The sequence below is a fragment of the Cyprinus carpio genome, chromosome A20, assembly GCF_018340385.1.
Source record: "Cyprinus carpio isolate SPL01 chromosome A20, ASM1834038v1, whole genome shotgun sequence".
NCBI lineage: Eukaryota > Metazoa > Chordata > Actinopteri > Cypriniformes > Cyprinidae > Cyprinus > Cyprinus carpio.
The window spans coordinates 14,796,402-14,868,490 of NC_056591.1; the positions used below are offsets into that span (position 1 = coordinate 14,796,402).

The 72,089-nt window shown below is 36.9% G+C and overlaps 3 protein-coding genes across 13 annotated transcripts in view; 1 reads left to right on the top strand and 2 right to left on the bottom strand.

The window, feature by feature from the left end:
* The first annotated feature begins 12,883 nt into the window (after positions 1-12,883).
* Positions 12,884-42,374, top strand: LOC122148979 (proline-rich membrane anchor 1-like). 3 transcript variants are annotated; one of them, XR_006162759.1, is made up of 5 exons: positions 12,884-13,687; positions 14,608-14,758; positions 32,702-32,834; positions 41,674-41,864; positions 41,973-42,374. XR_006162759.1 is itself a non-coding variant. In XM_042777756.1 (4 exons), exons 1-4 carry the CDS (start codon positions 13,595-13,597, stop codon positions 41,774-41,776), a joined length of 480 nt encoding a protein of 159 aa, XP_042633690.1. In that variant the 5' UTR covers positions 12,884-13,594; the 3' UTR covers positions 41,777-42,374. The 3 variants fall into 3 exon arrangements, 2 of the variants coding, with proteins under 2 accessions (XP_042633690.1, XP_042633691.1); XM_042777756.1 differs by having other exon boundaries at positions 41,674-42,374; XM_042777757.1 differs by having other exon boundaries at positions 12,884-13,506; positions 41,674-42,374.
* Positions 42,375-59,095: 16,721 nt separating this feature from the next.
* LOC109074134 (ankyrin repeat and SOCS box protein 2-like) lies at positions 59,096-68,860 on the bottom strand. Of its 2 annotated transcripts, XM_042777754.1 has the most exons (11): positions 68,695-68,859; positions 66,053-66,329; positions 65,175-65,294; positions 62,785-62,954; positions 62,533-62,688; positions 62,178-62,423; positions 61,904-62,075; positions 61,718-61,768; positions 60,036-60,597; positions 59,782-59,935; positions 59,096-59,692 (listed from the first exon to the last, which is right to left on the bottom strand). In XM_042777754.1, exons 2-11 carry the CDS (start codon positions 66,319-66,321, stop codon positions 59,547-59,549), a joined length of 2,046 nt encoding a protein of 681 aa, XP_042633688.1. In that variant the 5' UTR covers positions 66,322-66,329; positions 68,695-68,859; the 3' UTR covers positions 59,096-59,546. The 2 variants fall into 2 exon arrangements, with proteins under 2 accessions (XP_042633688.1, XP_042633689.1); XM_042777755.1 differs by lacking the exon at positions 61,718-61,768 and having other exon boundaries at positions 68,695-68,860.
* A 1,376-nt stretch (positions 68,861-70,236) lies between these two features.
* LOC109073581 (ankyrin repeat and SOCS box protein 2-like) overlaps positions 70,237-72,089 on the bottom strand; it is a 6,400-nt gene continuing 4,547 nt past the window's right edge. For all 8 annotated transcript variants that reach the window (XM_042777765.1, XM_042777762.1, XM_042777759.1 and 5 more), the window contains 3 exons: positions 71,500-72,079; positions 71,104-71,257; positions 70,237-70,972 (listed from right to left, as the gene is read on the bottom strand). In XM_042777765.1, the coding sequence (XP_042633699.1) occupies positions 70,821-70,972; positions 71,104-71,257; positions 71,500-72,079 (886 nt within the window). In that variant the 3' untranslated portion in view covers positions 70,237-70,820. The remainder of the gene's footprint in view (positions 70,973-71,103; positions 71,258-71,499; positions 72,080-72,089) is intronic.

The following is a 72,089-nucleotide window of genomic DNA, read 5'->3' on the forward strand; positions in this document are numbered from 1 at the left end:
TATTTATTTATTTTTTTGTTTTAACCTTGGTGAGACCCTTTTCACCCTGTTTTTGTTTATATATTGTACTTATTTGTAAAAACAATAATATTTTAAAATGATTAGAAATGTAATAAAGACATAACAAGGAGTTTACAAGAAGAAGATTTAAAACATTAAAATAAAATGAATTAATGCATTAATGCAAAAGCATTATTTAATAATTTTGGCGATGTTCCCTCAAAAACTGGGTTGCATACTTTTGAATCAATGAGAAATACAAGAGCTGAGTTAATTGAGAGAAAAAAAGTTGAGCTGAATTGAATTTTTGGTAATAATATAGCATAAGAAATTTTTAAGCAATTTTTTGTAGGCCAGTTATTTTTGAACAGGAACACTACAAATGTAACAAGGTGGGAAAAAAATAAAAATAAAATAAATAAATAAATATATATAATATATATATATATATATATATATATATATATATATATATATATATATATATATATACATACATATATATAGAACAGACCAAAAGTTTGGAAACATTACTATTTTTAATGTTTTTGAAAGAAGTTTCTTCTGCTCATCAAGCCTGCATTTATTTGATCAAAAATACAGAAAAAATTTTAATATTGTGATATATTTACAATTTAAAATAATTGTTTTTAAATTTATTATACTTTAAATTATCATTTATTTCTGTGATGCAAAGCTGAATTTTTAGGATCATTATCACATGCTATCATTTATTTCTGTGATGCAAAGCTACATCCTACTGGTCAGTAATTTGGGGTCAGTGATATTTTTTTTCTTTCTTTTTTTTAAAAATAAAATCAATACTTTTATTCGGCAAGGATGTGTTAAATTGATAAAAAGTGATAGTAAAGAAAATATATTATTAGAATATATATTATTAGAAAAATTTTTTATTTTGAATAAATGCTGTTCTTTTTAACCTTTTATTCATCAAATATATTAGACAGCAGAACTGTTTCCAACACTCATAATAAATCAGAATATTGGAATGATTTCTAAATGATCATGTGATAGACTGGATGTTACATGTGACACTGAAGGCTGGAGTAATGATGCTGAAAATTCAGCCTTGCATCACAGGAATAAATTATTTTTTTTAAGTATATTCAAATAGAAAACTATTATTTTAAGTTGTAATAATATTTCACAATATTACTGTTTTTTCTGTATTTTTGATCAAATGATGTAAGATGTAAAGTTGTTATACCTTGTGAGAGCAAAGGATCAGCAATGAGATAACCTTAACTAGCATTTTTGGGAAAAAGAAAATCCTCTCCAGGTCAAAATGACTGGAACACAAGATGGTTAAGTATTGTGAAAACATTACATTAAGTGCACTGATTTAGTGCTCTCTTGTGGTGTAACACTGGTAGTGAATGAAACTACGCACACAAAAGTTTTAAAGTAAGATTTTATATTATTTCTGCAGCTACATTTTTAATAGTGAACAATATGAAAATATAAAATATTTAAAAAAGATCATTCAAAGAATGTTTTAAAGAAAAGGTCTCTAGATTAGATTACATTTGTTCATTTACATGTCTTGAAATGCAGCAATGTATTCTTTAAAACACTGTGTCCAGTCAAGTCAGTTTAAAAAAAAAAAAAAAAAAATCATGCGACACACACAACGTGTCCCTAAATGAACCATATCCGCATTTAGGGGCTTCCCCAAACAAGTCACTATCACATCCGAGTGGTAGATTATTAATAGCACAGAGGGCACAGAATAAATAGGATGGAACCCAGTCCAACACCAGACCACAGCGCCATCAGACCGTAGTCTGAGTGTCCCGTCTTAATACAGCCCCTCTAAATTTAGCCAGATGAATAATGCATCAAACCGTTTTTACTGTAGGCCTCCACTTTCAAAATAAAACCTAAAAATAGTCACCTAAAAGTTTCATAAATATAGACTCAAATCTCAGATATGACCAGTACGAAAATAAGTGAGGCCAGGTATTTTTTTTAAACACAATCTTCTCTTTTGTGTTATTCTTATCTTGTCTTCTTCACTGCCTTACATACTTTTATTTCTTATAATTTAGTGTCAGCATGAAGACTTAGATGGAGAAAAAAATCATTGCTGAAACTGCATTGCCATTATCACAGCTTCACAAGAGAGATAAATGCTATTATCAACACTGAACTCATTGCTTGGTTTGCTAAAGGCTGTATGTAACTTTGTGATATGAAAAAGCTGACATATTAAATCTATTCAAAGAGGCTTCAAAATGAAAGATATGTTGCAGAGTCATCTGTTCCTCGTGTTGAAATTGTTAAACAGCCTTGGTGGTCAACATAAATCAGCATAAAGACAGCAAAAGGGGCAAAGTACGTTATTTTAAGTATACACAGATCTTTAGCCTTTGAAAGATCACTTGGTGTTTCGATGCCCCCAGCAGATGGAGCCTTTGCGTAAAAGAAAGCACAGCAGTGCCATTTCTCTAACTTGATCAAGGCTTAACCACAGTGTCACTACAGGACAGTGTGTTATTTTTGGATCAAGAGATTTTGTTTGGCAATTACTTTCTGCTTGATGAGAACATCTGTTAAAGAGCACCTTACATTACATTTTGCCAGAGCTGCATTTATGCAGTGACCCTGTGACTTTCCGACACAAAATCACTGTCCTATTTCTGAGAATTAATTCATTAAAAAGTAAAAAATAAAATGCTTAGGTTGTGGCTTAAAAAAGCAAATGGCAACATGTGTATTTAATATTCACTGATATTCAGACAAACAACATGACTGAGTGTGACACTACTTTTGTACAACAGCTTAATAAACCAAAAGTTAATACTGAGTAATTATTTTTGACACAATATTGTATGATACTCTTGTGAATTTTTGCTACACCAATGAAAACAAAGTACAAATCATGTTAAAAAAACAGCAACAGTATAGTTGTATAGAATATAGTAAAAAGTGGTGTTCCTGAATGAATAATTTTTTTAAATAATCAGTTGAATAAAGTATTCAAGGATTCACTTTATTTATTTATTTATTTTTTAAAGAATCAGTTGAGGGAATGATTCAAGGACCCACTCAAAATGAGTCTTGTTCATAAATGAACTCCTTATTTCAGGAGGCAGCATTTGTAGTGGTTTCCAAAACCATAATATAATTTTTTGAGCGCACTCATTCAGTCATTTGTACATTTGTACATCAGCCATTATGTATTTCAATAATGAGTATACACCGATGTACACACAACAGCAACTAGAAAAGAATACCCATGCACTGTGCTGAATGAATTCCCCCACAGCAGCACTTCCGTTTTCATTTGACTTTTTAGTGAAGTAATGTAGGGAATAGTAAGTGTAGATTATGATTTTGGATACAGCAAGTGTTTTGAACAAATTGGTTGATTGAATGATTCATGGATTCACTCACAAAGACAAGAATGTTTTTTTATATTCCTTATTTGTACATCACTTTGAATAAAATCATTTGCTAATTTATTAAATGTAAATGTAACATTTTGTTCTTAAATGAATGTATTTTGAATCAGTTATTTAATGATTCAAACGGAAAGACTTATTTCACTCCTAAAAAAAAACTGTTTGAGTGAGTTAATGATTGATCGATAAAGACAATGCTACCTGCATAAAGAGTCAGTGAAAAATGCCCATCATTAATGTCTTGAACGCACAAACACAGATAAACCGAGTGGTCCAAACAGTTAAAGTCCCAGTGGTGTTAGACTGTTATAATCAGCACTCATGGAACGCTTTCTTGACCAATCAGATTTGAGGACTGGAACTTACAGTTGTATAATGCTTTGTTGCTGATGGGCATACGTTCTCCCAGCATTCACATCATGTGTGCAATCACGTTTGGTACATCTGATTTCAAGGCTGAGTTCAGTCAATGCGCTGCCTGACTGAGGTGCTATAGACTGAATCAAAATGACAAATGAGGACTGAAAACTCAGCTTAATTAGATCAAAGACAGCTGGGGATTTTATGCATTCGCAATTTTTACTGTGTGGAAATGTCAGATTTCTGCATGCATAAGTAACTATGGAAAGGCTGAATAGGTGAAAGCTGGGTTGTGGCTGCATTCCTGATTTAGAAAAAAATCTGACAGAATCCACTTATTGTGTTGGAAACAGAAGATCATCTGATATTTCAGTCATATACTTTATACTTCTTTATAGCTTTGGATGCCTTTGGATGATAAATTTTAGACATTCTAAATGTGTAGGTGTATATTTCTTTATTTCAACCATTTCAAAACATTTGAAACCCCCATATATATATATATATATATATATATATATATATATATATATATATATATATATATATATATATATATATATATGTGTGTTTGTGTATGTATTTTTGTGTGTGTATTTATATATATATATATATATATGTATGTATGTATGTATGTATGTATGTAGTATATATGTATGTGTATATATTTTAATGTGTCTTATTTCAATCTCATTTATGTGCAGCATCTGCTGGTGGCAGTACTAGAGATGATCAGCGATTTAATAAGATAACTTGATGGTGAGCGAGACCAGGAAAAAAGCATGACTAGGACAAAGTGCCCTTGATGTTAGGAGAGGAACTGACTGCTACCATTATGATTTAGGATTGATTCAGTTAGACTGGATAAAATCTGTGGTCAGATTACACATTACTGGAATATTTAACTAGCCTGTCAGCATTCATTTGTGGTTTACCAGCATGCTCACTTATTTATAAAATTAATTTGCTTCATAATCAAACTATTTTCTAAGGATTCTAGGCTTAGCTTCGTCTCATTATCTCAAGCTTAGATTTGAAACATAAAGTGCTGTGTATTCATTTGTAATTGAGTGGCAGATTTAGTGCAGAAACATTAAGCCTCACTGTCCAAGATTTAATGTGTCCATGCTGTTCAAACATTTTATTTAATTGATTTTCTTTTGCAGGGGATTTATTTAAAATGCAGCCAACAGAATAGCTAACAATGCACATACTTATGGAGTGCATGTTCTCGTATCCAATACTAATGCCTAGATCTAACATTGTATAGGAACAAAGTGTACAATAACTATGACAGTGCTGCTAGAACTACTTAAACAACATATACCATTAATCCAAGATTGAGCAAGTATGTAAATCTCTGGGTTGGCAAGCACCGTTCTAGACCACCATCCCTCATTCTTTCTATCACACAGTAGTTCCATATTGCACAAAGTGTATACAAAGATCTACAGTGGCATCCAGACATCAGCATTGCTCTGGGCCATTGACTCAGAAACACTGTTAATCTGCAGAATATTTTGTAGAGATGCTGTACAATTACTGTATTATTTTGATCAAGGACACATTGAATTGTTCAAACGTGACAGTAAAGACAATAGAAAATGTAAATTAATGTATTCACAATGTTACAAAAAGAATTGTGTTGATGATCATGTGACACTGTAGCAGCCAGGGTGAACTTAAAAGAACTTAAGGGTGAAATTAAGAGACTTCTTCTTTCAAAAACATTTAAATATCTTACAAACCCTGAACTTGGAAAGCTGCAGAGTCGATAGAAGTTTATGTTGAAAGTGGTAACCCACCTCAGGAGGACACTGCATGATTCATGCCTTATCCACAACCAACTGTGCCGGTGTGATGAGGTTAAATCAGTCGCATAATTTACCCTGCCAGATGCACCTGGCAGCAGAAACCCACTCACTGTCCACTGTTCACACCACAATCATGAGTTCTCTCTGTCCTCCCCAGGCTTCCCGACTCCTCTCACAGCTGAGTCTGAGTTCTCAGAAATGATTGCAATATGACTCTCAGAAAAGGTGTTTTTCTGTTCTCATTTACGCACTCTCGACTTGTTCCCAACCCACATGAGTTTAATTCTTCTGTTGAGCACAAAAGTAGATATTTTGAAGAATGTTGGTAAACAAACAGTTGACTGTAGCCATTGATTTCCATACTATAGAAAAAAAAAGTTCTATGGAAGTCAATGGCTACCGTCAATTATCAACAAGTTTTGTTTGGTCTAATCTTTCCAAATACAATTATGTTCAATCATTTTATTGTTTTGCACATTTTATTTTTTTGCACAATCCATGATCCACTTCAGATGCTGCACGTCAGATCCTTATACAAGGGCCTTGGGCTAATAACATCCATCCTGCCAGTCACAAGGGAAATAATAAAGGCTTTAAAAATAGAACCGCTGATCTGTGATACATACTCTATGCTGTCAAATAATTTTATGACTCATTCTATAAATAACCATACACAACACAATATTAATAAATTGCAATCGGTCATCATATAATCACCTTTATGTTGTTCCAAACCCCTATCTTTGTTATGTAGAAAATATTTTGAAGAATGTTCCAACTGTTTTTGCCCGATCAATTAAAACAACATTGGACACCATTGACTTTCACTGTATAAACAAAATACCTTCTTTTGTGATCCTTAATGAAGACTTTCTAGTATATAGGGTGGTAACCAAGCAATTGTGAAATGAGAATAACATTTAAATACTGCTTCTGAACCATTAAAACTTCTTTGTGCTGGAATTTCATTTGAAGCACAATTCTATATCATAATCACTCCGGACTAAATAATACCCAGCTAATATCTGACAGCCAGAAGGTGATACCAGGTGCTCTTGGCTATCGAAGTTCAATCATTCAAACTGAAATAGAAGCTCAGAGGGGCCATCAATCCCACAGCTGTGGATCTGTCTATTACCTTCACATTCAATTTGCTCTCTTTCATCATGCAGGCCAAGCTGGAGCTTGGGCGTTAATAATGGTTGGGCTAACAATGCATCCATCGTTTCAAAGACTCTTACCTGTAGATAATAAATGAAAAGAAGTCATTAATCCATTCAAAAGAACACAACAACACACACTGATATCTAAGGCGCTAATTGATGTATCAGAACATACTGCATGACGACACTAATACAAAAGGTTGCACCATGTTGCTCATGTTAATTTTTGCTATTGATGTTGGCCAGCTAGTTTTCAGGAAAATAAACTCCCCTCTGCAGACTCGCGATACCATACACAGCATATCCATCTCTGGAAGGTCTTTGGACTAAAGCCCTGTTTGATCTTTTGCCATGGTCTGACATTTGATACTGTGACATTTTTCAAAGAAAAAATAGATTTAACCAAGGCTATTGTCACACTTGAGTCCTCTTTGAAAGAACCAAACTGAGACCCCTTTAAAGGGATAGTTCACTCAAAAATGAAAGTTCTGTCATTATTTACACACCCTCATGTCATTTCTTTCTCTTGCAAAACACAAAAGAAGTCATTTTGAAGAATTGTTCATCTGATTTAGTTCATGTTGGACATCATTAACTTTAACTGTGTGGATGAAAAAAGCACAGAGACACTCTTCAAAATCTTCAAGAAATTCATACAGGTTTGAAATGACAGGAGGGTGAGCAAATGATGACAGAATTTTTATTTTTGGGTGAACGATCCCTTTAAATAGACATCACATTATTTTGGGAAAGCCAGATGAAAATAAAGCAAAAAGAAACATAAAGAAATGGAAATGAGGCCACCAGTGTGTGTGTGTCCATTACAGTGAGTTATTTTTGTACATTCTGACATATCAGCTGCATTTATTTGAAATATATTTTTTATAACATTATAAATGCTTTTAGTGTCACTTTGTAATGTAATGTAAATGTAATTACATTTTTACATTACAAAAATGTAATGTAATTAATAAAAGTATTAATCAATTATCAGCCATCTTTGAGACAATCAAAAATGTGATATAGTATAATGTTCCAGAACAAAACAGACTAATGTGCCTGTACAGCGAAACCTACAGATCTTTCACAGCTGCATATTTCGACAAGGAAATCATTTTGTGACCAAGGGGTCAAGGTTTGTTTACTTAGTATGGCTCAGTAAGTATGGACACCTTGTTCCGAGTCAACGACCAGTCAACATGAACTTGCAAGCAACACTTATATAGATACATTTCATGATATTATACTAGATTTTGTACCGGACACAGGGAAAAACCCTACAGAGTTGCACATTTACACCACTGTATAAACATTAAGTTATGGCTTTAGTTTAAGTCATGAGGTGTCAATGATCCAGTCAAGCATTTCATTACTGTGTAAATGTAATGGCTCTGTAATTTACATGTCATTTCAACTCAGAACGCCTACAGTTTATTTCTGCTTGTGCAGTAAGATCTAATTCGTAGGCATCTACAGTGCTTATAGCAATTACAAGACCAGGACTTCACCATGTTTAGAAAATACATAAACTCTGTTGTCAGACATGACACAAAGATCAGCGGAGGTGAAGGTAAAGACATATATGATGCAATACCTCTTTATATACTGTAACTATAGATAATGTTAATGCTAAAAGCTTGTTGCAGATCACTTGTGTCCTGTTATCTGTAAAGTGCCATTAGCTATCTTTCGCTGTAGAGAGTGAAGCATCCTTCAGCAATGGCACTTAAAGCTGTTCTCAGCTTAGATTTAAAAGTTACCTTGACAGTTAGAAGAGAGATGAACTGGCTCATATAAAAGGTAAAAGAGCATTAATCACAGAGCAAATATAAGGTGGCTTTAAGCCTAATGAAAATATAAGCTACTACTCTCTCCAATGCTCTCTCAGAACATCCACAAAGGACAAAAAAAACATAAAAAAAGCACCTTAAAAGGATCAGAAAGTATTTCATACGACAAAAGGCAGTCTGTATAGTGCACAAGTTGTATTGACTCTATATAGCACACAAGTTGCACTGACTAATTTTATGGTGCTTCTTTTGGTGCTTGACACTGCTTCTCTGTACAGATTTTGCATAATTATGCTGCTCACAATGATTAAAACAATAAATAAATACATTAGACATTATAAATCATTTTACATTTACAGTTTATATTATTTAAAAATGTTTATATGTTATTAATATTTTTTTTTTTTATTTGTATTTGTATTTATTTATTTTTATTTTAATAGGGTTGTGGTGGTAATAATGATTGGCTAACTGTCCATTTTAAATGCTTGAGTTAAAAAATGAATCTGGCAAAGTGTTACATGTTGCACAGGAAAGCAAATAATTGTTATCCATTATATCCCAGCACAGACATTTCTGTAAACATGCTCTGTAGCGATTTACTTTAGGGACTGCATGAGCTTGCAGAGGCTTTTGGCAGCCTTACGCCTATCCTGTCAGAAAGTGCAATGTTCTCCCTGGGATCTGAGGGATACCTTGCTGGATTTGCTTCTCTGCTGCTGGCCACTCAGGCTCTTCCACTCAGATCGATTTACTGTTGAAGCACAGGCCTTAAATCACAGTGCCATGGCTGTGCTGACTCCACTGCACTTCACTCCTTGACCTGGGGCGGAAAAAACTCAGCAAGAAACGAACGGCTGTCACAACATCATCTATCACCACTGCTCCCTCCATCTCAGGACACAGTCTACCCATGCACCCCCCCCCCACCCGCAGACCCGTGCAAGGTTGGGCACTGTGCTTCAGCTGCATTATATCTAAGTGCTCTCCACAGGCTTCGATACAGCATTATATCATGGAGAGACCATGCAAGCACAAAGAAATGTTTTGCAACATGTTATTAGAGCAGACACAGAGTAATATGTACTAGGAATTATCGGAATGTCCTCATTTACAGTCACTTTTTTTCAGGTCAACTACTGTCAAGATGGAGCAACAGTTAGGAGAGAATCTTCTAAGTCAATATGGTTTAAGCAACTTAATTGAATAATAACATATTCAGTATATGCATGAAGTGAAAGTTGAGGTTGGCTTGATTTTAGCAGTTCATCATTTTAATATTCTGACTTTTTATAGCGTTCTGCATGTTAGAATTGTGTATATTGAAAGAAGATCATCATGTGGCTTTTCATCAATAATGTTTTCAAGCACACTTTTGAATTGCTTAATTCTTCAGTCATAAGAATATATGTAGTGTTTCTGCATGAGTGACCAATTCTATTTAGAAATGAAGATAATTGCAAATGTACTTATTATGAATGACTGTAGCTTTGCCAGATGGACCTAATTTTAATTACTTTTCAGAAAATGGATGGAACCACATTTTCTTTTAGAACTGAACATGAACATTTTGTCATTGACAACAGCAAATGCTTTAACCATTATCACATTCATTGTGAAAGTCGATTTTGGCTTTCCAAAACTCAGAAAAAACATGATTGATTTACTGATTGAGTGACAATCAAAATCTAGCTAAAATAAATATAGTAAAAGCACCAATTATTAGACTAGCACAAATGTCTTGAGCCATAGATTACATCCTGTTGTTACTGTATATTTGTCAAAACATGCACAGAGATGAATTAACAAGGTAATGACCTCTAAGTGACCAAAAGAAAACTACTTTAAGATTGCTACCTCAGGATCAATGAAATATGAATATATGAAATAAAAATATTAAAATACTGTCTCTTGCGGTGCCTTTTGTCTTCTTGCTGTAAAGACCCCAAAACAGGCTAAAGACTGAGTGCTTAAAGTTTTAGTTTATGATCATTTTAGATTGTGTTATACTACCATCTTGCTTGAGTACACTTATATAATTTCCTAAGTATTAAGTCCCATAAGTCTTTTTGATCTCTTTTATTGCAAGACTATTGACATACTGTCTACTGAGCGCATTCAACTGGTCTGCAAAACTACTTTATTGCCATGAAGCTGGCGCCAACTTGAGACAGAACTATTGGGTTGTTAAGGTGCAAAGTTCCTTCAATCCTTATTGAATCTCTAAACAGAATACCTACTGCAGCCAGTTTGATTCAAATTGGATTCACAAATCAATCTTCAGCGGAAAAAAGCCCATAATAGACTAGGGGTTTCTTTGGGTGAGGAATAATACATAAAGAATTCAAGTCCGGGAGATAAGGAACACAAATCGAAAAGATGAAGAGGAAGGAAAAGAAGCAGCGTGAGCTCATCTTGATTGAACACGGGCCTAATGGCCTGGACTCAATTGGATGAACAATCGGACAGATCTACCTTAATGTACACAGAGCCATCAATCTCCTTTTTAACAAGATTACAGCACCCTTTAGGGTTGGTCAGCAGGCAGGGGAGAGGACTGCTGCAGACCAAGCAGGACTTCCTGGCATCAAGCTGTAGGATCAGCTATTGTCTGAATTCAGCCCTCCCTGATCGGTGATCCCTCTTCCTATTTCTAATCTACTCTGCAGTAGGCCATGTCTCAGCTAATGAAATGGCATTAACTTGGACTACAGCCTATCACTAAAACCAAGCACTCACATCGATTCCTATTGACTACATTTGTTCAGCACTCAGGAGAACGCATGTATGGTGCCTGCATTTCTAATAGCTTTGCATTGGTTTTCTGATCTTTTATGAAAAGTAAACCCAGGGAGGTGGGTTTTGTTATAAAGTATTGATTAAATAATATTTTAAATTACTTTAATTACTTTCAGATTGCTAGATAAAGGTGTGTTTAAACTGCACTAAATAATCCTGGTGGTGTTTACCAAGTGAATAAATCAAAATATCCGCCGGTTCATATTTAAGGGACAATGAATGATCGCTGCAATTAAACAGAAGCAACACATTGGAGACATGGTGTCTGTGTTGCTGGAAGACTCTGACTCAGTCTATAAAACAAGACCTATAAATTAAGATGCAATTTATTCTGGGTAGAATTTATTGCTTTGGTGATTTAGTGGAGCAACCTCATTTAGGATGATCACATCAGAGGGCTTCTAAGTCTAATTAAATCTGAAGAAGGAGGGGTATTAGTACAAAAGTGTAAGCTGTCACCACACACTGCAGTTTGGTAGAGGAAGTGGTGGGAGAAGGAATTAAACTTAAATCATATTTCAGTTTACAAAAAAGATCTCTCTGATAATTTGTCTATACGTAACAAAAATTAACATTTGTGATGCTTTTCCGTTTCTGTTTAAATCCTTATTAGGCACATGGATTTTATGCAGGGTTGATGCCATATTTCATATATATATATATATATATATATATATATATATATATATATATATATCTACCTACCTACCTACCTATCTATCTATCTATCTATCTATCTATCTATCTATCTAACTATATACACACGCATATGAAATGCATTTTTATTATACATTTATTATACAATTTTGGATTTATTATTATTTTTTATGTCATGCCAACTAGGTGACTGACATCTAGGTATACAAACAATAAGCAATAGTCATATTTCTGTAGTTTTAAATGAACAGAAAATAAACATACGTAAATGAAAATAACAAACAGAAGTGATTAAATACTATATTGTGTTGCCTCCATGATCTAATGCTTCAAACACAAAACTTTGAATAGCCTATGTAATATCATAAAGCACACAGCTTTAAACTGGACTAAACTTAGTTTTAGCACTAGTGCATTATTTTTTGTCATACAATAATTACATAATACCTACGTTTGTTCCATCAACCAACAATCAACATTCAGACACAAGCCTAACAGAACTAGAAGTGTTTATAGACTGGCACCTGCACTTCCTGTTCTAGACTTTATTGCACTTTGCTCCAGTATTTTAGGGCTTTTGCCGCCAGTTACAATTTCTTTATTTTGGCTTCCAAGTCCTATTTCAGAATTAGACGCATTTAGATCATTTATTGAAGTCTCTTAATTCATTTTTTCCCCCTGCTGTTAATCAAATCTCATTTGGATGGTAATACATCCACAGAAAACGTCATTTAATTTACCACGCAAGCTAAAATTTAAATTCTGCCACCTAAACAAAAATCTGTGGATGGCAAACTGCCTCCCCCCTCCCCCCCGGCTCTCTCCCTCACTGCCTCATGTGCTCCGTGTCTGTCTACTCTGCAGAGTACATCCAACTCGCCCCGAATACATGCTCACTGTCTGACGCCGTGACCTAACCAAACGTAACCCTAAGAGTCCTCGTTGAATACATCGCTATATCTCAGTACGGAGGCGATAGAAAACGTGTGACTACGTCGCTAATGTAAATGGCTAGCGCATTAATAATAGTGCGTTATCTTGGTGCGCGTCTCCCACTGGACGCCTTCACGTCAAGTGGTGCTGTACAAATAATGAAGAGGTGAATCCCCAGCCTACAGTTTTTGGACCTACTTGAGCACCGGCGTCCGAGCGATTAACAGAGTCAGCGTGGGTTGTCCGTGGCGTTTTGAGTGTCAGTTACTTCTGTGTCGTAAACTGACATCTCATCTCATCATGCCTGGCAAGAAATGAATCCTGATTCAGCGCTCGACTCGCATAGAAACGCGCGCGGAGAGAACTTTGCTTTGCAACTCTTGTGTGGTGGATACGGCACGCGCCACGGCAGCGCGCGGAGGATTAACAACTTTCCTCAGAAACAGCGCTATAGCGTCCTTCCCATGTCGCTTCAAACCCTTCCATGTCACCAATTATTGTTGCTTTAATTGGACGAGAATGTTTCAGAAACCATATCTGCTCAAACACGGGGAAAACATCGTTGGTAAGCCTTGAGAAGCGGATAATAAATGACTTTTATGCGCCTCAGACTCGCGTCCTCGCCAGGTGGACTGTGAAGAGACAGAAGAGGAATGTTTATCCGAAATTTAATGCCGCTCATTTTGGGTTTTTTGCCCTTTTTGTTAAGTCACTGTTTTCTCTCACTGTTTCTTCCGTTATTTCAGGTAAGTTGGACCGAGCAGTTCAGTCGTTTATAATAATTCGTACGTTAGTCCGGTTCAATAACTGAGCGTCGCGGATGCGCACGTGCATAACGGACACTATGGAATTTTCTACTGCGCTGAGATTGATTGAATATATCTAGTTATTTAGATGTCTACTTGTGTGTTTTTATACCTATACATTATTAGATACAATTGACAACCATTAAACCATAAATGGTATTCATATAATTTTTCATTATATAAGTCATAACCTACGAGAGTTTAATCAGTATGTTTAGATTCAGAGAACAGTTTAGGAAGATTTCACTTTAATACACTTAATGGTTGAAAGCAAAATATCCTTGGACTTTTGTGTGTAATATTTTGACCTCATACATCCAATATTACTACAATAGTAGTATTTACTACTAGTGCAGTAGTATGCACTACATTTTATCCAAAGAGCATCCCCTCCTTTCAGCACCAGTTAAAGTCATAGATATTGAACTGTGTTCAGTTCTGGAGACATGGCTTTTGGTCCTTTAGTATTGTCCCCTGTGGCAGCAGTGTTCATAAGACTAGCAGAAGTGTTTCCTGGATGGCCTGTTAGGGGGAGGCAGTGTCAAGGTTCACCCCCTGTTACTCCCACTCTTCTGGGGGTCCGAGGCTCTGCGGTGTGGGTGGGTGCTCTCTTTGAGAGACCTCAGCCTCCACACACCCTTCATTCTCCACTTTAGTGGGAGGGAGCTCCCATTTGCCAGCATGCGGAGAGAAAAAACGATAGAGTGCTTGTGCTGTTATGATGTTCTCTTCATTGTAAATTCTAAGGGCTATTGCGAAAAATCTCATTTTACTATTGCAGTTTTTGCTGTGCTACACGTCACATGATAATGGAAGTGACAAAAACACTAATCTAAGTTGTGCTCTGTTTTTCACCCCAGTTAGCGAGAGGGGAGCTCCAGAAATCATGCTCTCGGACCACAGTGGCACCGCTGGAAGGGAGCTGCCAGTTGCCATGTCAGTGTAGGCCCTACCCACCGTTACCCCCTCCACCCCCTCCTCCACCACCCCCGAGGCTCCTGGCTCCAACTGGTGAGTAGTGCTACCCTCTAATGTCTCTGCAGTACCTAATTCATAGTGTTCAGTCATGTGACTAGTACACAGACCCGGAGGGTGGAACATCCATAGAACTGCAGCCTGTCAATTTTCCATCTGTTTCAAACCACGAATATTTAGACCACCTCTCAAAAGAAGAAAAACAAAGATATGTGAAGAAACTGCAAGATTTTCGCATGCTATCCATATACATTACCTGCCACAGTATTTAAATTACTAAAGACACCGGGACATTTTAAAACACTTAAAGGGTTAGTTCATCCAAAAATCAAAATTAAGCTGCGTTTTACTCACCCCCGAGGCATCCTAGGTGTATATGACTTTCTTTTTTCAGACGAATCCAGTCAGAGTAATATTAAAAATTGTCTTTGATCTTTAAAGCTCTATCGTTGCAGTCAGCGGGTGTTGCATTGCTTCAGTCCAAAAGACGTGAAATAAAAAGCTTCCTGTCATAATAAAAGTGTCTCACATGGCTCCGGGGGATAAACAAAGGCCACCTGTAGCAAATCAATGCATTTTTATAAGAAAAATATCCATATTCAAAACATAATAATCACTTGAATCTAGCTTGCACCGAACAGTTGTACACAGAAGCAGTTCTGGGAACATGATGTATGGGGTCAGCATTGCGCATGCGCCGGTGAGTCTCGTGAAAACCAACGTTTGTTTACAGGATCAAAAGGAGTAAAGTTTCTTTACTTTAGCAAAGGGAAACCAGTCTCCTCTTGGCTTATATCGAATTCCTCCGACATTCTTCTTTACAAATCCTCGTTTTGTACTTCTAATTAGTGACCGTTGTTTTGTTTTGATCTCTTCGCTGTGTTTCCTCGTGTATCACTTCTGAGCGGTGCATACGCAACCTTTCAACAGTGAGTGCAAGCTATATTCAAGTGATTATTACGTTTTGAATATGAATTTTTTTCAAACAAAAACGCATCGATTTGATACAGGAGGCCTTTGTTCACCCCCCGGAGCCGTGTGAGACACTTTTTTTATGGAAGGGCACTTTTTATTTCACGTCTTTTGGACTGAAGCAATGCAACACCCGCTGACTGCAACGATAGAGCTTGAAAGATCAAAGACAATTTTTAATATTACTCTGACTGGATTCGTCTGAAGGAAGAAAGTCATATACACCTAGGATGCCTGGGGGGTGAGTAAAATGCAGCCCAATTTTCATTTTTGGGTGAACTAACACTTTAACATAGCTTAAAAGGGATAGTTCACCCCAAAATCAAAAGTCTGTTCTCATTTATTCACAGATTTTTTGTTTAATATTGAAAGTAGAAAAATGAGATACGGCTCCTTTTTTTTTTGTGAAAAACAAGAATTCGGCTTAATTTTTAGTTTTTCGTTCAGGGGTAGAAAAATGAATAAACAGCTTGAATATTCGATTTCTACACGTGGGCGGAAATTAAATGCCCCTTTCTGCTAATTGTTCGGAAAAAAAAATCAAACAGTCATCAGTCCTTCTGCAGTTCCGCTAGGAAGAATACTAGTCCTCTGCTGCTACTGGGGGGATTTGCTATAGCCTACCATATTTTCCAAACTGTAAAGTCACTTTTTATCATGATACATACTGTGATTTATTCTTAAGTGACTTAAATAATGCATTTAACGTCAAATAACCTTAATGTAGACTTTTAAAAATATGCGAGTCAAGCAGCCTACTCGCTGTGTATTGGTTCATGTTTGTGGCATACGCTGTTCAAGGAGACTGAGACGCGCTAAAGCAGGGCATTCTGTTGTTTTCAATATTTTTCAAAGGGACGACATTTTGTAGTCATTTTGAATGTACATAAATAAAAATATGCATTTTACCATATGACTATAAATGACAACATATTAAATTATTTCCCCTCTTGAGGAACAAATCCAAGTGAACCTCAACTAATTCTTATTATTAATTAAATAAACTATTTAGACTGCTGCATATTTCCTGTGCACTTCAATACTGGTCTGTGCGTGACAGTAGTCGTGTTTTTCTGCGTTATTTAACTAGGGTAACTAGTCAGATGTTGTCCTAAAGGCTTATTAGGTCTACCTTCTTTTTTTCGAAGCACACATGTCCTGCTCGCACTTACCCATTTAATGTCAGAGAATGTTGACTTTCACTTTTCCTTCTTTAAGCGGATGCAAATCTGTCATAAAACAATCATATGCATCTCATTGTGTAGTCTATTCCAAACGTTCTGAAGTATACAGTAAGGTTTGGTGAGAAACAAACCGAAATGGCAAGTAATTACATTTAAGTAAATCTTGTGTTGCATTCCTGTGCGCGAGTGCACAGGAGCTCGCACCAAGCACAAGTTTCAGACTAAATCAGACTACAGTTACTTTTTAACAGATTATATGATTACATATTATTCACAAAATAGAAATAAATAATTCATCATTTATTGATTCTCTCTAATTCCTCTTTTTTATCTTTTAAATGTTCCTTTCTTAAATAGTCTGCCGTTTATATACACTCAGAAAGTCTTCCAGTTTGAGGACATTCGCACAGTTATTAGTCATTAGTCCCGTGGCTACACAGCATTTGACCAATGGGTTTACAAAAATAATTTCAGGTTTAAGAAGTGTTTCAACATTAAATCAACTACTGATGAACGCATTCATTTTTATTTAAATTATCACTCAGTAGGTTAACCATGTATTATCATGTATTATTGAAAGGCTTTTGTCTTTCAAGCTCATTAAAATGCACAAATTCTCATTATTTCTTATTTGCAGACATTCTCAAACTCTTTGTCCATATAAACATATTTACTTTAAAGGGGTGGTCAATCAGCAATTCTGTAAAAGACAATATCTCCCTTGCGTTAAACTTTGAGCATCGTAACTTTGCAGATGTTTTTTTATGCTCAAACAGCAACATTACACACTAAAGTTAAAAAAGTGAAATCATAATCAGTGATCCTTTAAGTACCCCTGAGATTTTAAAATAAATATTTTAATAATTATCACATTTGCATGTTCATGGTTCTCTGACATCGGTCAATGGTCATATGGCACAACAAATGAAGGTAAACATAAAATATTTAATATTTTTTTAGTTAGTGTATGACTTATTTTTATTTTAATTTAAAATTATGGTACAAGATTATCCTGTTTAAATCAATGGGATAAATGAGTTAAGTCAAAAGTAATCAAAAAGTAATCTGACTATATTACCTAAAATATGAAATGTAATGGTTTACATTACTGACTACATTTTTTGTCATGTAATTTGGAATCAGTAATGGATTACAATTTGTAAGTAATCTACTCTTATATACTCTGTATATACCCAAGTCAAAGCATTATTCATCCCTTTTTGTATTAGTGTTTAAAATATTTATTTTGAAATAAATAATAATATTTATAATATAATAATAATAATAATAATAATAATAATCATCATCATCATCATCATAAATTAATTAATTAATTAAACAAACAAACTTACTGGGGGATCAGGGTAGGTTATACCCTGGCATGCCCAGCTAATGCAAAGCATAGAATTTATATCTACACAGAAGAAAGCTCTGTCTAGGCTCTGCCACAGAACGGGTTGTGTCAAGTCATTCATTTGTCTGGTTGTTTGATGAGAAAAAGATTAAATGTAGTTGCAATAAAACAGTTTAAGAATCTGTACAACTGCAGCAGCAGAGGACTAGTATTCTGCCGCGCAGAACTGCGGAAGAACTTATGACAGCACGGTTTGATCTTTTTTTTTGTCTGACCATTTAGCAGAAAGGGGCATTTAATTCCCGCCCACACGTAAAAATGGAATATATTTAAGCTGTTTATTCATTTTTCTACCCCTGAACGAAAAACTGCAAATTAAGCCAAATTCTTTTTCGTTTTTTGCAAAAAATTAAAAAACGAAAAAGGAGCCGTTTCTCATTTTTCTACTTTCAATATTAAACAAAAAAATCAAATGACCAAAATATACACAGACCGACCTGTATAACTGACTTTCTTCTGTTAAACACAAAAGGTTTTTTAAAGAATGTTGGTAATGAAACAGTTCTGACTGATTTGGCCATTGTACAGTATGAACAGAAAGCTGCTTGGTCTGAAAGTGACTTTTGTGTGAGAAGTGCTTTGTAAATCGGTACACTATTGACAGTGGACCTTTTTTTGCTCACATTATTTTACCTAGATTTGCTAATGTGACAGAACCTTAAGACAGTGATATTAAAATAGCAAATTCAGTATAAAACAATACTGCAAGCAGATGAGCCCAGAATATGAATGCAACATGCTAAATTGCATGTTAAGCATTTTCTTTCTATTATGGTTTTCTATGGGAAAACGCTGAACATGAAACTTTGTGTGTTGGTTTATATTCTGGGTTCATCTGCCTGTCTGTACATAGTATGTTTTATTAATAAGGTGTATATTAAATTTGTTCCTCCAATATCACTGTCTTAAAGCCACATTAAGAATTTTCTTTAATTTTTTTTTTAAGGAAAAATTATTCATGGTGAATTTGGCATGTTACATTTATATTCTGGGTGCATCTGCTTGCCTGTATATAGTAGGCATCATCAATAACATGTATACTATTTAATATCACTGTCTTAGTACATTAGCACTTAGTACAAACTGGCTGGCAGCAGAAGAAAGCCTTGTTTTGCCCTCCAGGTGGGCATTCCCATAAGGCTGTGACGTCATGTGAAAACTATGAATAGCAATTGATTCATAACATTGGCAAATTTTGACCTCTGTAAATGTTTAAAATTGAACACAGTTTGTAACCTCAAAAGCATTCCTCTGCATTACCTCAGATTGGAGTTCATGTACCTTTCTGTGTGTCAAACATAAATCTTGCAGTCTAGGATTTCCTCTAACAAGTGTGATTTTATCTCAGTGTCATCAGAGTTCAATCCCCCAAAAAAGAATGAATTGGCTGTGGCTGCACACTTTTCCAGAAAGACATGCGAGTTCATTTAATCAGATTTTGTCACTGTCATTTTGAAGGTAGCTTATAAGCAGTTTAATAGATTGCCCTTCTTGCTGAAACAATTTTCATTTCCTGACACCTCCTGTTTTGAGAAATGGACATGGCCGGAAACTATGTTGCTGTTCACATTTGAAACAAAGTTCAATCCCCTTCATTACAGGAGGTGGAAATTTTAGATTTGTCATCAGGGGTCCTTGTCAGGTGCTGAGGAAAGCCAGATCAATGAGGCCTCAGCATTGAAAGGGTTGTGAAATCAATCTGCCTCTGGTTTTAGCCTTCTGCTTTAAGCCTGAATAATGTACTTTCACAACAACGGCAAGCTCTTGGGGAAAAAAATTTGTAAGAATTTATGACCAATACATTAGTATGTGCCTTGCATCAGTACCTGCCTCATGCATACATGCTTGCTACATCTTCAGATATGAAGCAAACAAAATCAATACTTTGCATGAACAGCCTGGGAGGCTTTAATATTATGTTTTCATACTGTGACATGAAATGTTTTGAGGGCGAAATGCAGCATAGCTATTAACAACCACGCGAGTGCTGAGGATTTAACTGTGAAAGGCAGTTTTGATAATTAACTGATTGAAGGCTGGTGACAGGCTTTGCCTTTAGGGGTGAAATGGCTTTAACATTAGCTTATTAAAATTATTCATGAGGAAGTTGTGTTTAATGAAGACTCCCACACCTGTCGTTATTGAAGCAGCGATAAAAGGTTTAAACTGAGGAATGTATTAGTTGTGGAAAAGGAAAGGCAGGTTTGCCTGATTGCAATAAGAAGCGCTAAGGCCCTAAACCTAATAGTAGGATTAAAACGTGAGTTTAACTTTGGCTGAATATCGTAAGGATCCTGGTGAATAAACAGATTCTTTAAGTAGTTATTGACATTCCAACGAACCAAGAAGAGCAGATTGATACCGATAAAGCAACATGATGTTTTTTAAGCAGCCCATTTATCACAAATCCTCTTATCCAGAATATTACCAAAGTGTACACATTTTATCTTGAGATTAGTCTGAATCTATTTTTAGCAGAACTGCTGAGGATGTAGATGAGGGGAAGTAGATTAGATGGAACTGCTCCTGGGCTCTTGGAAAAGAACATACTCTTTTAAGCCCAAAAAAGGGCATGCATGAAACACATGCCTAACTCTGCTAATCTCGCGGAGGTGTTCAGAGACACTTAGACTGCCATTGTGACAAATTATAGTAACCTAAAAGCCCTGAGAGCACATCTTTTAAGGGTGCAAAGGATTTGATATTATTTTTATGGTGCTAACCTATGTGTCAGTCAAAATGTTGCTTGCAGTAGCAGTAGTGGTTACAAAGAGGAAAGTGGGATTTCCTCTATTTGTATGTTACTGTACCTTGCCATCATATAATACACGATTAAAGCTAATCTTTAAAACATTAATATAAATTAAAAAATATAAATCATATAATGCCATTTAGAAGTTATTTGCTGAAAATAATCAGCATTTAGTTTTTTCTTGTATTTTTAGATCCTTCATTTGTAAATCTAGTATATATCTTCAGATTAAAGGTTTGTTTTCACTTTTTTATCACTAATAAAGCTACTTTACCCATAGACAATTACATAAACTTTACTGAACTAGTTGTTTTGTGGAACATGATGTTATTCCTTAATCTAGGCAGAAAGTTGCTGCCTCAAAAAACAGGATAACATGGAAAGCTTTGAAATGGCAAAGTACTTCTCTCCTCTTGTCAGGCATTCTCCCTCTGGGCCTGTCAGCTTGACTCCCCCTCCTGACAATCAAAGTAAAGAAGAGAAAAAGCAAAGCTAATGTCTCCCTGTCCAGAGGGGATGTTTTGTCTTGCAAGTGCATCTGCCTGTTTATGCTAAATCAAAGCATGTCAACCTTAATTAAGCGTTTCAACATCTTAGGAAGTAATTAAGTGTAGCCAAGTCAAAAACGCATTGTGACACAAAACACAAATAAAGTGAAACAAATTTGTCTTTACGTGTCTTTCCATCAGGTGAAACCATGCCAGGTGACTGCACATTTCTGAGATACCAGGCACTGTGAGATACACTGTGACCAACTGTAGAACATTTTCCCTCTTATCATACTTCTGAATTATTCAAATGCGTGCAAGTAGGATAGTTTGCTATAGGGAAAATTGCTGTGTCAGAAGTGTAAAATTGTCCTGCACAGTGAGAAGGCAGTCAGTGCCCCCACTTCTATGAAGTGCTACATTATATAACAATTAATCAGAATAGGTACATGATCGAGGATCTCACAGTAAAAAATCAATACACTTACATGATAGTGACTGACCATGCAATGCTAACATGTTCCGTCACAATGAACAATTTAAGTGCCTTGTTTTGTTTTGATTTATTTTTCCGTGAATCAATAGAAATTACAGATGAGGTGTGTGTATACACTGTTACCAATCTTGTTTCTGTTTTGACAAATGTACTTTCAAATAAAGCCACTTACTTTTTACATTTTTGAGTATCTAAGTGGGGGTTGAAGAAGCTGATGAACCGGTCTGATTTTACACTTTTTGTTTTCATTTTACGTATCAGATGTTTAATTTTATTGTTGTTCAAATATATTTCCAAACACTTGAGGAAATTTAAAGCTACCTTACCTCATACTCATACAAGATCTTATCCGCTGTCTGATGACTGGGCCATAGCGCAGAAGGATGAGGGGTGTAACACCCACTGACATTTTCGCTGACTGTGAAATTGAGAAATTCACCTGGTATAAAGTAGAGAATCTGTTGAAACAGGAGCCATTCACCTCTGCTCACACACTCGTACATTCACCTTTCCCTCTGTCTAATGTGTTGTCGAGCCTATCTGCTATTGTTTCATGTATTGATTCCCCATGATCCAGTTTGTCTTAGAGAGGACATTGGTAATCAAGAAGCATAAGCAGATTGACAGTCATTGGCGGAAAGCCATGCAGTTGCTCTGTGCACACAATGGTACGCTTAACTGCAAATAAGTTCAAGACCCTTAAATAGTCTCAGACTGGAGGGGAGGGCATAAAGCTTTTTTTATGCATGGTTAATTAATACTTTCCAGTTTAGGTTAATTACATACTAGAGAGGCTGATCACGATTCTCATGATGCAGCACTTTGTATTTAGTTTAAATGTTTTGTCTTTTTCTGTGCTTGAGAAGGCTGATTGAGAATGTAATATATTAATCATAACAAGGCATTTCATCACCTTTTTGATACAGTACACTTTACGATGCAGGTCTGGACTCTTCAAAGATGAAGGTAACATCTACAGTGTAAAGGTAGTTGGTAGAGTGCTATCTGGGATGGGCGTATATCTCTGGAGATAAAACAAATTTCTGCCCTGATTAGAATCAAGATTTAATGTTATGTATTTTGTACATTGTGTTATGTCTTTGCTGAGTTATTTTGCCACCTGTGTGAATAGGCCTACTTCAGGATACCATATGTTTGAAGATTGGTTGTGTTTCTGGTCTGACATACTTTACAAACTCATATCCAGACTTTTTGGTTATTAATCGCTTAGTTGAAAATGTTTTAATGCATGTGAACAATTCATCACTGCATAGTTTTTTATTTTTATTTTTTGACCTAGTAATTATTTATCAAAATGTCATAACTCAATCTTCCTGTCAAACGACAGACTTCTCTCATGATGTGCACTGGATATTTCCAATCATTTAGTCTGCTTAAACTCCACCTCTCTTTCTCCACCTCAGTTTCCAGTACCGGGCTCTCCTTATTGATTTAATTAGCTTTTTATGTTGGATGGGATGCCAGAAGGCAGTTGAACGACCAACTGTTATTTCACTCAGAAACTTGGCAAAAGGTTTAAATCCATAATGAAAGTGCACCAGCCTGCACAACAAGAAAATTAGCTTATGGTATTCACCAAAGGTCAAAATTAATGAGGAGAAATGTTATGAAAAATTTCCACAGACATTCCTATCTGGGCGGGATTAGATTTCAGTGCTGTAGCATGATCTGCCTGGAACATTAAGCAAGCAAATTATGTAATAATATTTAACTCAAAAATTGACAGTCAATGATTATTATGATGACCCAACACATTGTAAATCCTGATTAATAAAAGTTGCTGAGAAATCCATTTTTGATGTTTTGAAAATACAAATAAAATCAAAGAAATTGTTGATAAAACATAGTATGTACATGTGTAGATACATGAAGAGAAGATGCTGCTGAAGTCATGTAATTTTCTTTCTAGCTTGTGATCTTACTCTTACGCATCCAGCCCAATGCCACTGGCAAATGTCAGGAGTTGTGGTGGAATGTCAGGAGTCACGGTCAGTCTCCATCACATCCCCTCAACCAAACGGACAGGACATGCTTGCAGGTCTGGCCATGCACCATGCTCCTAGCTTTAATTAAAGAGGGCTTTAGGATGTGTGCCAGAGACTTTGGAGAGTCGCCTTCATCGATCACCCTCACTGTCTCATCTAGCTTTCCACACCCCCACAGCTTTTGAATCATCTTTGTACTCACTTTTATTTTTTTCATTTCACCACTCATCGTCATTGGATGATGGAGTGATGTTTGAGTATGACTAACTAGGTAGGATGGGGGAAGCAGCAGTTGCCTGCAGGCTCTGCACTGACCTTTGCTCGGATGCACTTTGTCATGAGTGTGGATGAGCCACCCACAGGGATGGAGGCCCACGATTGCTCCCTCCCTCTGCCTGCAGACTTTCCCATTGTAGAAGGAGAGCGGAGGCCCTCCCTACCTGTGCTTGCGATCAAACGCAAGAGGTCTATGGCTCAGGCGTGAAGTATAAAAGTGGGGTATTGAGTGGGGGCTTTCAGTTAAATCCAGGTCTGCAGAATGAAAGTCTCATTAAGGTCTGATGGCATCTAATCTGTGAAATCAAAGCCAGTGGCAGCCACTTCTTGCTTGTGTAATATCTCATAACATTCAAGTATGAGGAAATCAGCAGATGGTATTGCAAGCGAAGAGAGAGTGAGAATAAAAAAAGGATGAGCCCTTAGTCTAAGTAAGTGTTAGGAATTAGTTTGGAGTTGAAAATTCTCATAAACTACTAAAAAGTCTCTGACTTTGCTCCTTCTATGGCAGTCTACCAAAAAATGTGCAGAGCTCGACTCAAGATGGAGTTATTGTTTGTTTTTTATATCTGGCAGTCTGTCAGTCATCTTATTTTAAAATCAGTTTTGCCCAGGCAATCCAGAGCCATGTAACTCCATTAAACAGGAGAGCAGGTACAAAAATAGCCTAATCTAATAGGCCTGGATCACTCTGCCTTCATGAGACCGAACCTCTGATATCTGTCTGCCGCTCCTTTATCATAGACAGGAGACACTGCTGTTCACAGTGTACAAGTAACAGGTACTCGCATTAAACTAATGTTAGATATTACAAAACTTTTCTGGCAAAACTTTTAATGAGCTGATGCACATTATGTCCAGTGATTTAATTTCGTTTTAACTTAAGTATAAGTGAGTATTTTTATTTTTAGTTTAGCTGTTAAAACATGAATTGACTTAATTTTGCTGCATTTGCATCGCATCTTCTTTAAGATTAAAGGGATATTTACCTAAAAATTTAAACTCATCCTTGTGTTGTTCCAGTCCTGTATGACTTACTATCGTCTGCAGAATGCAAAAGCAGATATTTGGAACAGTGTTTCTGTTTTTGTCCATATAATGGACTGATTGACTTTCATTGTATGAACAAAAATCTTTTGTATCAACATGTGGATGAGTATATTATGACAGAATTTTCATTGTCGGGTGAACTATCCTTTTAAGAGTGTAAACGCCTCCTATTAAAAAGGGTCCCTTTTTCCCTTGCATACATTCCCAACAGATGCACAAGGGTCCAATTATTGAGTTCACTCAAGCTAGACACTCTTTGCGAAGTCATCTCTTTGGGGCAGCCATCATTTCTCGGTAAACACACAGCGTGTGTTGGGCCATCTGAGACTAAGGAGTCTTCTGAGGACAGACCTTTCTCTCTGACAGTACACTCATTATCGAATATTAGTCATTTCACTCTTTACTTTAAGTTATCAGACAGAGAGAATATGCAGAATACACTTATAACCCTATACAAGCAGACAGATTTTGTGTTGAAATAAGAGGAAATAAAATGGAAAATGTGCTTGCTGTGTAGTGTCTTAATGCAAGTTTTAAAGATGTGTAATCAACCAGTGTACATCCTCTAGTAGATGTTTTTACAAATGAACAATCTACTTTGACATTTAAATAAGGTCACTGAGGTCATCTTCGTACTCCTCTAGACCCGTTCACTTGTCCTGAAGCTTTCTGCCTTCTCTATAATGTATTTTGATTTCTGGGTGTGTCGTAGTTCATCAAGAATCTGACTTTGTAATCAATACAAGAGTTACTTTCTGCTCTGGTGAATTATTTCAGCAGTTACGTGTTTGCATTTCTTCCATCTGTTCTAAATAGTGAGGCTTGGGTGAATCGATCAGAATGATAAACAGCAAGAGAGAAGCCCATATGAAGTTGCTGATGCATTGGTCTTGACCCAAGGGACAATTATTCAGAGATTTATACTCTGAAGCGCCTGGCTAATACCTCACTTGCTTTAATTAATGGGAGGTTTGTGAGAATAATGAGAAATAACAGAGCGAGAGCGCTTGTAGTATTTCCTCTGTGTACCAGTGTACCAGTGCTCTTTTCCATTGAAGTAATGCTGATTCCTGTGCTGAAGCCAGTGCTCAGCTGGTAAGAATGGTGAACCTTTCTCAAAACTGACCCATGTTTTCACTAACTTTCTTAACTATGACGCACATTTTGAGAACACGTACTACATTAAGTTTAGTGTTTGATTCAGTGCATCTATGATTACCAGCTGATTTTGATGCAATGGGTAAGAATTAGGGATGTAACGGTACACGTATTCGTATCGAACATTTTTGGTATGGGTCTTTCGGTTCAGTACGCATGTGTACCAAACAAATACAGCATTGTTTTAACCACTGCCTGAGTGGAACTTCATTTGAAACTTCCAGTTTTATATATTATTAATTTTGATAAGAAACAAAGTCTCATCTTTCAAATTGTCAATTTTATTCAGGAAATTCAAACAATAATGCTGTTTTGGCGCTCTTTGATGTGGAGTGACAGATCACATATAAACGCCTCAGTTAAAAGCCGCCGGCACGAGTCAGCGCAATCATCCCTTCCTCTTTTCTAATTTTAAGGCTAAATAAACATGAATGAACATCTCATGCCTCATGTAATTGCTCAAGCAGTGTTTCGACTGCGGTAAGACGGCAATAAATAGCTTGTAAACAAACGTCACGTAGCATTTCATTTACCTCAGGGAAGTCATCAGTGTTCACAGCTCGACAAAAGAGAAGAGCATTTCGCGAAATATTACACTATATATTTTATAATTTAGAAATTAATTAAAAAACTGCATTATGTGCAGTTTATATGTTTGCATAATTTATTATTATTATTTAAGTTGAGTGTTGATTATTATGTAAAAAAAATAAATAGTAATTGAATTTAAGATTGGGCTCTTTTGTTAATTGTAACTCTATAGTAATGTTAAAGGGCTTTCTATAGTTTAGAGCATAAACTGAGGTAGATTGTAATCTCTAAGAAAATGTTAAATATAATTGAATTTATTTAAAGAAAGAGCAATTTGTTCAGTAAACCTTTGTTATATATATATGTTTAGTTTTTCTGCCTGCATCATGTTTGTGTACCGTTACACCCCTATTAAGAATATATAATTAGTATAATCAGTGTAATTATATATATAACCATTTAAAAGTTTGAGGTCAGTAAGACTTTTTTTTAAATGAATAAATAAATAAATTTTCAGCAAAGATGCATTAAATTGATCAAAGGTGACAGTAAAGACTGCATTGTTACAGAAAAATTATATTTCAAATAGATGTTTTGAAGTTTCAATTTATCAAAGATTACTAAAAAAAATTATCATGGTTTACACAAAAATAATAAACAGCACAACGTTTTTCAAAATTGATAATATTAAGACAAGTTTCTTGAGAAATAAGGTAGCAGGTTTTATTTATTTATGTTGGGTAATGTGACACTGAAAACTGTAATGTGTAATGACCGTTAAAAATGTAACTTGTAATTAAATTTAATTTAAAAATATATGAAAACAGAAAAGTTATTTTACATTGTAACAATGTTTCACAATATTACTGTATTTTAGATCAAACAAATGCAGACTTGGTTAAGCATAGAAGAGTTATTTCAAAAACAAAAATTCTTACTGTTCCCAAATGTTCACAAATATTTGTAAAATATTTTAGACAATAAAATGTACATAGGAACAGGTTGTCAACTAAACATTCATTGTAGTTTTATTTGTATGATTCTTGCTAGACTGAGCTGAAAAGCCCCCTGGCCTTTGACATAGTTGGTTCTAGACTGTTCAAGACCAGAAGGCTTTAGTGTCTTTTTAGAGGAGAAAATGTGTCGAATGATTCCAGATTAGTCTCCGACACCAGCTCTGGAAACCGTACAACACCGTACCCCTTTTCAGTCACTCATACAGACAGTATTTGAGCTGCTACTGTAAGCTGTTATATACATAATTCAAGATTCACAGTTATTAGTAAAAGTGGGGATTAACAAGCCTGCTTTGACCAATTGGAGTGTTTTAGAAGCTGCAGCCACCAATCTGGACAAGCTCAAAGAGACTGTGACATCATGCATCATTTTCTGTAAGGATATGTGCATTCCTACCAGGACATTTTTATCATGCAATAATGATAAACCGTGGTTTACTGGGAAGCTCAAATAGCTTTGTCACATCAAAGAGGATGCTTACAGAAGTGGGGATAAAATCTTGTATAACCTGGCCAGGAACAGACTAACAAAAGAGAGAAGAGTGGCTAAAAAAAGCTGCTCTGAAAAGCTGAAAAAACTGTTTTTATCCAACGAACCGGTGACAGTCTGGACAGGCCTAAGGAGCATCACCAAGTACAAAACACCAACCCCTCAGTCTGTGGAGAATTAACAACTGTCTGACGATCTGAATGTGTTTTACTGCTGATTCGAAAAGCCCAGTCTCCCACTCCACACCCGGTCTGACCTGCACTTCACACATTCACATCCAGGACCCTCACATCCAGGACCCTCACTATCAGCACGGGTGCCCCTTAGGGTTGCATTCTCTCCCCACTACTCTTCTCCCTGTACACAAATGACTGCACCTCTAAAGACCCCTCTGTCAAGCTCCTGCTGTTTGTGGACAACACTACAGTCATCTGCCTCATCCAGGACAGTGAGGAGTCTGCTTCAAACAAGAGGTTGAGCAGCTGGCTGTCTGGTGCAGTCTTAACAACCTGGAGCACAACACACTCAAAACGGTGTAGATAATTGTGGACTTCAGGAGAAAACCCCGCTACACTCCCCCCCATCATCATGAACAGCACTGTGGCTGCAATAAAGTCATTCAAGTTCTTAGGCACCACCATCTCACAGGACCAGAAGTGGTACATTAACATTGACTCTATTGTAAAAAAGGCTCAGCAGTGGCTGTATTTCCATCGCCAGCTGAGGAAATTCAACCTGCCACAGGAGCTGCTCACATGGTTCTACTCAGCCTTCATTGAGTCTGTGAGCCTGTGTTCATCTATAACGGTTTGGTTAGGCTCAGCTACCAAATCAGACATCAGGAGACTACAGCGGACAGTCAGGACTGCTAAGAAGATTATTGGTGCCCCCCGCCTAACCTCCAAGAACTTTACATCTCCAGAGTGAGGAAGGGGGCTGGTAAAATCACTCTGGACCCCTCACACCCAGCACACTTCCTCTTTGAACTGATGTCCTCTGGCCGGCGCTACAGAGCACTGAGTACCAAAACAGCCAGACACAAGAACAGCCTTTTCCCCTAGGCCATATTCCACCTGAACAATACATAAAACATCTCAAAACTGTACATCTGTAAATAACTTATCAAAACTTTTTAGCACATGTGCACATTCACAATTCTGTCTATATTTTCTTTTTCCATATATATACAATTTTTTTGTTTTAACTTATTGTCTATTCTCTTTGTTATTAGTGTTTTATTTTCACATTATTACCTTAAATTATATGCATGTCTGTACTGGAAGCTCTTGACACCAAGACAAATTCCTTGTGTGTAAACACACTTGGCAAAAAAGCTTTTTCTTAATCTGATTCTGAGAGAGAAGAGGCAGTAGCCCCATGTGCTCATGAGGGCAATGAACTTGTTAATTAGCCATCTCCTGTGCATTTTTTTAAGTACCATTAAAACTGTTCACTAAAGCAGGGTGCCACTATCAGTTCCCAACCAGAGAAAATTCATCCAGACTTTAAAGTGTTGGGAAAGGTAGAGCAGCCTGAAGCACTAATATGTTTCTGGATGAGACGGCTGTGTAATGGTCCAAATAAAGCACCTCTCGGATATGGAATGATAAATGGAGTAGAGCAGAATGCTGCAGCCTTATGATTGGGCAATCAGACTGTATTGTTGTGAGAGACCAGTATGAGAGTGATAATGGTAAAAGTACAGTTCTCTACATTAGGGACAGGTGGGATGGTTGACTACTTGTTCAACAACTGACTAATAAACTAGTGAAGCAGTCTTTTCTAACTGACATCATGCTAAAATGTGCTCCGTGAATTTGCATCTTAAAATTTACTACCAGTACAGGCATCAAAGCATTGTTTTTATAACAAATTCACCACCCACGATCTTGCCATGCATTATAACTGAGCTCCAGAAATACTTCATAAATGTTGGACTATGTACACAAGTGTCTTAGGCCAACTTAGTGTTTTGTGTTGATTTTTTGTGTGTGTGTGTGTGTGCCATGAGCATTGTGTTTTTTTTTTTAGATGGCATGTCAAGTAGGGGTGGGGGAAAAATCAATGCAGCATAGTATCGAGATATTTTCTGTGGCAATACTGTATCGTTACATGGACGCCAAGTATCGATCTTTTATTATACTATTTGGTAGAATAATAAAATCAATTTCTTTACAGTCCACTAGATGATGGTGTTAAGTTTTTTTTTTCTGGTGACCTTCAGCATGTAGCAGTGATGGAGTACTCGAGTCCTGGACTCGGACTCGAGTCCGACTCGAGTCACTATTCTTTGGACTCGAGTCCGACTCGAGACTCCATTCTCTGGACTCGTGACTCGACTTGGACTCGCGGACTGATGACTCGTACTTGGACTCGGACTCGAGGATATATAAAATCGGACTTGAGCATTCATCACGTTGTTTTTGACTAAATATGTTATAAAAAAAATATATATATAAGGTGTTACACTTTTCCTGTTTCGTGCCCAAGACCGGCCGGGATCTATTTTTTTCCCCTCACAGACACTGCTACCGCTCGCTCTCTTTGCTTGACAACACACTCACTGACGTCACTCACTTTACGCTCGTGCATGTCAGATCAGATTACATGATTTTTTTTGTCTGTTGCGATAGTCACTGTGTCAGATGGACGACGCAATTTTGACTCCTAAAATCCTGTGGTGTCGTGAACAAGAAACATGTCAGAATAACGTTACACGTTGCTTTCTGACCAGTCGCGTGCCGTCACACACACACATTCACTTGAACACACAAACGCACTCACGCTAAATCACTCAGTCACTCACACACAAGCGCGCTCTCTCTCTCTCTCTCTCACACACACACACACACACACTCACTCACTCTCTCTCTCTCTCTCTCTTTCTCTCGGCATATCGTATTGATTTTTACGTTTTAAGTATCTTTAAAATACAGTGTCCTGTAAAATGCACGTTTCTTTTTTTCGCTGAGTGTATTTCTTTCATACAGTGTTAAAGGATTAGTTCAAACAAAAATGAAAATTTCCTAATCATTTACTCCTCCCAATGCCATCCAGGATATCCATGGCTTTTTTTCTTCAGTGGAAAATAAATTATGTTTTTTAAGGAAAACATTTCAGGATGTTTTCTTCATATAATGGACTTCAATGCCTACCAACTCAATACATTTTATCAGTTCTTTGAAGGTCCCAGAGTGGAGACATGTAGTCACTGGGAACTCGAGACTCGACTCAGACTCGAATACGGGACTCGGGATTATTATAGGTGTTGTTTTCTGGTAATGGTGACTCGACTTGGACTGGACTCGGACTCTTCTTTGGTGACTCGGACTTGGACTCGGACTCGAACACTGGGACTCGAGACTCGACTCGGACTCGACAGTTGGTGACTCGACTACAACACTGGCATGTAGTAAGTTAGTAAAATAAAGATGGCGGAACATCGCGGAAAGTTATCAGGAAAGCCACTTCCGCGTTTAAATCGGATGTAAATGTGTTTATTATTTTAAATTTAACAGTCATTTACTTTCAAATGCTCCAATTGCTGAAGGGCCTGCACAACTTTTTTGTACAAGTTCAAGTTGCATTGTTCAAAATACCTGTAGTAGCACAGCAGTGCATTCCTGTTTACATTTACAAGGTGGACAAGATTAGACTGTAATACAAATAATTGAGTTTGCCAGGTGCATACAACATTTTTTACATTTTTTAGTTTTAGTTTTGGTAGGTTTGTCTGGTTTTCAATCCCATTTTGGTCTGTTTGTATGAAACTGAAGTGAGATAAACAAAATGAGAAATGTTTCTTTTTAGTTAAAATAGATGTTGCCAAAGTTTTCCTCTGGAGACATAACTTAATAAAAAAGGTAATAAATTGCAAATATCACAGAATATTGCAATATATTTAAAATTGCAATAATACTGTATCATGACACAAGTATTGTGATAATATCGTATCATGGGGCATCTGGTGATTCCCACCCCTGATGTCAAGTGTAAAATAAAACGAGAACCCTGCATTCTGTTCTTCATCTAGCTGTTTCAGGGCTTCCTCAAAACCCACTAGTTGATGTAGTTTTGCACATCCCTGTTCTGCATATTTATTTTTCTGTGCTCTGCATGCTTTTTAATACTTTGTTTCTTTTCCAGTGGCTCCCTCCACTGTATCCCCCATAACGCCATGGAGGAGAGAGATGGAGATCTTAGTACTGGGGACAGTAAGCTGTGCATCTGTGGTCTTCCTCCTCCTGACTGCCATCATCTGCTACAAGGCCATCAAGAGGTAAGAGGTACTTATCTTCATTTTCAGAACCATATCTTATAAAAAAATAAAATAAAAACAAATACAGAAGATAGTAAAATGTGAGAATTGTGTAAGGTAAACACTTCATATAATATTGGGCATTTAATACTGAATGCACAGCATTTTTGGCATCAGGTATGTTTTGGTCATTGCCTGTAATTGTAATGAATTTCTTTCTTATGTGGAATAAAAAGAAAATATGTTGAAAAACTTTCAACTAGAGAAAAAAAAATCTAAATCAAATTTTATGTAAAAAAAAAAAAAAAATTCATACAGGTTTGAAACAACAAATGAAGGTAAACAGAGCAAATTCCATTAGTGTTTTATTTGTGTCAGCTTCAAGGTTCCTTAATTTAACAAGATAACAAGGCAGAAAGATGATATCTCCACTTCTTGTCTTATACGTGAATTGTGAATGTTGTTATTTTAGTTGAAATGACATGAAGCTGTCACCTTCCTACATTTGGAAAAAACAATGACTCTGATTCATGGTTAGGAAAATGAATGTTTTTTGCACTGATGGTGCAGTAGAAGGCATAAGCATTGCGTGGTGTGTCAGCCTTAAGCTTCTCTTTTGGTTTGGTACCAGTGACATGCTTTCAAGGGAACAACTGAGAGGCCTGTCAAATCAGCTGCAGACAGGGAAACAGCCTCAGACAGTCCAGCGAAAAAGGAAAGAGGCTCCCAGACTATATTTGATGCAGCCAGGGCTAAACTACAACAATTAATTTAGCAGATGTATCATTTAGATTTAGCAGATGTACAGGTGCATCTCAATAAATTAGAATGTCGTGGAAAAGTTAATTTATTTCAGTAATTCAACTCAAATTGTTAAACTTTGTATTAAATAATTAAATGCACACATACTGAAGTAGTTTAAGTCTTTGGTTCTTATAATTGTAATGATTTTGGCTCACATTTAACAAAAACCCACCAATTCTCAACACACTTGAATATGGTGACATGCAAATCAGCTAATCAACTCAAAACACCTGCAAAGGTTTCCTGAGCTTTCAAAATGGTCTCTCAGTTTGGTTCACTAGGCTACATAATCATGGGGAAGACTGCTGATCTGACAGTTGTCCAGAAGACAATCATTGACACCCTTCACAAGGAGGGTAAGACACAAACATTCATTGCCAAAGAAGCTGGCTGTTCACAGAGTGCTGTATCCAAGCATGTTAACAGAAAGTTGAGTGGAAGGAAAAAGTGTGGAAGAAAAAGATGCACAACCAACCGAGAGAACCACAGCCTTATGAGGATGGTCAAGCAAAATCGATTCAATAATTTGAGTGAACTTCACAAGGAATGGACTGAGGCTGGGGTCAAGGCATCAAGACCCACCACACACAGACGTGTGTCAAGGAATTTGGCTACAGTTGTCGTATTCCTCTTGTTAAGCCACTCCTGAACCACAGACAACATCAGAGGCATCTTACATGGGCTAAGGAGAAGAAGAACTGGACTGTTGCCCGGTGGTCCAAAGTCCTCTTTTCAGATGAGAGCAATTTTTGGTTTCATTTGGAAACCAAGGTCCTAGAGTCTGGAGGAAGGGTGGAGAAGCTCATAGCCCAAGTTGCTTGAAGTCCAGTGTTAAGTTTCCACAGTCTGTGATGATTTGGGGTGCAATGTCACCTGCTGGTGTTGGTCCATTGAGTTTTTTGAAAACCAAAGTCACTGCACCCTTTACCAAGAAATTTTGGAGCACTTCATGCTTCCTTCTACTGACCAGCTTTCTGAAGATGCTGATTTCATTTTCCAGCAGGATTTGGCACATGCCCACACTACCAAAAGCACCAAAAGTTGGTTAAATGACCATGGTGTTGGTGTGCTTGACTGGCCAGCAAACTCACCAGACCTGAACCCCACAGAGAAACTATGGGGTAAAGTTTTCACAAAATGTTATTTAACAAAAATGTTTGAGTTAATACTATAGCTCCCAAGTTAAAAAAGTGTATGAGCTACTACAGAAAGTGATATAGTGATGGCATGTATTAAAGGTCAATGTTTGTTCCTTAAAAAATGCTGAGTAACTCCAACCTGACAGCTGAGAGCTTTTCTGATTACTTAGAAGAGAAATAAAAATAAATATGATACAGCACAATGCAAAATAGCAATACAGGTGCATCTCAATAAATTAGAATGTCGTGGAAAAGTTCATTTATTTCAGTAATTGAACTCAAATTGTGAAACTCGTGTATTAAATAAATTAAATGCACACAGACTGAAGTAGTTTAAGTCTTTGTTTTTTTTAATTGTGATGATTTTGGCTCACATTTAACAAAAAACCACCAATTCATCTCAACAAATTAGAATACTTCATAAGACTTCATAATTTATGGTTCACTTGCAAAAAGGGCAGTGTGAAAGCGAACCATACAAAAAAAAAAAAGGTATTTGGTCCAGACCAAAGCATGTGAGCTAGTGGACTTTCCTGGTGTGAATACACCCTTAGTCAAAAGAGAGCCACTGAGATACCACTTTTATCTGCATTAGTACAGCATGTCACTGGAACTGTTGACTATTTATCATGAGGATTTTTTACTGCAGATTTTGCAGAAACTAAATATTTCTCCTCCCATATTTGTTTAAACATTTCTACTTTAGGGCGCTGATTGTTTAATATATACTAAAAATAAACTCTTTACAAAAGCGAATTCACATGGCTCAGGATTATGATAAATCATTAGATGTCTCATCCTTGTGGACTGTTAGAGTTGGTATTATCAGCTGTTGTCCAACCATCCTCAAGCAGGTATCATCTATAAAACATCTAATGGCTGGTTGCACAGCTTTATTGGCAAATTGGAATGCAGGACCAGAACTGATTGCTTCAACCCCCCTCCCCCCAGAGATCATGACTCTTCTGCATCAGAATCCATGTGATAACCATCAGTTGACTATATTTGGCCTGGTTCATGTCATCCTGAAGCTGCTCTCATTAAATTGAAACTATTCAGATTTTCCAGTGAAACTAGTGGAGGAAGATCCAATCTGTTAATGTTAAAACATTCCAGTGTTCTGGAAATTAATCTTTTATTTATGGAAGCTGTGGAACATCCCCTCCTAGCTACTGTATGAGGACTTGTTATGAGCTCTGTTTTGGAATCATTTCACTTAGTGAAATCATTTGTTACATATTACCTCTTTTTTGCCTGAGAACTTGGTATAAGGAAGCCAACTCCCAAAGGAAAACCCAGCTGGCAGCTACTTCCCCACTAATAAGCTTGCCCAGTCTGCCAAAATGAAGAGAGAGACATGTTTAATTCCTTCCTTTATATGCATGCGAACACATCATTTAGCTATGCCCAATGACCGATGCACTGCAAATGGTGCTTGATCAAACAGTTGCTTAAGTGTCCCAGTGAAGGCTCGGATTATTACCCCAATCATTGCTTTATGGCATCTGCATGCTGAAGCCTGGTGTGGCTCACTTATTGTAATGAGTTTAATGGAATTAGAGGCACTGGAGGGGAAAGCTAAAGCAGTTTTGTTGAAAAGTTGCTCAGTGCACATAGTGTAGAATGGATCTTAGAGGAGAGAAATGCTGTGCTTTGTGATTTTTGACCACTGATAAACAAATGATAAAGCATCCCGGTCATTGAGCAGTAGTGTAATTATGATAAACACATTCAGAACTCTCTGGATAAGATGAGCAAACATAACTTCAGTTCACCCCCCCACCCCAGCTCTGCTGAACATGCAGCACTGTTAAAGGGATAGTTCACCTTCAGTTCAAAAACAATATGCAAGGACCAGCAACTCAAGGTGAACTATCCCTTTAAATGCTGTCATGCATAGTTACAGTCAACACATACTAAAAATATATTTTTGAGTGAACTTCATTTACATTTGAAATGCTAATTAGATTTAGGCTTGTGTTTATAGTGCTCTGAGACACTGAGACTAAAAAGGCTAAATTGTCTCTGACATGTTAACGTTCATAACAATAGTGCTGTGATTATCTGTAAAATGTATTTGCAAAATTATGCACTATCAGCCTTTGTCTAAGTTTCTTTCCCGTAGGGTAAAAATTTGCACATACACCATAGAAAACATATCTTATTGATTATTTTTGAGTGTATGGGTTGCACTCGTGCTTGAGGGTAATAAACATTTCAAGACAGTACTACTTTTGGGCAACATCTGTTAGGGGCTGTTCACATGTAGCGTCTAAAAATGCTTGGAAAACGCTAGGCGCTCTGCTTTCTGTTTTTTTTCCTAAGCGTTCGGGCGCTTGCGCTCCGGAGGCGTCTGCCGTTGCTAAGCAACCATGACCTGCGCTCTCCATGAAGACGCAGAAGTTTAGCAAAGGATAAATGGATTTGCAAGCACTAAAAATCACTTGCAGTAGCTCTGCTACTAAATTTATTTAAAAATGGCTATAATTGTTATTGTATGTTTATCTGTTCCTTCATCTTGGCTGAGCTTTCAGTGTTGTTACAGGAAAGGATAAAGCTGATTGGTTGGTTCTTGTCACATGACCCACGGTGCGCTTGCAGCATTCTGAAAAGTTTAAATGTTTTTATCTCAATGTGGCACGGACGCACCAGGAAAAATGAGCGTGACGCACCGTGTGCACGTCGCTTCCTTTATGAGCGTGCCTGCTGCGCGTCTACATTTGAAATAACGAACTTGAGCGCGCAAGAGATGCAATATGTGAACAGCCCCTTATGCAGTACCTTTTGAAATCAAATTTTTTAAAAATACTTATTTTTAAAAATCACTTCTTAATTTGTGATTATGATTATAGTGTGATAAAACGTAGTTGATTATTATAATTAATGACATTTTGGGAAAAAATTAGTTTAATATTCTATCTAGTTTATTAAGATTTGATGGGCACATGAAAGCATGCTGCATAATTGTTATACAGCATCATTTACCTTTGAACCATCCATTGAACCTACAGTCATGTGGAAAAAATCTAAGCCCACTCTGTTTATTTTCAGAGGAAGTGAATACATTCTGGCGCCTATTTCAGAGAGCCGGGTTAGAAAATATTTACCTCTACGTGTAATGTTTTGTGTAGCTCCCTGCCATGTCTGTACTACACGTCATGTATTATTAAGGGCCCAGGACCACATTTGGAAGTGAGGATATGGCTGTTTTAGGTTCTGCAGTGATATTCCAGGCCTTTATTTCATTGAGAAAGGACAAACTGAACCACTGAGCATCCAACCCTGTGTTCACCAAACAAGAAATCTTGGGTGTTATATGAGTGTATGTATACATGTAGAGTGTTTATGGAGATTCCAATCAGCTTTGAATTTTAAAGTTGCACTAAATTTTTTTATACATAAAGAATTTAATAGTTTTACCCCGTTATAGCATGTCTCTAAAACCAAAATTTTAACATATTCAAAATCAGATAGGATAAGCTGATTTTTTTAAAAAATCTTTGTCACTGCAGTTTTTAGGCATCTACACAGGAAGAGAATGGCTGTTACAAATCGCTTGTTTTTCTAACTTCAGCTATGATTCAGAGCGTATCCTTCCAGATCAGCATTTATTTTAGTCCGAGAGACATTTTTTTGGACCACATTTTCCCACAGGATTTATGTGTCGACCTCAGAGGAGAGGTCACATAAGACCCAGGAAAACAAACAGTGTTTTAAATGTCTGGGGAATGGCCACAAGGACCTCTCAGGTGCTGTTGTCCATCAGTGAGAAAAGGTGGTAAAGAGACAGAAACTGAGTGAGAGAGAGAGTGTGTGCATGAGCAGGCTCAGTGCTGATTCAGGGGAAAGATAAAGGAGTTTTTGGCTTCCCATCCTGGCACGTTACATAAGCTGAGTGGTCCAGAGAGAAACTGGGCGAATGTCAGGGCATCTGCACACAGTGCAGTAGAGCAACACGTCTCAAGGGACATCTGCACAACTGCTGGAGTCCATGAGCCTTTAGCAGGTTGGAGGGGGGATAGAAACAAGCTCTCAGTGGAAAATTACTGTTTAGCTGAAAAAGCATAAACGTTAGTTTTATGCAGTGGACTTCCAGACAGGGTGTACGTGAATTGAGTAGACAGGGTTGATGTGATCAATCCAAAGATCCTTCTCTGCCTAAAGAATCTGACTATTCATTATGGAGTCTGCATTTTTCATTTGCATGGAATTGTTCTTCATTCATCTTCAGCGTTCAAGCGTGTCAAATAGATGAAGGCCAGTCCTTAAGTGACCCCGTGCAGCAGCTCTACAGCTCTTCTTTTGTTTATAATATACTTTTATAATCTTTGTGTTTACTTAAGCTAATTATTTTTTTATTTAATGTGATCTCAACCTAAGGATTATATGACTATTTTATTTCTCCCCGAGTGTTTATTTCTGAAAGGAAGGAGGATAGCGAGACCTTGTTTTCTTCACATTTTTTTCCTTGCTATCCTCTTCCTTCCCCACTCCACCCCTCAAAAATCAGATGAGGCAGAGTTTTTCCCATGAGTAAATCATGCAAAGCGAGAGGATGTCTTTATAGGAAAGCCCTGCAGCCTGGGGCATCTTGTGACAGATGGCCCCTGCAGAGCTACGGGATTGTCTCATCAGTCCTGCCCAAGAGACAGAGACTGTGTTTATCACAGCAGATGAGCGCTAGCTACCTCTGAACATTTAATCAATCTTGACAAGGACTTATAGTCGAATTCAGTTGAAGGTATAGCTGTATTTGTTGCTCAAGGTTTGAAATTCTAGGTCTTTTTAGAAGCTGAAGAGGAGGAAACAAGATCCATGCTGATAATAATATGCTGTCTAATCAAAACAGCAGAAAAAGTAATGATAATTAAGAGGGATAATGCACACAAAAACGAAAATCCTGTCATTTACTCACCCTTCTGTCGTTCCAGACTGTATTACTTTTTTCTTATGCAGAACAAAAATTAAGATATTCTGAAGATTGTTTCAACTGTTTTTTTCCCCCAACAAACTCAACAAATTAGGACCCTCTTTACTATGAACTATCCTTTGAAAAGTTAGAGATTGGCAAGATAATTTTTTTGGTTGGTTTTGTTTTCGAAAAGTCCCTTATGCTCAGCAAGGCTGCATTTATTTGTTCAAAAATACAGTACATATACAGTAATATTGCGAACAATTCATTTATTTGAATGTGATGGCAAAGCTGAATTTTCAGCATCATTACTCCAGTCTTCAGAGTCACATGATCCTTCAGAAATCATTCTAATATGCTTATTTGGTGCTCAGGAGACATTATTATATTAGTTGAAAACAGCTTAATATTTTTATTCAGAATTCTTTGATATATATTGATGAAGTTCAAAAACCATGAACATTTTTCCATGTTTAAATGACGGCTGTAGCAAAGCTCCAAACACAAATTACATTTCATAAGGGTCAGCTAAAACAAATGCTCTTTATCTTATCTTGTCTGCAAAAGCAGCCTTCATTCAACAAGTTGCTATCTTGTGTGTATTTCTCTGGAAGAAACGGGTCAATTTTAATGAGCTCAAGCCCTGTTTATGAAATTCGACTTATCCTCTAGACAGAACCCAGAGAGCTGCAGACACTAAAGATGAGCTCTGTAAAGGTCAGGTTGTTTTCTTTCTCATGACAATTTTTATTTATCCTGACCTAATCATTAATGTGATGTGTAATCTCTTTTTCTGGTATTTACTGTTATTGTTCATTAATTGTTCAAGCTTTTGGTGTGTTTACTCTAGAACTCAGTGACCAAACACTTTTATGGTGTATTTTAATCAAATTCACATTTATTATTACTACACACAGTTCTAAGACTTAAAACCCAGACAGCTCTGAGTTGAATAATTTCAACATTTGATAAAAAGCAAAAATATAAAAAAAAATTTAATGGTAGGAAATAAAAATTGTGAGTCACATATTTGCAGGTTTGAGTGCACGAAATACTAATAAAGTTGTTCCTTGTGATTATTGTATTTGTTTAATGACACTCAAATAAATAAAAGGGTCTTTGAATAATATACAGTACTTCAGCACTTAACCTCTGAGTTATATTCAGGGTGTCTAAAAATATTTATCGGGTATTGCTGAAAATAAATTTCACTGTGGGGATTCTGAATGCCATTTTTACATCCATAAACCATTCAGTTGAGCCCTATTGTATGAATGTGTCATTTTAGCAGTGACAGATTAGCTTATTGGACATTGTAGATAGCTGCTTTCATGTGGCAGCTTTCTGTGCAGCCTTACTTTGCAAAATCTGATTCAAACCTTTACTTATATTAATTTTGGCATCTTACAAAATGTGAATCCTCAGAATCCATCTCTCTAAATAACCAGCTCTTACCTCAGGCCCTCTCTACCATTAAGTCAATATGTGACTGACATGATTTAACAAAATATCAACAGATTGGATGTGCGTGCTCCACTGTTTGGGCAGCTATGGATTGTAATGCAGTTATGAAGTCAATTGGATGCAGGCAGGTTGCATATTTCAAATCGTAATAAAGAACGGACAGGCCAGAGCGCATACCACAGCTTTTTAAGTCCAGCAGCCATTACGGCTTGCGGGAAGTCATTTAAACTGCAGAATAACTCATTTTGATGACCTGTGCTGCTATTTATCAACTAGACTTTGTTAGCGTCTCAAGCAGCGTTTAAAAGTGTGCACTCAGGCTTCCTGAAACACTGACTGTAAAATAGAACAAATACGGCACACAGAAAACACCGTGATTTAAATTGAACCTACCATAAGCACTATTTGTGTTTTCCTTTCCTAGTTTTTCTGTTTGTGTTTGAGACATTGTATTTCATTGCACAAAGCTCAAGCCTCTAAAACCCGATCAATAGCATCCTCAATCTGAGCAAAAGCTTAATCTTTTTGTTCTCTTTTCCAGGAAACCCCTTCGAAAAGAAGAGAATGGCACAAGCCGAGGGGAGTATGCCATGAGCTCACGCTGTAAACAGCAGGTAGTGGAAACCAATAACACTGGAGTATAGTGGCCATGCTACAGCAGGCATGTACAGCTGAACATTCTGTACCCTACAGCACCACCATCTCTATTTGGGTTTATGAGATGGACGCAAGGTATATTATCAATTTATGAATGGTAAACCTCATGGTTGCTCTTCTTGAGACATAAAATGATGTTTAAAGAAAAGACTAAGGTGAATATGTAATGACTGATGTGTACAGGCAAGAATAAGCAGGTTTTGAGGAGACACAGAAACTTTTACCGATGCTGGCAGCTGCACGAATATCATGAGACTCAACCTGGTGGCCCCCTGGGGCCCCTTTGAGGACAATATACAACATCAACAAAATAAAAGCATGCACTTTCTGTTGAATGCAATGATGTTTTAAAATTCCTGTCTTCTCTTGTCTTTAACTCTGTCTTTGCAGTGTTCCTCATTAAACATTAAGGGTTCTCTCACCTCATGTAGATTTTGTGTGAGTGTTTAATGGATAATTGACTGCAATTGGCCCCACTGTTTTTATAAAATTTCCAAATGGGATTGGGTGGTCCTGCATTTTATGTACCAAATATACAAGGGAGAATTAGAATTGTTTTCCTTAAACATCCAGAGTTTTTGTAAATGTCAAAGCTATGTTTGGATGCATAGACAACATAGTGTACAGTATGAAATATGGATAACTCTTTATTTTAAGATGAACAATTGATTGAGTAGTTGAGATTTTAACAATAATGGGTGAGAGTCCCATTATAGAAAGACACTCTTTAGGAAATAGTGCTTTTAAAGTGTTAAATCTTTGCCGTAATGTATTTAAGTTAGCTCTAGACAAGACATTTCAAAGCAAGTGTCCACAATTAAATATCCATTATCTAAAAATAAATATCCAATATGGACAAGTACTGATTAAAAATTGACTAATGATGTCAGATATGGTCCTAACATATGATGCAACTCTAACTAGTTTGGCTTTCGGTGTTACATTGAGATGGAATGTGCACAATATGATGGATGTCCTGTATCCGTTTACCTTTCAGTAGCTGCAAATACCTGTTCAGTTGTTAATTACAACTGAAACACTTCACAATTAGTCCGGATTTGTTTATCAAAGTGGTCCATAATTTTGCTCAAAGTAGATATTATTACAAGCGGGAAACAAGAAAATAAAATGGTTACATAAAATGACATTTTGAAGTTGAAATACTTTAAAATGTATTAAATAGTGTCAACTTAATGCATTGGGAAATTCAATCATTTTCTCAAATCAGTACGGTTAATAAAAAACAGTGCACTTGTGTAACTGGATTTGATTATCACGCCATCATTTGTGTCCATCTCTTTAAAATGTTTGCATATCATTCTAGATTCACATCAAGTCTCTTCTTGACCTTTTTTGGCAACTCTTCAAAACTAGAATTTTACAAGCTTTCACTAGGAAGGTTTAAAGCTATTTTTAAAGTTGATAATACTGTGATTTCATGTGGGTTAGTGGACGCTTTAAAGATGCATCAAGGTGATTCATCAAACAAGCTTAGCCCCTAAATTTAGCTTGTAATATCACTCTTAAACAGATTATCTCTAATGTTTAATTTGTTTTTCATTGGAACTATATATTGAACATGTATCAAACACCCCCCCCCCCGCTTTTGTAGACAGGAGCTTGTTGTACTTAGAAAACAGAGATGCAATGTTTATGCATAGTAACACTGAATATACAATCCCTCTTCATATTCTTTAAAACATTCTCAAAATCTACTGTTCATTCATTAACCCGTTCAACAAGATATATGAATTAATGATATATGTGTATTATACTGTACATATTATACTGTATACATTACTCAGAATTGTATTGCATGAATGTACATATTAATATTTGCCTTCTTGACAGTCTATTGTGTGTACAGAGTAAGAGAACATGTTTATAGGGATAAGTAAGTTGATGTGTCGTCAGAACAGAATAAGTGTTATTGTTTGTCTGGAACAAGCCATTAATGTATATTTGAGTAATCAGAGGTTGTTGCACAATGTATGCATCACATACCAAAATGTAAAACTATTATATATTGTGCATTGAACTAATTTAATTGCATTTTGCTGACTTTTTTAGTTTTAAATAAAATTGTACTACTGAATCGTATCTGGGTTTTTTTTGTTTGTGTGTGCAAAAATAATTGGTCTGTCATCATTTAAATTTGCAGAGTAATTTCTTGGTTAGATTAGTGCACAGCTGTGATATGTACTGTACATGTGCAGCAGTCTGGTCAGAAAATATGGTTTATGATAGGCTATAATACTGTATTTAAGCACAGTATATTTTTATAAATCTGTTTTAATATGATTTCATTACATTGTTGACACCTGGTATCTGTCAACCTTGGAATGTTTTGTCGTTGTGTGTGGTGGATAATTATATTCCATTAATTGCTATCTGAGATATAATTATCTCTATATAATTATTGTACAAACAATTTTGTACCTAGCAACAACAAGGACTCATAAGACTAGTATTAGTTACTCTCACTCTGTTGCATATAAAACTGTTTTCTTTTAATATAATATTTATATGTATAATATTTATTTTTCATTTTTATTTAAATAAAGGGTTAGCAGAGACAGTAAAACCTCCATGTCAGGCAAGTTGGAGCATTTCTGAAAGAGTTCAATTGGGAGAAAATGTTGTCATTTCACCTCCATCTGCTGACACACCTTGCTTGACAAGTAATTTAGAAAAGTGGAATATTAAGATGTCTTTCCTATAAGAACCACAGTGTAAAAATGTTTTCTCTCTTCAGCTAGATAAATTACCCATGTGTGGAAAAGGATGATAAATTGCTTGGAGAACATGAAGGCCGAGTAGGCTGTCATTCAGTCACTTTCACATGAAAAAGTTGATGCTTTACAATATTTACACTATCAATTAGTCACCAGTGAGGCTTCACATCACTCTAAGTTATTTGTCTGTGGCTTCATATCATTCAGACCCAGTGCTCTCATTATACATTACAATTACAACATTGCAAGTTGCTAGTCAGAGTTTATATGTATACTTTAATCTTTCAAATATTTTCTGAATAAAAGCTCACAATTAAGGTATCAGTGTTCAGGTTGTTAGTATTGAGCACAATATTAGAATAATTTCAGAAGGATCATGTGGCACTAAAGTCTGGATTAATGGCTGCTGAAAATTCAGCTTTGGCATCTCAAGAATAAATAACTTTTTTTTAAATATAGAAAATAGAAAACAATTCTTTTAAATGTAATATTTGTTCAACAATATTGCTGTTTTTTATTCTATCAAATGAATGCATATCTATACTGAAACACACTTATAAATGTTCATAAATGTGACAATATGCAAGTGACAACGTATACAAGTGTGTGTGTGTGTGTGTGTGTGTGTGTGTGTGTGTGTGTGTGTGTGTGTGTGTTTCAGTGAAGGCATTCATGAAACTATCAACAAGCTTTCATGAGAGAGCAGAGCTCTCTTCCCTCCAGGCAGCCACACACTGGCCCCTAGCAGAATAAGGAGTTGATTCTCTCACCTCTTCTCGTCGAAAGCTTCCTCATAATCACCCTCTATACTAGCTGACTCAGTATTAATGCAGGGTTGATGTTGTTTTATCTATAAGAAGGCACCCAGAACCCTTTGAATCCATATGAAGATTGCTTCAGAAGACATCACATGGCACAAAACCATGAATAACCACAAATCCCCAAGACCAATGTCTTATGGTTACCACAAAGATATACAGGACTATCTAGGTGAGTTACATGTTAAATAAGGGAGGCATATCTAAATGAAAGGAGCCAGTAGAGCTGTTACTAACTTCTCCATCAGACGTGCCATTTGAAGATAATGCAATGAGACGGCTGGGGCCATTTGGAGCACTGATGCGTCGCTTCTCCACCGAGACTTGACTTACATGGGAACAAAGCCAACCCGACAGCCTGTAAATCGCTCTGCTCAGCTCCTGCTCATGGGAGGAGAGAAAGAGAGGGGTCCACTTTTAGAAGATGACACAAATTTATAGATATGTGACTTCATCATGACAGCCCTATAATCAATGATTTCACATTTCATCCTATGGAAATGATAGATCAATTGAACATTTGCTAAATGTGTATGTGCAATATTTGCGTATGAATGTTAAATAAGTATAAACAAAACACTTAAGAAGCTTTGCATTTCTGTCTTTGTCATTGTCGAGAGAGAAAGCAAGAGCTCTGACTGTGCATATTATGCTATCAGGATTTGTAGCTCTGCATTCAGCCTAGGCTGGGACAATAACAAACTCAACCATGGCTCCCAAGCTGTGGCACAGCTGAAGCTAAGGCCTTTTGGGCCATATGGATCAAATGAAACGGACTGGAGGGGATAATCCTTCTGCTGTCCTCATAAACAAAACCAATGCACCACCGCTAATGTGGCTGCACCCATTTGCATCTCATTGGTCCAAGCCTCAGAATCAACAACAACAACATCTGTGAAAAATGCACCTCTTTTGTACAGGCTGTTCTTTGTAGAGATGTTTCAGACTTGGTTCAAAAGTGAGAAAGCCTGATATGGTTACTAGCAGTTTTTGGATTCAGTTCAGTCTTAATCCAACCAGACACATATTGCAACTAAACAACATTATGCATTACATTATACATTACAGTTAGTTTTAATCCTCAAATTTGTTTGAACGAACAGCACTCCAAGAGGACTGATATAACAGTATAAGGGGACGCTGACGCAGAATGTATTTTTTTTTTTTGTTAGTTTTTGCCTGGATTTTCTAAATAAAATTGCTCAACCGATTCATTCATTAAAAAAAACAGATTCATTTCAAAACAAAACAAGTGAGTCATTGAATGATTCTTTCAAACAATTTGTTCATAAACAGTTTCATTTAGTAACGACTGAGTCTAGCAATCGTTCACTTAACTGATTGGTTCATTAACACTGATTCATTTAAGAATGAAACAAGAGAGCCGTCTTTACATTTAGTCATTTAGCAGACCTTTTATCCAAAGCGACTTACAAATGAGGACAATGGAAGCAATCAAAATCAACAAGAGAGCAATGATATGCAAGTGCTCTAACAAGTCTCAGTTAGCTTAACTCAGTACATCAAATAAAGATGGAAGAGATGTGTTTTTAGCCAATTATTTATGAGCGAGTCACTGAATAATTGTTTCAAACAAATTGTTTTGGAACAAAAAACATCACTATGCATGTTGCTCAGGAATGCATCTGCTTTTGGTTTAGAATCAAGCTATTTTTGTTGCTGGAGCAAAAATAATAACCAGCAGTATTGTATAATATATGTTATACTCAATATCAAATTCTTGTTATTCAAACTGTTGTATAAAATTTAGTGTTTGTGGGGAAGCCCTGTAAAAGTTATGCATTTAGAGGTTTAGCTTTTATATTAATAGCAATGCATTTAACAAAACAATGTCTGGGGAGCAGTCAGCCCTTAAATGGCTCTATAGTGTCAACCAGTGCCAGAGTATGACGGAGAGCCCTACACTGCTCCAGCCTTTTCTGCCAGCTCTTTTTGAAGATTTCTAGACACTCAAAAGTTTGCACAAAACAAATGGTCACTTACCCCTCTCCCCCAGACAGCAAGGTGTGTAATCAATGTTCAGTGCTGACCTTTCTAAGGCCATTCATCCATATAAATGCTGCAATGGAAAACTGATGGAAGAAAAAAAAAGTGCAAGATAAAGTGTTGTGGTTTGGCCCATTTCACAAATGTTAATGATAGTGGACAGTTGTGGGATAGAGTGATAGCAGGTTCCTGAGCTCTGAGAAGGGAAGACAAGGTAAGGAAAAACAGAAAACTCTTCCAAACCAGTGACGAAATCATCTGTGCTTTGTGTTACAAATTTTCCTCTATATTAAAAATACATATGGATTCTTATTAATATACAAAATATTACTGTAACACTATATAAAATATTCATACATCTGAAGTATAAGCGTATAGCCTAATACAAAACAAATGTTCTGAAAATTTTTCTCAAAAATTAGTGTCATTGTGGTTAAGATTTGTCTTTTGTCTGTTATGTTTTGTTTTGATACTGAGCAAAACAAAAGGTGTATTTCTACTAAATATGAATAATCAACACCATGAAATATTTTTTTGTATGTTGTTTGTTGTTTATTTTATTAGTTATGGAGTTGCATTGCCACCCTGTGGTCATTGTTTCAAACAATTACCTGAGCAAAAAAGTAGGCCCAGTAGGACAAACAAATATGTTAAAACAGAGGAAATTGCATTCTGTAATCTATTCCTGATTCTGCAAAAATATAGATGACTCAGAAACCTGAACAAGCCTAGGTATATTATTAAAACAGGCTTGTTATTAAGCCTGATCAGCATATGTGATTTAAACAGATTTTTGTAATTTTATGTAGGAATTTGTTCATTATAGTGACTTACTGTAATACTGGATCAGATTTAAAAGAAGGAGTAAATAGATAAAAATAAACCACTTTTTTCAGGATTTGTCTGAGGAAGAAAACGTGTGCCAAAGGACACAGGAAAAGTCCCGCAGAGTTTGTCTTTCCGTTCTGCCCCCTGCTGGTGAGAACTCAGTCACACTACTGGTCCTTCCTTCTCAGCCATGTGTATTTATTGCTAACCCCAAGAATTTTTATTACCTGCAAAGCCACCACATCCGCCAGCAAATGCCACTTGAGCTTTTGAGGCTAATCTGGAAGATTGTGAAAGATGAAATGGAGAATGATTTAAAATAGCCTTTTGTGACAGACAGAGTTAGATGTGCCCTACTATCATTATTTTGTGTTGCAACACTAATGCAGCACCAAATAAACCATTAAGAATTATGTAGCATAACTTATGTTTTGTTGTGCCATAGTAAATGAATTAAAACGTTCTAGTCGTAGGCGGTTTCTGTGCTACTAGTGCCACCTAGCGAAGCTACAAAAATAAAGCATGATTTCAAGCAACCTTTGTCAATGCATCATTGGCGTTTCACGCCTCTCCCAACGCAAACATCACAAACACATCTCTTATGGGTCTACAGAAGTGAAGGCGTGTCTCAACAGGTAAAAGTGGGCTACTTTGAATAACATATTAAGAATACTTTTAACTTGAAGTTTAACTTATCTGTCGAGATGAAACTCCGCAAGTTCGTCGTATCGACTGAAACCCAAACATTCCATCAAATGTCAAGTAAAGTCAAGTCACCTTTATTTATATAGCGCTTTATACACAATTGTATAAACAAGATTGTGTCAAAGCAACAACTCCATAACTAATAATTAGGAAAACAGTGTGTCAATAATGCAAAATGACAGTTAAAGGCAGTTCATCATTGAATTCAGTGATGCCATCATGCAGCTCAGTTCAGTTTAAATAGTATCTGTGCAATCATTTGCAATCAAGTCAACGATATTGCTGTAAATGAAGTGTCCCCAACTAAGCAAGCCAGAGGCGACAGCGGCAAGGAACCAAAACTCCATCGGTGACAGAATGAAGAAAAAGCCTTGGGAGAAACCAGGCTCAGTCGGGGGCCAGTTCTCCTCAGGCCAAAATGGCCAAATGTCTCCATCCTGTTAAAACACTGCCAGTGTTTACCATTATTTTACACCATTTTCCCCCCCCATCATTATGTGTCTGTGTTATTTGGCAAGTCTTAATCTGTAATCTGAATTTCTTTTCTCACACCGGCTAAACGATTTGGCTCAGTCTGCTACAGTAGCAACACCTCAAACTCTCGCGCTTTTCTGCGCAGAGGTTGACAGGCATGTCAGACATCCAGTGATTTAAAGAATAGCCTACATAAATGCGAGCTCTTCAGAAAAAGGCAGAATGTTGATTGGTACAGTATTGTGAAGGACAAATCTTCTAGGGGTGTCCCAACTCTGTTCTGGAGGACCACTGTTCTGCAGATCTTAGCTCTAGCTTGCCTCAACACACCTGTCTGGACATTACTAGTACAGGGGTGTCCAAACTCGGTCCTGGAGGCCCGGTGTCCTGCAGATTTTTGCTCCAATGTGCCTCAACACACCTGTCTGGAAATTTCAAGTATACCTACGGTGCATTCCAAACAAGATATACTGTATCGCCCTCCGAAGGGCACTTCGGAGTAAAAACAATCATGGCCGTCATATTGAAGGGTCATTCCAAACTGAAGTGCTCAAAACTGGCCACTTCCGAATGAAACGCAGGGCTAGTAAGACCTTGATTAGCTGGTTAAGGCGTGCTTGATTAGGGTTGGATTTATTGGTGCATTGATGAAGTTTTGTTATTGCGATGTTGTAATTTGTAAATTGTTTTAAGATTTTAGTTGATCTTATGATTTCATATTTTGAACTTGTGGATTTTGTGTTTTCTGAAACTTGTAACACCTGACCACATCAGATTGATTAGGCACTATGTTTAGGCATTGATAGTGTGATAGGGGGAAGTCGTGGCCTAACGGTTAGTGTTGGACTTGCAATTCAAGGGTTGCAAGTTCAAGTCTTGGGCCGGCAGGAATTGTAGGTGGGGGGAGTGAATGTACAGCACTCTCTCCACCTTCAATACCACGACTGAGGTGCCCTTGAGCAAGGCACCGAACCCCCAACCGCTCCCCAGGTGCAGCAGCATAAATGGCTGCTCCAGGTGTGTGTTCACGGTGTGTGTGTGTTCACTGCTATGTGTATGCTCTTTGGATGGGTTAAAAGCAGAGCACGAATTCAGAGTATGGGTCACCATACTTGGCTGTATGTCATGTCACTTTTTTGTCACTTCTTAGTCCAAGGGTGTGGACAGCTCCAAGTAGAACATCAAGTGTTGTCATCTCGAAATCACAGTAATAACGACATGGTGCAAATGCAGCATAAAGTGACGTGACATACTGTAGAGCCAAGTATGGTGACCCATACTCAGAATTCGTGCTCTGCATTTAATCCATCCAAAGTGCACACACACAGCAATGAACACACACACACCGTGAACACACACCCGGATCAGTGGACTCGGCAGGACACCAGCACTCCAGGTCCGAGTTTGGCAACCCCTGTTCTAGTATGTCTAGTAAGATCTCGATTAGCTGGTTCAGGGGCCGGTTGATCCAGCTAGATGTAACAAAGCTGGGTGTAAGCCCTGTGCTGGGCTTTGCACGTCCTGCTTTAAGATAAATATTTACAACTGTTGCACCAACTTAAACTATGATCAGACGCAACTACACCTGGTGTAGACAATGCACGTCCACACCGACACATTCTCCCGCACTTGTAGCTGAGACGACGTTCACGCCACAATGGCTACAACTACTAATATAGAACTTAATTGCTCAAGACATAATATAAGTGAAGCCGTGCACCATAATTTCATTAAGTAAACATTTCCTTGCAAGTCTGCGGTTTTATATCTGAAGTCTCTATGCACATTCCCATGACAGCATCAAGGTTAAGTAAAATATAATAAATGTAATACAATGCTTCTCTCTAGAGATATTTTTATAGCTGACTATCAAGTTTATGTACAATGAATGTCTTTCCTGAGGTTATTGTGACTTTACGTGACATTTTGTGTTTTCCTGTCTTCCTGTAGCTGAAAAAACACATTTATAGTTTGTATTTTGTGATAAAATTCACAGAATTTGAAAGCTGATCATTTATTTCTGATTAAAAGTAACAAAGCACAAAACTTATTGCGATTATTGGATGGCAGGCACGCTAATGGAATTAAAGACGTGAAATATTTCCAAGCATTAATACTGTCCTTCTGAGCAAAATGTCAAATGGTTCAATTTCTTTTAATAATCCCGGTTCATATGTAATATATTATTGTATAATTATTACATGCTTGACAAAAATATATTTTGTATTCAATTACTGTCGAAAATGTGATAGGCTATTCTACTACACCGAGCTTTGCTATTGATATCCCTTATGCTGCCTGAAAAGACCATAAACATTACAGTTCACGTCTGCAGTAATAATTAACTAACAGACATGAATCCTAAAAACTGATAATGTCCGAGCAAATTTCACTTTACACCTACCTCTGACTAGGCATAAGATTTAGACTCAGACGTAGCACTACGCCGAGATGGTGCAACTGATATAAATTCTACGGACAACTTGAAGCACATTTTATGTCCAGCCTAGCCTTACAACCGGGTGTATGTCCAGCTGGTGCAACCGACCCCAGGTGTGTTTAATTGGGATTGAAGTTAAACTTTGCAGGACAGTTGCCCTTGAATGGATGGATTTTACCAAAGCTGAATTCAAGATTCCTATCCTGTAATAAAATAATAAAACTCACTAATCTGAAGAGAGGATCTATAAAAAAAAAGAACAGAACAACAGCTGGCACTATCTCATCTCTTTTCCCCCTTGCTGAGTTCCTGACTCCTCACACCCTCTCCTTCCCCTCAGGTCTCAGTCAGTCATGCAAATTTTACAAATCTATTGTTTCAAGCTGTTGTCAATATAAATAGCTGTGTGGTCAATATAAAGACTTCAGGTGTGACTGGTAAGGTGGTTTCACTCTGGCATCAACAGAACAGGCAAGAATAAACAAAACAAAACCTGTTCTTCTGATGTGGGAGATGTCCCAATAAAGATCTTTGATAACCATTTGTTTTCATCCCCAAAACTAGGTGTGTGACCTTTTGGTTTACGAGACCCTAACAAACCTAAAGGTCTTTTATGTTTTTACAACTGATTTGAAGATTTCTTTGTTCTGGTCTGGGTATATAAGCGAAGTGGCAAAACATTACTGGGCGATTCTGTAGTCAGAAAGCCCGTAGTATGGAGTGTGTCCACACACTCTATACTACAGTATGTATTTTCCTGAAGTCAGGTATGCATCCTTTACTCTTCGATTTATCTTTGAGAATTTGATGTCTTGTATTGATTTGATATCTTTGAATTGACTATGTAATTGGCATAATACATATTTACCTGACTGATAATGAATTGTTACATTTGATTTTATTCTGACTTACTCTGAAATTATTTCTAGTAGATTAAAGTTGAGTCTAGTATTACTGGAAATCTGTGTTCAGGATAGATCATACAGAAGGCTCAATGACTGGAGCATGGGGCACGTCTTTGAGACCATATTGATTTCTGACTATCGCTGCCTTAGTAAGTTGCAGTTTTCATAAATATACCAAAACTATGCTTTTTGTTGGAGCAAGCTGAGCTTGTGACAAACTTAAAGGTAGATATTTACCCTGCACCCGCTGTCTAAGATCAGAACTGACGAGTTTGTGTCTCTGTGACTCCGTTCGGCCAGCGTAAGTTCTATGTGTGATACTGGGTCCCTAATGAACGAATAATTGAAAGTACGGGATGTTTGGAATAATCAAATATCTAAATTAATACATAATCAACATTTGTGATCAGTTTTTAATTTAAAACATTGCCTAAATTTAATGATCACTTGAAATTGGAGTCAGATTGAACACAGAGCTAGTCTAAAATTTTAACTAAATCCTGATAAATTCAGAAGCGGGAGTTAAAGACCGAATATGCATTAAACTTTCAACTTTCACATTCATAGCTTGGATTTTTGCTCTTTATTCAAACCATGAAAATCTTTGAAAGAGGGCATGAGTAGAGGTGCAATTTGCCAGAATTGGCATTTCAGCCATTGTTTATGGGATACTGTACTTAAAGGGCAGGCACTTCAAGCAGAGCATAGCATTGGCTGGGAAAGCAGTAGACATACTGGGAATCTGGGCAATGCCATCATGCTCTCAACAAGCAATCTGGCCATCTGGAAGGTGCCTTGTCTCGTTGCCACCAGAACTGGCCTGAAAAAATTCAGGTCGGGGTCAACACCCACTTTCAAGGGCACAGACAGCTTCTGTCTTACTATTGCTGTTAGCATTATCGCTAACAACATTATGCAAAAATAGATATTTGTTAAAAATGTATTAACTATAGTAGTACTTTTCTCATTACAGACACTAGGGGGCAATTGGACAATTGGTATAAGCTTGGGAGTTTTAGCTCTGTTTGCAAAGTTGGGATGCCGATTTTCTGAAATCACTTGAAGCATGCTAACTATACCCTACATTGCGATGAAACAAGTGCCGGGAAACAAATTACATGTAAATATGAAGGTTACGTAGTTATTTATTTCATGATTTTTAACACTTGTAGCTAACACACGATGTAGCTAACAAAAAAAGGTCCCCAGTTTCGTCCCCTTAATGGCTTCTGTGACTGTCCCCCGAACGTCAATGTGTAGGGTCCTCTTGACGTCTGTTCAAGGGGACATTCACAGGAGGTCCAGCGGCCATACTGTCATTTTATTTTACTTTTAGGCAAACCAAAGAAGACTACGGAAAAGGGATTAGGACCAAGCAATAGTAAAAAAACAAAAATAAAACTGTCTTGAGATTAAAGTCATTAAATTTTGAGAGATTTCAAGAAAAAAGTCGAGATTAAATGTTGAGATTAAACTAATTAAATTTCGAGAATAAAGTTATGTTTCAAGAAAAAACTTGTTAAATTTCTAACAAAAAAGTCTAAATAAAATGTTGAGAATAAACTCTTTAAATTACGAGGAAAAAATCTTTAAATTTCAAGGAAAAAATAGTTAAATTTCAAGGGGGAAAAAAATCATTAAATTTTGAGAAAAAAGTCAAAATAAAATGTTGAGAATAAACTCATTCAATTACAAGATAAAAGGCATTATATTACGAGATAAAAGTCATTAAATTGCGAGAAAAAGCTTGTGTCATGTTCATTTCATCGCGTTGGACAGTGTTATTCAGCGTCTGCAGTGTGGTGGGTCAGAGAGTAATGCATTGGTGAGTAGTGTATGATACGATCGACTAGATTTTAATTTCATCTTTTGCCACACTTGCTTTTCTTCCTTTTCTCATGATCTCATCACATATCACATCAGAAATGTGGAAATCAATTGCTTAACGAGTATTTTTTGAAACTTTGGCTATGTTTGTCATGAGAATCCAACTCTTTAACAGTGTAAAGAGCTCAGAATGCACTTTAATAAAATATTTTAAAAAGTAAACTTTTCATAAAATGTAAACATTAGGCTACTGTAACTATACACATCTAAAATTAAAAATACCTTTTCAACAGATGAAAGCGAAAACTTAAGGCCATCTGAGGAAGTCACTAGGAGAACCGTTAACTGTCTCTTCACAGCTGAGCATTGCCATGGATACATACTGCCTGTGTACCTTAAAGAATGACATCACTTGATCAGGTGCATTTCATCAAAGTCCCTTTAAGGCAAGTCATGTCACTTGGCAGCCATCTTTGAAATGCCTCTTGGGCATGCAAGTGCAGCTCCTATCTCTTTGATTGGGGAAACATCAGATTCTCCAAAACTGTTTGCCAAGATTACAATTAAATTTAATATTTAAAATCACCAATGAAATCTGACAGCAACTCATAAATGTTGTTTCTTTTGCTCAAATAACGTTTAACAAAGTTTGTTTATGGTAAATGAGGGACGAAATAAGGACATTCATAAACTGGCTTGGACGATTGTCCTCAGAACTTCTGCCGGCGAACAGTATGTAGGAACTCACATGATAACGCAGCTGACTTTATGGACATTCTTTTTTTTTTTTTTCTTCATTTAAAATGCATTTAGGCTGGAACTTATTATTTGCTTTTATCACTATAAAATCGAATGAATTAACAAATTAATTAATAAAAATAGACCATTTTCTTTTCAATGGCCAGTCGCCATACATTAACTTAAACAGCAAAGATACTGTAGTTCCCAAAACTGTTCCCAACTGAATAAAAGAGCTGTTATCTTTAAAACATTAAAGTAGACCTGCTACACCAGTTCATAAAAACTTATCACTGAATGTAGTTGCAAACATTTTATGTGCAGGTAATCAATTATGAGGGAAAAGACTTTTTAGTCTTTGAAAAATATGTTTGAGATAAATGGCTGTTATATTTTTCTATTATTTTTCGCAATGACCCAGTTTGCAGCTTGAGTTCTGCTATTTTTCATACTGAGTTTAATTACAACTAATTATATTTAAAGAAATGTTGTAATTAAAATGCAGAGTTAGTTAATTAAATATTTTTTGTTAAAGAACAGGAAGAAAAAATGTAACTTAAAAACCTACATGTTCAAATAGCCTCAAATTTGAGATGAGTGAAGTGCAATAATTCTGTGAATTCTAGTAATAATTTTTTAAAAGGACTGTTCAACTTCACCTAAAAAAAAAAAAAAAAAAAAAATTCTGTCATTATTTATGAACATGAGAACCATTGATGTTTGGTCAACGAAGTGAAATCAGTTATGAAAGTAGCATGAATTGCTTTAACTTGTAATGTAACTATCATGTTTTAACTAATAGTTTACTGTTGCATACTTCATTATTTTTTGCCTCCTGTCTCTCTCCCTGCACATGAGGCAACATACATAAATCCTAAGATCAACAATACTAGATATCAAAACCCACATTGTGGCCGAAAAGACAGAATAAATGAAACTCAAACAGTTCATAGTTATCACTTTAATGGTAGATTGATACTGATAAGTCATTAGTTGGAAGTTGTTCAAACAAAAGCATTGTCACAGGTAACTTATAAAGCACTGACTGAATCAGGGAAATTCATGCCAATTAAAAATTATATAGAATCGAATTTCTAGTCTGAAGAATGTGATTTAACCTCTGAGTACTGGTTTGGTTTGTGAGTAAACAAACCATCAAAATACTAGAAGAAAATGTACACCTGAGTAAAAGGTGCCAAAAAAAAATGCCAAAAGTAAAAATACAAAATCAATTGTATACAAAACTGTACACATAAGCATCAAGTAAATTTCTTAATACTTTTAACACATTTCTACTACATTGTATAAACTAAAAATTACTATCTTCTGTAACCCGTGTGATTTTTGGCTCCTATAGCATTTTATTTTTAATACTCACATTTTATTGCTTTGCAGCCTGAAATGAAGACGGACAGAGAATTGAAATTGTGTTACTCTCAGACCCTTGGTGGATACAGATAACACTACAGAAGATCATTAAATACAGATAAAATATAAAGTACAACTATAAAAATATACAAATAGGTCATGCAAAAAGAAAGATAAGTAAAGCAGCACATGGCAGATAAAGTGCAAACCAGTGAAGTAAATAAACAGTGCAGATATAATGATTGTAGTGCAAAGAGCTTATTCAGTCTGATTAAAATGTCAAAAATCTCAGTTCTTTATTTAAACTGATGGAAGAGGTAGTTGAATGAGGTCAGTTAAATGCTGAATGAGGTAGTGAGCAGACCAATGCTGCACAAAGTGTCTGGTGCAGGTCCCAGTGGGTAGTGGGGGCTGAGTGGGGACTGGGGTTCAGAGTTCAGTGGTGCATGGGGAAAAAGAGGGGAGAGGGGGGAGAGTCGGTAAAAAAGGTCGATAGAGAGTTCAGCTTCCTGACAGCCTAATGAATGAAGCTATCCTTCAGTCTGTTGGTCCTAGCCTGGAGACTCCGCAGTCTCCTCCCTGATCACCTGCAATGCAGAAACCTTTACGGGTGAGACGGGTTCCGTAAATGTCCTGGAGGGAGGGGAAGGAGACACCAACAATCTTTTCAGCTGCTCTCACTATATGTTGAAGGGTCTTCCGGCAGGACGCATTGCAGGCGCCATACCACACAGTGATGCAGGTAGTCAGGATGCTCTTGATGGTGCCTCTGTAGAAGGTGCACATGATGGGGGCCGGGACTCTGGCTCTTCTCAGTTTGCAGCGGAAGCAGAGACGCTTCTGTGCTTTCTTGGCCAGTGCTTCGTTGTTGTCGTTCCAGGAGAGGTCCTCTGTGATGTGCACACCTAGGAACTTGCTGCTCACCCTCTCCACAGTTGCACCGTCACTGGAGAGGGTGGTCAGAGGTGCATTCTCCTGAAGTCGACAACAATCTCCTTCGTCTTCTCCACATTCAGAGAGAGATTGTTGTCACTGCACCACCCGGGCAGGTGGCTCACCTCACCTCACTCCTGTAGTTTGTCTCATCTCTGTTGCTAATGAGACACACCACAGTCGTGTCATCCAGAAACTTAATAAAGAGGTTAGAATTGTGTGACGGTGTGCAGTTGTGGGTCAGCAGAGTGAAGAGGAGGGGACTCAGCACACATCCTTGGGGGGCCCCAGTGTTCAGTGCGATGATGCTGGATGTGTTGCTGCCAACCTGTACTGCCTGAGGTCTACCAGTAAAGGATCACCCCCTCCTAAAAATTACTTGTAAACTCAATCAGATGGAGCTAATCACCTTCTCAATGGCATACAAAGCAGCAGCAGTGATCAGCTGTGCCATTCTAATGAGCTCAGCATGAAAAGAGCTTTCCTGGAGCATTTCAGTCCTTGGTAATGCAACTGAAGCAAACAGCCAACTATGGGTGGCAAGGAACTGTCAAAAGATCTCCGGGATAAAGTTGTGGACCGGCACAAGTCAGGAGATTGATACAAAAAAATTCAAAGGCTTTATCAATGCCTAGATGCACATTAAAGTCTATTATTAAGAAGTGGAAGGTATTTGGTACAACACAGACCCTCCCTGGATCAGGACGTTACTCCAAACTGGATGAAAGAGCCTGGAGGAAATTGGTCAGGGAGGCGACCAACAGCAATTCTGAAACAGTTGCAGGAATTTATGACAAAGAGTGATCATTGTGTGGATGTGACAACAATATCACAAATTATCCACAAATGTGGCTTGTATGGGAGGGTTGCAAGAAAAAAGCCACTCCTCAAGAAAGGCCACATGCAGTAACAACTGAGCTTTGCCAAAACCTACCTTAGAGATTCTGAGGCAGATGAGACTAAAATTTAATTATTTGGCCTCAACACCAAACGATATGTCTGGCAGAAATCCAGTACAGCTCACCATCCAAATAACAGCATTCCTAAGCACGGAGGTGGTAATATCCTGTTATGGGGTGTTTCTCTGCAGCAGGGACTGAAGCATTTGTCAGGATAGAAGGAAAAATGGATGTGGCAAAATACTGTCAAATTCTTGAGGAAAATCTGCTGCCCTCTGCCAAAAAGTTGGAAGAAGGTTTACCTTCCAACATGACAATGACCCAAAGCACACAGCAAAACTGACCACACAAGTGGTTAAAAGTGGAAATCATGAATGTCCTTGCATGGACTAGTCAGAGCCCAGACTTGAACCCCATTGAAAATCTGTGGAATGACTTGAAGACTGCAGTCCACAAACGGTCATCATCAAATTGAACTGAAACTGAGCAGTTCTGCAAAGAAGAGTGAGCAAATATTGCAAAGTCTAAATGTGCAAAGTTAGTAGAGACAAATCTCAACAGACTAAAGACTGTAATTAAAGCAAAAGGTGGGTCAACAAAATACTGACACAAGGGGGTGATCCTTTTCCAACTCAGTGATTCTGTTTTTTTATTTTTTTATAACATGTTGGTGTTTTATCTTTCACTTTGATGTTATAAGTTGCACAGAGTAAATACAGCTGAATAAAACAAAAACTCTGTGTTCATTTCAAGCTGCAAAGCAACAAACTGATTATTTAAAGGGTGTGATTGTTTTCTATACCCACTGTACATATACAGACAAAATAAAGTACTATGTAACTATTGCATCTATTAAATACATGTTCCATAAATTCTGTTTATGCCTGATAATTACATATAAACATTTATGGCATTTTTATTATAGTATTAAGCAGTACATTTGTGCAAAAAATTGACTCAGAACAAAAGCCATTTATTCCATAATTTTAGCTCAATGCAAGTTCGGCAAACAGAAGTATATGATTTTCTAATGTCGTTGTTCTCTCAGGGTTTACTAAGAGTCAACATTCAAAAGCAGGCTTAAAAGTTTTGCTCTCGTTCTTGATGATTTAGGAATTTGATCAACCTCGGAGGAACCGGAAGCTTGTGAATTTTCTTCAGTCTCTTGATCCCGAGCAGATTGCGGATTTTCAGTCTGCAGAGCTGCATGAGTGGGCGTGGAGGCACTGCAATCAGAAACAGCAAATGAATACACAGGAGACTGAAATCATTTGCATATATGAATAATTTTAGCGAAAGGTATAGGTGCACATACTTGCTTTCTCTTTGATGCACTGCCACTCATGGTAACTGTCCAGATGTTCAACGAGTCGTGCACACAGTTTTACATGCCCAACATAGTCAAGCAGCATGTCTATAATCGGTCCTGCCCAGCGTGAGAAGTTTTCGGTAGAGATCATCTCACAGAACTAGTAAAAAGTGGTGTAAAATGTGGTACTGCAAACAATATACAATTTACAATTCAGAAAAAAATATTACACTATGTGTAAGTGGCTTCAGGCCACTTACCTGAATACAAGTCTTTTCTACAGCTTCATCTGGATCATATCTTAGATTACACCTAGTCTTTATAGGTGGATGAGGATTGCTGCCATAAACACAATTGAAACATGACAAGGCATCGCAGCCATTATCCATTAGATACTTCAGTATGGTCAGATACTTCATGCAGAACATAACACTGGCTGGAAAGGTAGTTGGGTGAGTTGGGATGTAGGCATTGACATTAGCACCATGTTCTACCAGCAAAGTCACTGTCTGGATGCACCCCTGCCTCAGGGCCACTAGGAGCGGGTTGAACGTGTCCAGGTTTGGATTAGCACCAGCCTTTAGGAGCATGGTGGTAGCATCGATGTTGTTGTTCATGGCAGAAAAGTATAGCACTGTGCTGCGACGATCTTCATACATCCTAGAACGACTCTCGGACAACGTGTCATTGACGTCAAAGCCGGCCTCGATCAGTAACTCAAGAATATCGTTTCTGTTGCGCTCCGCTGCTAAATGGAGGGGACTGATACCCGAACGTCTCACTCTGGCTTTGCTTGTGGCTGGGATCAGCATGGTTACGATACTGAAAATGAGAAGTTTTGTGTTCTTGAGTGCTAGTGTGCTTGCTAGTGTACACTAAAATACTCTTGAATGTCATATTAGAATTGGACTCCATTAGGGTGAAATGACGATTATAAGATGGAAAAATTATTTCATAAGAAGTCAGAAGAAAAGCTTGTATGTAGGGATTAGCATTAATGAAATAGTTCTAGGGTTGGGAACTGAAAAGTATGGAAGAGAACGTGCTTGTTAGGGGACATTGACACAGAAGAAGTTTTTACATTTCGCTGCACTGCATTTCCGTTATTTTTTTCTATATAAACGTGTTTGACTATTGCACTCATGTTTTTTTCAGCGTCTTGTGCATGACACTGCATTCTAAAAATGCTGTGCTCATGTTAAACATGCCACAACACCTCTACTGAATCTACAATGCGAAACAGACAGTGCGAATAGAGTAGTTCGATTTCCAAACAAATCATTCATATGAGGTTATTCTTTCTATTGAATCAAAAACATACAGTGTAGTGTAGTCCAATTCTTAAAAAAAATGACTCATTCATTTCTTTTTTTGTAAATCAAAAAACAGCATACTGTATGTAGTCTGATTCCCTATAATAAGTTTTTTTTTTAATGAATATATAATATTTACATTTAAATTTAATTTAATTTGGTTGTTTATATGACAGTGTGTAGTTAAAGATACACCTTAAGCATTTAGCCATTTAAATTTTTTTCTTTTTACTTTAACAGTTAAACACACCTATTGCAATAATTGTAATAAATATTTATTGTTAAAAAATCTACAATAACTGTCAATGGATCTGTTAAGGAATTGAAATAGTTAAGAGGAACTGGAAGATGGGATCATCAAATTATTTACGATTCCCATCCCTAAACATGTCATGCTATAAAGAATTATGCTATGGGATGATTAGATTTAAGACAGGCACACAATAAACTAGAAGAGTTAACAAGGCATAACATGTATGTCAGAAGAAAGGGCACTTATCGGAAATGGTATTTTAAAAAATAAAACCAAAAAATAACTATTTGCTCCTACTTGAGTTAGCTTGAGTTAGGGTTACAGGATTAGCACCCTCTCGCCACAGCACTGCTCTTAATCACCCATTGAGACTTACTTAGTTGCCCTGACATTTTTGTGGGTATACCCGGAAGTGAGGAGGTCTTTGCTGAAAATCAATGCAAGATCATGAGATGTACTAAACCTAAACTCTTAAGAACCAATGGCTTTCGCATATAAACAAGTTAGTAGATAAACTGTGACCTGAGAAAATTCCTTCCAAAGCAAATTCATTCTTTCATACCTATTATTACCACACTGGGCAGCAATATGAATTGGCAACAGTCCTGTTTTGCCTGGCTTGTTGGCATTTGCATTTTGAGATAGAAGAAACTCTACAGTGCCCTCATGACCATTTTTACAGGCTTCATACAGTGCTGTGGCTCCATCTGCAGCCTGGCTGTTGAGATCAGCACCTGATTGAGGTGGGATGCATTATATGTCAGATGCATTACATCACAAAACAACACTGGAACAGAAAGGAAAATGACAAACCAAATGACAGTGAATGATTTTACCATTTTTTAAAAGCATGCGAAGTGCATCCACTTTTCCACTTTGGGCGGCCACAAAGATAGGAGTGATTCCATACATGTTGGGTATGCTTACTTTGGCTCCAGCTTTCACCAGCATCTCACAGATTTCCACATTGTTCCTGCACACACTCTCATGGAGAGCTGTCCAGCCTTGAATGCATTTCGTGTTCACAGAGGCGCCATAATTCAGTAACATGGCAACCATTGCTGGGTTCTCCTTCTCACAAGCTACAGATACGTATAGAATTGATCAAATTTCCATCACACCACTGAAGGCCACATTAAATCAAGAGCAAAACAAAAGGTGCAGGTTGATAGATAGATAATACAATATTACCTTTATAAAGGGAAGTCTCCCTATCCTTATTGATAATATCAGGATCGGCTCCTTTCTCTAGAAGACACTCCACACATGCAAGATGTTCATTGACCACAGCTATCATTAAAGCAGTCTGCTCTTTCAAAGTGCGCTGGTTGATCATCCCAGGTTGAGCTATGAGAATAGTGTTCATGATCAAAGCCAGGACAATCTGTTACAGCTCGGCTAAATAAAGTTCAATGGATTAATTTTCAAATGAGTGCACACTACCTTTCAGGAGAATTTTAATACATTGATCTTGTCCATAATATGCTGCCTCGTGCAAAGGCATCCATCCATCTTTATTTGGTTTAAGAAGGTTGCACCAAGGTTGCTTAACCAACAGTCTCACTGATCCTACATCTCCTTCCAAAATGGCCTTAGCAATAGGATCAATCTCCCTAAAGAAGAATTTTTATTTTGATGCATTAAAGGGATAGTTCACCCAAAAATGAAAATTATGTCATTAATGACTCACCCTCATGTCGTTCCAAACCCGTGAGACCTCCGTTCATCTTCGGAACACAGTATAAGATATTTTAGATTTAGTCCGAGAGCTTTCTGTCCCTCCATTGAGAATGTATGTACGGTATACTGTCCACGTCCAGAAAGGTAATAAAAACATCTTCAAAGTAGTCCATGTGACATCAGAGGGTCCGTTAGAATTTTTTGAAGCATCGAAAATACATTTTGGTCCAAAATTATCAAAAACTACGACTTTATTCAGCATTGACTTCTCTCCCGGGTCTGTTATGAGCGCGCCGTTCACAGCACATCCGGTTCGCGAACGAATCACTCGATGTAACCGGATCTTCTTGAACCAGTTCACCAAATCGAACTGAATCGTTTGAAACGGTTCGCGTCAACAATAAGCATTAATCCACAAATGACTTAAGCTGTTAACTTTTTTAACATGGCTGACACTCCCTCTGAGTTCAAATAAACCAATATCCCGGAGTAATTCATTTACTCAAACAGTACACTGACTGAACCGAGCCAGATAACGAACGAAACATTGACTCGTTCTCGAGTCAAGAACCGTTTCTGTCGGACGCGTGCGATTCGAGAACCGAGGAGCTGATGAAACTGCGCATGCGTGATTCAGACTGACACACAGCGCGTCTGAACCGAACTGGTTCTTTTGGTGATTGATTCTGGACCGATTCTGTGCTAATGTTATGAGCGCGGGTAAACCGAAGGCTTGAATCAAGGGCAATCATCGCCAATGAAGTCATTACGTCGAGTGCAAAATAACTGGTGAACCGTTTTCGGGCAACCGGTTTATTGAATCAAACTGTCCGAAAGAACCGGTTCGCGGAGAAGAACAGAACTTCCCATCACTACCGGTGATCCGAAAACCGATGCAACCGGTTCTTGACTCGAGAACGAGTCAATGTTTCGTTCGTTATCTGGCTCGGTTCAGTCAGTGTACTGTTTGAGTAAATGAATTACTCCGGGATATTGGTTTATTTGAACTCAGAGGGAGTGTCATGTTAAAAAAGTTAACAGCTTAAGTCATTTGTGGATTAATGCTTATTGTTGACGCGAACCGTTTCAAACGATTCAGTTCGATTTGGTGAACTGGTTCAAGAAGATCCGGTTACATCGAGTGATTCGTTCGCGAACCGGATGTGCTGTGAACGCGCTGATAACAGACCCGGGAGAGAAGTCAATGCTTAATAAAGTCGTAGTTTTTGATATTCTTGGACCAAAATGTATTTTCGATGCTTCAAAAAAATTCTAACGGACCCTCTGATGTCACATGGACTACTTTGAAGATGTTTTTATTACCTTTCTGGACGTGGACATGATACCGTACATACATTCTCAATGGAGGGACAGAAAGCTCTCGGACTAAATCTAAAATATCTTATACTGTGTTCCGAAGATGAACGGAGGTCTCACGGGTTTGGAACGACATGAGGGTGAGTCATTAATGACATAATTTTCATTTTTGGGTGAACTATCCCTTTAAGTGTTGCAGGTGAGAAAATGTTATTTACCCCTCTCATATACATAAATATTAAAACATATTATATATATTACTATTCTAAGTTTGGGGTTTTACACATCACAACTGTTTTCAACATTGATAATAAGAAATGTTTATTGAACAGCAAATTAGCATATTAGAATGATTTCTGAAGGATCATGTGACACTGAAGACTGGAGTAATGACTGCTGAAATTTCAGCTTTATCATCACAGGAATAAATTGCATTTTAAAATATAAACAGTCCTTTTAAATTGTAATATTATTTACTGCATGAAATTTCTTTCAAAGACATTAAAAAAATCTTACTGACCAAATTTTGAAATGGTAGTGCATATTTTTGCACATTTGGATTACTGTATTGTACACTGGCACTGAAACATACAGTACTGTCATATTGACTACATCTAAAACATATTTACTTATTCATAGCTCTAGAAACTTTGATTAATCCTTTGTATTTTATATTATATCATACATTTTTAAGTTAGATTTTACTATTAAAATAATATATATATTTTTTTAAATTTTTTAGTCTTTTCAAGCATAGAAAAACCACACTTTTCTTACACATATGCTTACTAATGAGCACATACATAGTACTGTCATGTAATTTTGCAATCACTCACTCTTCAGGCTCAGGGGTAACTTGAAAACTTCCATCATATTTTCGGTACGCCATCATTCGCTTGCCATAACCAGTCACAAAGTGACTTACTGAACTCACATCCTGTGGACTTACTGTTTCTCTTTGGAGAAAAAAAAAAAAGAATTGAATTCATATGAGTTAATTTAATGCTGCCTAAGATCTCTAACTATTACACAATCCCTGGACTTCCACTGAAATGGGATGGGATCATTTTCAGAATTTGTATTTTTTGTTAGATTACCTACATGTTATCATTGAAATTAAACAAAAATCTACTACTGGAAGACTAGTTGAAGAGTTGACATAATGTCAGATTACAGGGGAAATTTAAACAAGTGGATTGGGGCACAGCAAAGGATAGTGTCTCTATTTTTATGCATGGTGGCATGTAAACTTGAACAACTCTGCTGTCTCCTCTTTCTAATCTTGACCTTTGAATGAAGAGGAACAGCTGAGAAGCAGTTGTGTCAGCCATCAGAGAAGGCATCTGTGAGTGATATTGTTACCCTCTCTGTGAGGAAATTTTATGTGGCAATCCACTGATGTTTATGTTTTGATCCTATGTTCTACATGTAGTCTTGATAATTTAGTGTATTGCATCAATAAAAAAAAATAGATATCCATTTAAAAGAAAAGGTTTAGCTTGATGTAAGTTTGAAAATAAACATGTTGAAAATCTGTGCAGATATTTTAAAGTTAGCACTTAAAACAGTTAGCACTATTTTAAAGTTAGTATGTACTTAGTAAAGGTTAGTGTGAGTATGATGTGCTAAGCACTGGTTATTTTTATACTCACATTGAGAGTTTGATTTATGATGGCACCACATTTCAATTTGAATGAAGCATAGCAAACAGTACCTGGGTGGATTGGCGGGACACGCAGCCAGTTCTGGCTGCTGCTGGGGATGATGTGATGGTGGAGCTCGGAATCGGGCTGCTGGCCTGTTTAGAGCAATGGGGGTCTTTGAGTTTTCAGTGCCTGACCCAGAGTTGTGGGCATCAGCAATGCTCCGCTCAATTGCCAGTTGAATGAGCTCATCATCAGACAGGTTGCTATACAGACTATAGTCTGCAAATTCCAGGTTGGTGTCTGTGGTACCCGGCACGGACACATGGGCGGCTGCCATGTTGGATCCTGAGACAATCAAAACATTCATTAGGCCTACTTAATGAACCTACTGGACTAACATCTTTTTGCTTGGCATGCTTATCACAGAAAACTGTTATTGCAAATTTCATTAGCTTGCTTGATTAGGACAGACAGCTAAATGACTTCATGGTAAATTTGACAGATTTCTGATTGACTGTTTTTGATTTATGCTCACCAAGGCTGCATTTATGTGATAAATACAGTAAAAAAAAGTAATATTGTGAAATATTATTACAATTTGAAGGGGTCATGAACTGCCTTTTTTGTTTATTTTGTAATCGGAAAGCTCCGTTTGAATAGGTGTGGCAGATTGTAGACTCGGAAGTAAACGCCCACTGCTATGATTGACTAACAGTTGTGTATGTTTGACAGCCTACATCCTTCATGGATGGACACTGTGTGATTTAGGTTAAAACACATAAATACTCGTACATATCAACAAAAATGATCTGTAATAACAGACTAAGTAAAAGTGACCAAGTAATAAAAACAATTACTCAACATTGTGTCGTGCAACATTATTGTCAGATCCAATATAGTCGGCAGACTTGGCAAAGCATCATCTTTTAGTTCTTTCTGCAAATCGGTAAAAGAAAGTAAACAAAGGACCAAGTTCTTACTGACGTGGTCTGGAACTTGACTAAAAATAAAGTTCATCCACTCTTTCATAATGTTGGGATCTGAAGGAAGGCGATACAACGACTGTGTCTTTCCACAGATTGGCACTTTACAGCGTTTTGTTTTCTTCTGAGCCATCTTTATCATTTAAATACATTGTCTTTTCTGACCCACTTCCGGTCTTAGAAGTCTACTAATGAGCTGACGAGTTGAATCGGGTGTGTTAGATGAGGGAGACAGTGCTGGCTGCTCCAGGACAGTTCTGAAAAGACGTGCTCTTAAATGTGACTCATAACAAATACTTACTTGCGTTAAGGCAGCTTTAATCGCCATTGGTAACTTCATGACTTAATTGACGACACAACTATGGCACGCTCGTAGTTTCATTCGTGTTTTATGATATAGCGCTTTAATATAATTCAGCGTGCACCGCCGTATTAGTGCGTGCATTTGAAGAGCACGTGCTACGACAGTATAATGGCTGACAGTACAGGAAAAATCGTTATTACTGACATGGCCTGACAACATCTCATCTGACTGCAGTTCATTGTTGTTCTGCGGAAGCTTCCTCGTCACCTGTAGCTTCTCAGCGCTCGTTAATAGCGGCTGGCGCTGAGGAGAAGTTAGAGTGCACGTCTGAAAAGTTTACAGTTTGATGTGGTTGTAAAGACATTCTGCATCTAAATAAACACAATTCTTGTCAAGATAAAGAAACAGAAGCAGCAGTTGTGAGTGGGATGGACAACCCTAGTGTCACCTCTGCGTTAATAGTGCTAAATATTTTTAATGCAGTTAAACTGACAAAATAAATAAATAAATAAAAATAAATTAATTGCATGCGTTAAAACTAATTTTGATAGCACTAATATGCCTACACACACACACACACACACACACACACACACACACACACACACACACACACACACACACACACACACACACACACACACACACACACATATTAGTGTAAGACATGATACACTTTCTATGCTTTTAAATTGAATACCACATATAAATATATTGTAAAAATACATTTGTGTGTGTGTGTGTGTGTGTGTGTGTGTGTGTGTGTGTGTGTGTGTGTGTGTGTGTGTGTGTGTGTGTTGCTTTTTTCCCCCAAGCCTCATTGGGAAAAGTTGCATGAAAAAAACTGAAGAGTCTGTCACAAGGTATTTATAATTTCTATGTTTGCAGTTGTTTTGCATTAAATGTATAGTTCATCCAAAACTGAAAACTCTGTCATTCACTTCATTTTCTTCATGTTGTTTTAGACTGGTATGATTTGCACCAAGATCTTTTAAAGAATGTTGGTAATCACTGACTGTATGGACAGAAAAAAAACAAACACGTAAGACATTTCTCAAAATATCTTTTTATAGAAGAAAGTCATACTGGTTTGGAACGACATGAGGGTTAGTAAATGATGACAGAATTTTCATTTTTATGGTGAATGATACCTTTATGTATCTATTCATGCCTCTGTTTTAGCATATAAAATAGATAGTACAATTACAACTTTTGTAAATAGAAGGTAAAGGTGCATAAAATAAATAATAAAAAAACATAATTTGAATAAAACCAAAGAGTATGACTCAATACCAATGCTGAACAAAATGATGATTCATCTCTCAACATTTTTACAATATTAATGGACCAATGTATACTGCACCTTCATCCAAAACACACTAACACAAGCCAGAATTAACAACAAAAAAAATAAGCTACTTACCACTTCAAAATGTTTTTTCTTTTTTTTCCCCCTTCCTTAACCATGTGTCAGATTTCCAAACAGAAAAGGTTGTTTTGTTTATCCCAATGTCGAGTGGCGCACTGGACACTTGCTCGCACTGGGACCTGTTTAGCTCTCTGCAAAGAGAGGCCTTTAACTGTCACCCCACACCCGACTCTGGGTACACGTGATATGCAGTATGCCAAGATCTTAGCTATTGCTGTTCTTGAGGGGTTGCAGACCTGGTGTAGCTTACGAAAAACAATCTTTGAACTCTAGTGCAGTGAACTGTGCTTCCTGAAATATTTTAGCTGAAAATACCCAATACAGAAGATTTTTTGATTGAAGTGGATTTAGAAAGATTATTTAAGAAAAAATATAAGAAAAAATTATTTAACAGTGTAATATGTGACTGTAAATAATGGTTGGACTTCCCTTCATACTTTGCCTTTGTTCAGTGAAGCCGTTAGTGTGTAACAGGGTTAAATTTTTATCCTGTTTTTGTTGTGTCAGGTTACAGGTGCGTCAAGGCTACGAGACAAACAGGACATAGAATAGCACTGTGTGAATACCTTATTCCTTATTTATAGGTAAAGCTATTAAGTAAAGGTCAAGTGGAGATATCAAGGTTATAAACTCATTTTATACTCTTTGTTTGGGCCAATGTGTATAATGGCTGAATAATTTGACAAACATAATCAAATAAACAAAAGGGATGTGTAACACACTAGGTTAGTCTGCAGGTTTGGACTTTTGCATTTATAAGGTATTCCAGGGTTCAGAAAGAAGGCACCTCTGCGTTTGTACAGACACCAGTGGAATTTTTAATGTTCTGAAAAAAATTCTTGTTTCTGCTTGACATTTTTAAACAATTTTGGTTAAATATATAGTTTTAAAATTAATTTATGAACAATATATGGTTAATTTATTTTTTTATTTAATTTGATTTATCTCTTTCTCTCTTTCTTTTTTACAGGATTAAAAGTTCTGAGCAAGTATGGTGGCTGAAGTTATATTTACATGTGTCTGGCTCATTGTCTAATTATAGTGTTTATCTAAACTGCAGTTAGCTTGATTCAGAATGATATTAGAGGTGTTCTGAGGGATGTAAATTTGCACTGATCATAAGACTTATGGTGGTTGCCAATGAAGTTTTACCTTTTACCTCTAAAGGCCAGTTCACACTGCACCCACAGATGCCGACAAACGTCAACAGACATGTTTGTCAGATTTTGTCTGATTAGTGTGTTACCCCCTGTCGGCATCTGCTGGCATTGGTCTGCACTTGTTTTCAACAACTGAACATGTTGAATCTGTGTTTGTTGGGTCTTGAATGTCTGAGAAGTGACATATTGTACTTTCTCAGCAATGGTATGTGTCTGTTGGCACAGTGTGTGAATTGGCCTTTTGTTTTACTGCAGCTGTTTCACTTTACTCTGTTGCTTATTTGAGGTTTATAAAAGCTGTGATTCTGAGGACCAGCTCAAACTTCTGTCATACAGCAAGACCAGTAGACTTTCAACAGACTTGAATAAAACTGTGGAGATTCAAGACTTTTATTTTACTCCAAGATCACAGAGACTGCCTCAAGCAAACAGAAAACACCACACATTTAATACTACAGGAGTTACACAAAACATTAAACTCAAATTCTGCTTAGAATCTGACAAGTTGCATCACTGTTAACTAATTTACAAGTACAATACAGTTTGTCTTCATGATATTATAGCAGAATTACATAACATTACACTAAACATATTTAGTCGTTTAATGCACAGTTTAAAGACTAGAAAGATAGACTTATAGTCACATTATAAAAAGCTTTAGTGTGCAAGTACATCTAGTTATGCACCTATATAAATAAAAATACATATTGCAAAACTGAAAACCAGCTCCCATTTCTTGTCTTCTAGTTCTGATATTTTATACTCTATGTATACTATGTACATTTGAATATTATTTTATTTACATGAATTGAGAATAATTACCCATACAAACAGAAATTAATTCTGCTAAATTATTTTCAGATCTCAAGCTTTTTAATCTACAATTCATTAAATTAGGTTTGTAACAAAAGAATTCAAAGCAGCATGTTCTGTAAACATTTAAGAATGGCACGCCATTCATCACATAATCTCTTCAAATGGTTCTCGTTCATAACTCAAAAACATGATTAGTCTTCCTGGTAGAGGAAGAGCACTGATTTGACATAGTCTGCGGATGCCCAGTTGTTGACGAATCTTGAGTCTGCACAGATGCATCAGTGTGCAAGGAAGACCTGAAATAGAGAGTGTTTGGGTTTCAGTTTTTCATTTTTAGTTCAATTAACTTGTAAAAATGAATTCACTTGTCAGATGTCAATAATCAGCCAAATTCGGCAAATTAAGGGTTTATAAAGAATATTCTTACCTGATCTTTCTTTAATATGGGCCCAATCTTTGTTGCTGTCTAGGTGTTCGTTTATTCTAAAGCAGAGTTTAACGTTACCCACATAGTCAAGTAATGTGTCTATGATGGGTCCCACCCAGCTGCTGACTGAGGGAGTAGAGATGATCTCACAAAACTGTAAAAAAAAAGAAAGATTTTTATTTGAAAGCAAATAGTTCATGTACAAATGAATAGTACAATAATGACTGCATAAATAATTATGCAAAGTATCTATCTATCTATCTATGTTATATATATATATATATATATATATATGAAATTTTCTATATTTTATTTTAATATAATATTATAAAACAATTATATAAAGCATACAGACATTTTATTGAAGTTATTTTGACTGGAAAACAAAATCTATACCTCTACACAGTATTCTGGTGGATTATCATTTAAATAATACATTGTTTCTCGCCCATTTCTCATCCATTGTTCTTGTTTAATGGGGGGATGAGGATCACTGCCATATTGACAGTTAAAACATGATTGTGCATCGCAGCCATTGTCCAGTAGGTACTTCATCATCACTATGTACCTCAAACAGAAAACAAAAACTGCTGGGAAGCTGGTAGGATGAGTTGGCAGCATGGCATTGACATTAGCACCGTGCTTCAACAGCAAGGCCACCATTTCCATACTTCCTTTCTTTACAGCCACCAACAGCGGGTTGAAAATATCCAGGTTTGGATCAGCACCTGCTTCTAACAGCATAGTAGCTGCCTCAATGTTTCTGTTTTCCACAGCTGAGTACAGAGCTGTGCTGCGATGATCTTCATACATTTTTGACCAATCATCTGACATCTTTGCGTTGACATCATATCCAGCCTCAATTAATATTTCTAGAACGCTATCTCTGTTATTTTCCGCAGCAAAATGAAGAGAACTGATGCCAGAGCATCTCACTTTGACCATGCTAGTTCTAGGGATTAGCATGGCAACAATGCTGAGGAGGA

Coding starts and splice junctions, on each gene's coding strand:
- LOC122148979 (XM_042777756.1), top strand. CDS start 13,595: ATGTTTATCCGAAATTTAATGCCGCTCATTTTGGGTTTTTTGCCCTTT. Junction 14,759..32,701: donor GAGGCTCCTGGCTCCAACTG/GTGAGTAGTGCT, acceptor TTTCTTTTCCAG/TGGCTCCCTCCACTGTATCC. Junction 32,835..41,673: donor TGCTACAAGGCCATCAAGAG/GTAAGAGGTACT, acceptor TCTCTTTTCCAG/GAAACCCCTTCGAAAAGAAG.
- LOC109074134 (XM_042777754.1), bottom strand. CDS start 66,321: ATGGCAGCCGCCCATGTGTCCGTGCCGGGTACCACAGACACCAACCTG. Junction 62,424..62,532: donor GGAGACTTCCCTTTATAAAG/GTAATATTGTAT, acceptor ACGTATCTGTAG/CTTGTGAGAAGGAGAACCCA. Junction 59,936..60,035: donor TAGAAAAGACTTGTATTCAG/GTAAGTGGCCTG, acceptor ACTTTTTACTAG/TTCTGTGAGATGATCTCTAC.